This window comes from Scyliorhinus torazame, chromosome 4 (genome assembly GCF_047496885.1).
Source record: "Scyliorhinus torazame isolate Kashiwa2021f chromosome 4, sScyTor2.1, whole genome shotgun sequence".
In the NCBI taxonomy this organism is placed as follows: Eukaryota; Metazoa; Chordata; class Chondrichthyes; order Carcharhiniformes; family Scyliorhinidae; genus Scyliorhinus; species Scyliorhinus torazame.
In genome coordinates this window covers 296018275-296090363 of record NC_092710.1, presented here as the reverse complement: position 1 = coordinate 296090363, position 72089 = coordinate 296018275, and the positions used below count along the sequence as shown (strand labels likewise).

General features: G+C 46.5%; 1 protein-coding gene across 3 annotated transcripts; it reads left to right on the top strand.

The window, feature by feature from the left end:
* Positions 1–15108: 15108 nt before the first annotated feature.
* Positions 15109–56976, top strand: ostm1 (osteoclastogenesis associated transmembrane protein 1). Of its 3 annotated transcripts, XM_072499959.1 has the most exons (7): positions 15569–15839; positions 17493–17540; positions 26043–26157; positions 31262–31356; positions 44694–44822; positions 45697–45862; positions 55575–56976. In XM_072499959.1, the coding sequence occupies exons 3-7, from the start codon at positions 26112–26114 to the stop codon at positions 55628–55630; spliced, it is 492 nt and encodes a 163-aa protein (XP_072356060.1). In that variant the 5' UTR covers positions 15569–15839; positions 17493–17540; positions 26043–26111; the 3' UTR covers positions 55631–56976. The 3 variants fall into 3 exon arrangements, with proteins under 3 accessions (XP_072356058.1, XP_072356059.1, XP_072356060.1); XM_072499957.1 differs by lacking the exons at positions 15569–15839; positions 17493–17540 and adding an exon at positions 15109–15552; XM_072499958.1 differs by lacking the exon at positions 17493–17540 and having other exon boundaries at positions 15566–15839.
* Positions 56977–72089: the final 15113 nt, after the last annotated feature.

Below are 72089 nucleotides of genomic sequence, written 5' to 3'. Positions count from 1 at the left end.
GTACCCCATCTTTCCCAATATCAGCACCACTGCCCATCCGAGGCCCTCCGCCAGTCCTAATCCGTCATACCCCATTTCTCCCAGCCCCAGCCCTTGCTGCGTGTTCACCATACCCTACGACCTTCCCCTCTCTGAGGCTGAGCGTACTGTTCTCAGCAAAGGACTCAGCTTTGTACCCTTACGTCCCCACCTCAATGAATTCTGGGCTCGACATGATGTTGAACTCTTCTTCGCTGCCTTCGTCTCCGTGCCCACTTCTTTGGGCAAGAATCCTCCCCCCGTTCCACTGATCCTTTCATGTGCCTCCAACATTCTGCCTCCAAGTGGACACCCCCCCCCCCCCCCCCCCCAAGCCGGGACAATTGCCTGCCCTTGATCTTTTCATTGAGAACTGTCGACGGGACATTGGCCATCTTAATTTTTCTGCCCCCCCTCATCCATTCCAACCTTTCTCCTTCCGAACTTTCTGCTCTTCACTCTGTCAGGTCTAACCCCGACTTTGTCATCAAACCTGCCGACAACGGGGGTGCTGTTGTCGTCTGGCGCACTGACCTCTACCTTGCAGAGGCTGAGCGCCAACTCTCAGATATTTCCTCTTACCTCCCCCTGGACCATAACCGGACCACTGAATATCAAGCCATTATCTCCAACACCGTTAGCAACCTCATTTCCTCCGGATGTCTTCCCCCTACGGCTTCCAACCTCATAGTCTCCCAACCCCGGACAGCCCGCTTTTAACTACTTCCCAAAATCCACAAAAAGGACTGTGCCGGCAGGCCCATTGTGTCAGCATGCTCCTGCCCCACCGAACTTATTTCCTCTTATCTTGACTCCATCCTCACTCCTCTGGTCCATTCCCTCCCCACCTACATCCGGGATTCCCCTGATGCCCAGCATCATATTGATAGATTCCAGTTCGCGGGCCCTAACCGCATCCTGTTCACCATGGATGTGCAATCCCTCTACACCTCCATCCCACACCAGGATGGCCTGAGAGCTCTTCGCTTCTTTCTCGAAAAGAGGCCCGGACAACACCCATCCACCACCACTCTCCTCCGCCTGGCTGCACTCGTTCTATCTCTCAACAACTTCTCCTTTAACTCATCTCACTTTCTCCAAATCAAAGGTGTAGCAATGGGTGCCCTCATGGGTCCTAGCTACGCTTACCTTTTTATGGGGTATGTGGAACATTCCTTGTTCCAGGCCTAGCCGGCCCCCCTCTCACAACTCTTTTTTTTTTAATAAACAATTTTAATGAGGTATTTTTGGCATTACAAACAGCAACAATATAAAAACAATATACAAAGAACAATAAATATAGTACAATCACCGGCTCCCATCCCCGCCAGACCCACCTAATTGACCCCCTATTCTACGCTACCCTAACTCCCGCCCCCCTCCTTGCTGACGATTAATTCTCCTCAAAGGAGTCGATGAATGGTTGCCACCTCCAGGCGAACCTTAACAGTGACCCTCTCAAGGCGAACTTAATCTTCTCCAGGCCGAGAAAGCTCGCCATGCCAGTTAGCCAGGTCTCCGACTTCGGGGGCTTTGAGTCCCTCCAAGCTAGCTGTATCAGTCTCTGGGCTACCAGGGAAGCAAAGGCCGGAACATCTGCCTCTTTCTCCTCCTGGATTCCCGGGTCTTCCGACACCCCGAAAATCGCCACCTCTGGACTCAGCGCCACCCTTGTTTTCAATACTCTGGATATAACATCTGCAAACCCCTGCCAATATCCCCAAAGTTTTGGACATGCCCAGAACATGTGGACATGGTTCGCTGGTCCCCCCCGCACAGTTTTGGGGTGGAGGACACCTGTCCTCCACCCCAAAGAATCTACTCATCCAGCCACTGTCATGTAGTCCCGGTGGACCAGCTTGAATTGGATCAGGCTGAGCCTGACGCATGTTGAGGTCGAGTTGACTCTGCTCAATGCGTCCGCCCATAAGCCATCCTCCATCTCACCACCAAGCTCCTCCTCCCACTTACGCTTCAGCTCCTCGGTCTGCGTCTCCTCCACCCCCATAAGTTCTTTGTAGATGTCCGAGACGCTCCCCTCTCCCACCCATCCCCTAGACACTACCCTATCCTGGATCCCCCTAAGTGGCAGGAGTAGGAAGGATGATACCTGCCTGCACAGAAAGTCCCGCACCTGTAAATATCTAAATTTGTTCCCCCTTGCCAACCCAAACTTCTCCTCCAGCGTCCTCAAGCTAGGGAAGCTCCCCTCTAAGAACAGGTCCCCCATCCTCTCAATTCCCGCCCTTCACTATGCTCGAAACCCCCCATCCAAGCTCCCCAGGGCAAACAGGTGGTTGTCACATATTGGGGACCAGACCGATGCTCCCACTGCTCCAACGTACCTCCTCCACTGACCCCAGATCCACAAGGCGGCCACCACCACGGGGCTGGTGGAGTACCTCGCCGGCGGGAACGGCAGAGGTGCCGTTATCAATGCCCCCAGACAAAGCATTTGATAGAGTGGAGTGGGATTATTTGTGGGAGGTGTTGAGGAGATTTGGTTTTGGAGAGGGGTATGTTAGATGGGTGCAGCTGTTGTATAGGGCCCCGATGGCGAGCGTGGTCACGAATGGACGGGGATCTGCATATTTTCGGCTCCATAGAGGTACAAGGCAGGGATGCCCTCTGTCCCCATTATTGTTTGCACTGGTGATTGAGCCCCTGGCGATAGCGTTGAGGGGTTCCAAGAAGTGGAGGGGAGTACTTAGAGGAGGAGAAGAACACCAGGTATCTTTGTATGCGGACGATTTGCTACTATACGTGGCAGACCCGGCGGAGGGGATGCCAGAAATAATGCGGATACTTGGGGAGTTTGGGGATTTTTCAGGGTATAAATTGAACATGGGGAAAAGTGAGTTGTTTGTGGTGCATCCAGGGGAGCAGAGTAGAGAAATAGAGGACCTACCGTTGAGGAAGGTAACAGGGGACTTTCGTTACCTGGGGATCCAGATAGCCAAGAATTGGGGCACATTGCATAGGTTAAATTTAACGCGGTTGGTGGAACAAATGGAGGAGGATTTTAAGAGATGGGATATGGTATCTCTGTCACTGGCAGGGAGGGTGCAGGCGGTTAAGATGGTGGTCCTCCCGAGATTCCTCTTTGTGTTTCAGTGCCTCCCGGTGGTGATCACGAGGGCTTTTTTTAAAAGGATTGAAAAGAGCATCATGGGTTTTGTGTGGGCCGGGAAGACCCCAAGAGTGAGGAAGGGATTCTTACAGCGTAGCAGGGATGGGGGGGGGCTGGCACTACCGAGCCTATGTGAGTATTATTGGGCCGCTAATATTTCAATGGTGAGTAAGTGGATGGGAGAGGAGGAGGGAGCGGCGTGGAAGAGATTAGAGAGGGCGTCCTGTAGGGGGACTAGCCTGCAGGCTATGGTGACAGCCCCATTGCTGTTCTCACCGAGGAACTACACCACAAGCCCGGTGGTGGTGGCTACACTGAAGATTTGGGGACAGTGGAGACGGCATAGGGGAAAGACTGGAGCCTTGGGGGGGTCCCCGGTAAGAAACAACCATAGGTTTGCCCCGGGGGGAATGGATGGGGGATATGGAATGTGGCAAAGAGCAGGAATAACGCAACTGAAAGATCTGTTTGTGGATGGGAAGTTCGCGAGTCTGGGAGCGCTGACCGAGAAATATGGGTTGCCCCAAGGGAATGCATTCAGGTACATGCAACTGAGGGCTTTTGCGAGGCAACAGGTGAGGGAATTCCCGCAGCTCCCGACACAAGAGGTGCAGGACAGAGTGATCTCAAAGACATGGGTGGGGGATGGTAAGGTGTCAGATATATATAGGGAAATGAGGGACGAAGGGGAGACTATGGTAGATGAACTAAAAGGGAAATGGGAAGAAGAGCTGGGGGAGGAGATCGAGGAGGGGCTGTGGGCAGATGCCCTAAGCAGGGTAAACTCGTCGTCCTCGTGTGCTAGGCTAAGCCTGATTCAGTTTAAGGTATTACACAGGGCGCATATGACTGGAGCACGGCTCAGTAAATTTTTTGGGGTGGAGGATAGGTGTGCGAGGTGCTCGAGAAGCCCAGCGAATCATACCCATATGTTTTGGTCATGCCCGGCACTACAGGGGTTTTGGATGGGGGTGACAAAGGTGCTTTCAAAAGTAGTGGGGGTCCGGGTCGAACCAAGCTGGGGGTTGGCTATATTTGGGGTTGCACAAGAGCCGGGAGTGCAGGAGGCAAGAGAGGCCGATGTTTTGGCCTTTGCGTCCCTAGTAGCCCGGCGCAGGATATTGTTAATGTGGAAAGAAGCCAAGCCCCCGGGGGTGGAGACCTGGATAAATGACATGGCAGGGTTTATAAAGCTAGAGCGGATTAAGTTCGTACTAAGGGGGTCGGCTCAAGGGTTCACCAGGCGGTGGCAACCGTTCGTCGAATACCTCGCATAAAGATAGATGGAATGGAAAAAAGAAGGCAGCAGCAGCAGCCCAGGAGCGGGGGGGGGGGGGGGGGGGACCAGAAGGACTCTCAGGGTTGTTAATATATACTGTATAATATGTAATATTATAGGTCGTTGCGACAGATAATTATATATTGGACTGTTAAATTATATTTTTGGAGAGTGTTACTTGTGATAAGGCAGTTGCCAATTAGGGTTAGTTTTCATTTTTGTTATTTATTATTTATTCATTTTTTGTTTATAAAATAGGTCATTGTTATTTGTGTTGTTATAATATTGTGTAAAGGATGTACTGTGTTGGTTGACCAAAAATTTTCAATAAAATATTTATTAAAAAAAAAATCAATGCCCCCAGACTGGTGCCCCTACATGAAGCTGCCTCCATCCGCTGACCCCGCCCCCACCACCCACTTCCTTATCATGGCGACATTAGCCGCCTAGTAGGGCAAGCCTCCCCTCCCCCCGATTCAGTTCGAGCACCACTTTCTTCACTCGCGGGGACTTACCCGCCCACACAAAGCCCAGGATGATTTTGTTAACCCCGCGGGATGAAAATTGGGAGACATTTAAATACAAATAAAAATTTCGGTAGGACCGTCATTTTGACCGTCTGCACTCTCCCAGCCAGCGGCAGCATCCCATCTCCGAAACCCGCCCCTCATCTGCTCAACCAACCGGGACAAGTTCAACTTATGTAACCGGCCCCAGTCGCGCGCCACTTGTATCCCTAAGTCCCTGAAACTGTCCCTACTAACCTAAACGGCAGCTCCCTCAGCCGACCCTCCTAACCCGTCGCCTGGACTACAAACATTGCGCTCTTTGTCATATTCAATTTATACCCCAAAAAAAAGGCCGAATTCCCCCCAAATCGCCATAATTTCACCCATCCCTGCCCCTGGATCTGATACGTATAACAGTAGGCCATCCGCGTACAGTGAAACTCTGTGTTCCACCCCCCCCCCCCCCCCGTTGCTAACTTTTGCCTTAGTTTAAATTGCTCTGTTTTATCACCTTTGCTCTTGAGTTGCCAAGTATCTTTCTGATACCGCCACGTAGTTCAAGTCCGAGTAATGATCAATAATCCAATACACCGCTTAGTAAGATTTAAGTCAAAGCACATTTATTATACACAGTAATCACTACTCATGTATAAATTCTACGTCTAAGCTACTTCTATGACTAACAGGCCTATACTTAACTTGGAACTGGCCCACCACGTCAGGGAAACGAATGGCCTTTCGTTCGGGTTCTGAGCCTGCGGGATTCGAAGTTGGTACAGATTGGTAGCTAGGAGTGCCTATCTCGTAGCGAGCGTTGAAGTAAGACTTACTAAATATCAGCGATGTCTCGACCGGTCACTGTCAAGAGTTGGTTCGCGTTGCTGAGTGACCCAGTCCAGAAGAGAAGCAGAGGAGCGATTTTGAACTTGGGCTTGATTCTTATAGTCCCCAGGGGCTTCCCGCCTTTCGGGGCGGACCCTGTACCTGGTCCCAAGTGACTGGACTTTGTCCCAATCACTTGGTTCGATTTTCTCCAATGCTGGAGCGGTTCCCTGATCGATGGGCGGTATTGAGGTGGTCGTTCACCTCCCATTGTGTCGGCTTCTGCTGGCGCCACGGTGTCTGGTTTGGCTTTGTGTGTCTAAATGTTGCTCCTTGTTCCCGGGGATTGCTCATTAATATGCAGGTGGCTGGTGTTTTGTTATGCTGATGGTTGCCGGTATCGATCTTGTCTGGCCTTTCCAGAGGTACATACACGCTCAACCTGCAGCTGCTCGTTTGTGTCCTGTTGGCTGACTTTCACATCAGCCTTTGCCGTTCGCCATTTTAAATCGGGAGTTAGCCATTCTAAATCGGGAGTTAGCCATTTTAACTGGCTACACCCCCCCCCCCTCCCCCACCCCGAACCAGCCCCTTGAAGCTCTCAGAGCAATTGCCAGTGGCTCTATAGCTAACGCAAACAGCAGTGGGAAGAGGGGGCATCCCTGTCTTGTCCCCCCGATACAGTCTAAAATAGTCCAGGGCGTCCTATTCGTTCTTACACTAGCCTCCGGGGCCTGGTACAACAGCCTAACCCAGTCGATAAAGCCCCTACCGAACCCAAATCGTCCCAGTACCTCCCATAAATAGTCCCACTCCACCCGGTCGAACGCCTTCTCCGCATCCATTGCCACAACTACCTCAACCTCCCTACTCTCCGGGGGGCATTATAATCACATTGAGTAGCCTTCTTATATTGGCCACCAACTGCCTGCCCTTTACAAACCCAGTTTGATCCTCCATAATCACATCCGGCACACAATCTTCAATCCTGGAGGCCAAATGTTTGGCTAGCAACTTGGCGTCCACATTAAGCAGGGAGATCGGCCTATATTACCCGCATAGCTCCGGGTTCTTGTCTCGCTTCAATATTAACGAAATAGTGGCCTGTGACATCGTCGGGGGCAGCACCCCTCTATCCCTTGCCTCATTGAAAACCTTGACCAGCAACGGCCCTATAATCTCCGAGAATTTCTTATAGCATTCCACCGGATACCCGTCCGGCCCCGGGGCTTTACCCGACTGCATTGCCTTCAAGCCCTCAACTATTTCTTTGGCCCTAATCGGGGCCCCCAGCCCATTTACCAGCTCCCCACTCCCACAACTCTTTTACCGATACATTGATGACTATTTTGGTGCCGTGCCATGCTCGTGCCCGGACCTGGAAAAATTCATCAACTTCGCTTCCAGTTTCCACCCCTCCATCACTTTCACCTGGTCCATCTCAGACACTTCCCTTCCCTTCCTTGATCTTTCTGGCAATAGACTATCCACTAATATCCACTACAAGCCCACTGACTCCCACAGATATCTGGACTACAGCTCTTCGCACCCTACACCCTGTAAGGACTCCATCTCTTTCTTTCAACTCCTTCGCCTCCGTCGCATTTGTTCCGATGATGACACTTTCCAAAATGGCGCTTCGAAAATGTGTTCCTTCTTCCTGAACCGTGATTTCCCACCTACAGTTGTGGACAGGGCCCTCAACAGTGTGCGGTCCATCTCCTGCGCCACTACCCTTGCCCCCTCCACTCCCTCCCAGAACAAGGATAGAGTGCCCCTCGTTCTCACATTTCATCCCTCCAGCCTCCATATGCAAAGCATAATCCTCCGCCATTTTCGGCAACTCCAGCGTGATGCCACCACCAAACACATCTTCCCTTCACTCCCTCTGTCAGCATTCCGCAGAGACCGTTCCTTCCAAGACAATCTAGTCCACTCCTCCACCATACCCAGTACCTCTCCCATCACCCATGGCACTTCCCATGCAATCGCAGAAGGTGTAACACCTGCCCCTTTACCTCTTCCATGCTTAACATCCCAGGCCCAAAACACTCATTCCAGGTTAAGCATCTCTTGCATCTCTTCCAATTTGGTCTACTGTATTCGCTGCTCCCAATCTGGTCTCCTCTATATCGGAGAGACCAAACGCAGACTGGGTGATCGCTTTGCTGAGCATCTTCGGTCTGTGCACATTCCTGACCTTCCCGGTGCTTGCCATTTTAACACAAGGCCCTGATCCCATGCCCACATGTCTGTCCTTGGGCTGCTGCAATGTTCCAGTGAAGCTCAACGCAAACTGGAGGAACAACATCTCATCTTCCGGTTAGGCACGCTACAGCCTTCCATCTCAACATCAAATTCAACAACTTCAGATGATCAGCTCTACCCCACCTTGGCCCATTTGTTTTCATCTCATTTCATTTTAACTGCCTTTTACTATTTCTTTCTTTCTTAATATATATTTAATTCCCCCCCCCCCCCGCCCCCCCCCCAATCTTATCTATCTTTCCTTCACCTTTCTCCTCTTTGCTTCCCCCTTCCCCTCCCCTTCCATCTACAGTTCATCCTTGATTTTAGTTTCCCTGCTGTTTGGCCTTTCACATCTTTTGTTCTCTCTGGGGACTGCCACTAGCACCCGGTTTCCCTGGGTTTCAGTGGCTATGACTCACCTTTCATTCTCACTCCACAGTATAAATATTTCCCACTTTCTCTGTCTGTTAGCTTTGACAAAGAGACATTGGACTCGAAAAGTTAGCTTTTTTCTCTCCCTACAGATGCTGCCAGACCTGCTGAGATTTTCCAGCATTCCAGCATCTGCAGTACTTTGCTTTTATTTAACTGATAATCATTTCCTTGGAAGAAAAACAGATCGATGCTGACCTTTGATCATGGAGTTGTGACTATTTCATGCATCGTAAGTGTTTCCTTCTGCTGATAGGACTGGTTCTTCTGACAAGGTTTGAATTTGGCAACAAGGTTATTAATATCCTCATTGATAACTGGCCAATATATGGACTGACGAGCTCTTCGTTTGCATTTTTACATCTCAGATGGCCTTCATGTACCTTGCTGACGATCATGTGTCTCAACAAAGTCGGAATTACAATCCGGTCTTGTCCAAGTAGGGATCAGTACACACTGCTCAGATCCGTTCATACGTTCATGTAGTTGGAACAAATTCCTTTGGGCCAACCGTCTCGCATGTAATGCACCACATGTTGGATTGTTTCATCTTTGGATGTTTCTTTCTTGATGAGTTTCATATATTTTTTGAGGGGGTGACCAAGAAGGTAGATGAGGGCAGTGCAGTAGACGTTGTCTACATGGACTTTAGCAAAGCCTTTGACAAGGTACCGCATGGTAGGTTGTTGCAGAAGGTTAAAGCTCACGGGATCCAGGGTGAGGTTGCCAATTGGATTCAAAATTGGCTGGACGACAGAAGGCAGAGGGTGGTTGTAGAGGGTTGTTTTTCAAACTGGAGGACTGTGACCAGTGGTGTGCCTCAGGGATCGGTGCTGGGTCCACTGTTATTTGTGATTTATATTAATGATTTGGATGAGAATTTAGGAGGCATGGTTAGTAAGTTTGCAGATGACACCAAGATTGGTGGCACAGTGGATAGTGAAGAAGGTTATCTAGGATTGCAACGGGATCTTGATCAATTAGGCCAGTGGGCCGACGAATGGCAGATGGAGTTTAATTTAGATAAATGTGAGGTGATGCATTTTGGCAGACCGAATCAGGCCAGGACCTACTCAGTTAATGGTATGGCGTTGGGGAGAGTTATAGAACAAAGAGATCTAGGAGTACAGGTTCATAGCTCCTTGAAGGTGGAGTCGCAGGTGGACAGGGTGGTGAAGAAGGCATTCGGCATGCTTGGTTTCATTGGTCAGAACATTGAATATAGGAGTTGGGACGTCTTGTTGAAGTTGTACAAGACATTGGTACGGCCACACTTGGAATACTGTGTGCAGTTCTGGTCACCCTATTATAGAAAGGATATTATTAAACTAGAAAGAGTGCAGAAAAGATTTACTAGGATGTTGCCGGGACTTGATGGTTTGAGTTATAAGGAGAGGCTGGATAGACTGGGATTTTTTTCCCTGGAGCGTAGGAGGCTTAGGGGTGATCTTATAGAGGTCTATAAAATAATGAGGGGCATAGATAGATAGTCAACATCTTTTCCCAAAGGTAGGGGAGTCTAAAACTAGAGGGCATAGGTTTAAGGTGAGAGGGGAGAGATTCAGAAGGGCCCAGAGGGGCAATTTCTTCACTCAGAGGGTAGTGAGTGTCTGGAATGGGCTGCCAGAGGTAGTAGTAGAGGCGGGTACAATTGTGTCTTTCAAAAAGCATTTAGATCGTTACATGGGTAAGATGGGTATAGAGGGTTATGGGCCAAGTGCGGGCAACTGGGACTAGCTTAATGGTAAAAACTGGGCGGCATGGACTGGTTGGGCCGAAGGGCCTGTTTCCATGCTGTAAACTTCTATGATTCTATGATTCTATCTTTTCGTCAGAGACAGGGAGACTTTCTTGAATCAGGGTTGCTTGAGCTTCGATGACCTGGACGATGTTGGTCGTCCCTGGATCATCAGTTGCACGCGACAGTGCATCCGCTACAACAATCTCTTTACCCGGTGTGTAGACTAGCTCAAAGTCATACCTCTGAAGTTTCATAACTATTTGTTGGTGCCTCGGAGACATGTCATTCAAGTTTTTCTTTATAATGGATACGGGAGGACGATGATCAGTTTCTACCATACACATAGTTATGGAATTTAAATAAAAAAATTAAGAGTACCCAATTATTTCTTTTTCCCAATTTTTTTAGGGGCAATTTAGCGTGGTCAATCCACCTAAACTGCACATCTTTGGGTTGTGGGGGTGAAACCCTCGCAGACATGGGAAGAATGTGCAAACTCCACAAGGACATGACCCAGGGCCGGGATTCGAACCTGGGTCCTCAGCACCGCAGTCCCAGTGCTAACCACTATGCCACATGCCGCCCTATAGTTATGGAATTTGTCCATACCGTGGAGGAGATCCAAACATTCTTTTTCAATTTGCGCATAGCGCTGCTCGGTTGGTGTCATCGCTCTCGAGGCATATGCAATCGGTTGCCATTGCCCGTCACATGTCTGCTGTAACAGCACAGCTCCTATGCCGTCTTTGCTAGCATCTGTGGATATCTTTGTGTTCCTCTTGGGATCAAAGGACAGAACTGGTGCTGTGGTGAGTGCTGTCTTTAGATCAGACAACTCCCTCTTGTGTTCTTCAGACCAAGTGAAAATGACATTTTTCCGTATTAGCTGTCTCAGAGCCGTGGTACGTGATGCGTGATGACAAATTCGGAATGAACTTTCCCAGAAAGTTTACCACGCCTAGCATTCTAAGAACTGCTTTTTTGTCTTTAGGAAAAGACATTTCGTTGACGGCCGCAACCTTTTCAGTGTCTGGCTGCACATCTTGAGCTCAAATCTGATCACCTAAAAACGTAAGTTTGGGCTCTATTTAGTTTTAAACAAACTTCTCAATTTGTTGGATGACTTGAAGAAGTTGTGCGTTGTTTTCTTCTTCAAACGCTGACCATAGGATGATGTCATCAACATATACTGTGACACCTGCAATACCTTCTATCATTTGTTCCATCGCTCGATTAAATGTTTTGTCAATTAGAGCTTTTGTTTGTAGTTTGGCCATGTCTGTTTGATTTATGAGATTGGCTTGTGCACCGGTATCCAACTTGATTTGAATAATGGTTCCGTTGATTTTTAATGGAATCGTACATTTTAAAATGTCTCCATCGGAAATTGCATTGATCTTTGTCTACACTTTCAACTATATCGATAAAGAGTCTTCTAAATTGAATTCATCTTGCACAGTGTCAGGTCTACTTGCTTTATTTTCATGTTTTTTAAAACTTATTTCCTGTACAGATCTTTCCTCGTTAACTACCCATTTTCTTAAATTGTTGCAATGTAGTTCCCCATCTACATTGAAAAGCAAAGTGATTCAGTCTGTGACACTTCGCACAAGTTTTACCGAACGCAGGGCATTTTTTTACTTGGTGGGCGTTGCCACAGCGTTTGCACGTCATGACGCTCTTGACATCATGCGCAAAATGGCTGCTGTCTGCAGCGCATTTCTTAAATGCGCCACAGCATCAATGGTGCCGGTCATGTTTTCGCGCCTCTTTCACGGACCAACATTTCAGAATACTGATATTTCACAGGTTCGCTTGCTCCGCATACACTAATGGTATCTACTAACGTTAACTTTGATTGTCTCAATAATCTCTCACGGAGCTGTTCGCTTTTAACTCCATCCACTATCTGATCGCGCAGAAGGGAGACTAAAAGAATGGAAAAATAACAGGTCTGCGCTTTAAGCCTGAGATCTGTAATAAAGCAGTCAAGTGTTTCACCTGCTTTCTGGAGTCTTTGCCTGAAAATATATCTTTCAAAAGTTTCATTTATCTGAAGCTCAATGCTTATCTCAATCAATGCTTGTCGAACATTTTGATTATTTTACTATATATTTTTTTATCAGCCTCATTCTCAAAGTGGAATGAGTTGAACATTTCTAGGGCTTGCGGTGCAGCCATTGACAATAAATCAATCAATCAAGGGTGTCACCTGAGCTACGTGACTGCTCTTAAGAACAGTCTCCGCATGACTGCTCCGCATTCAATGAGATTATGGTTGATCTTTTGTGGACTCAGCTCTACTTTCCCACCCAAACACCATAACCCTTTATTTCTTTATTCTTCAAAGACTATCTTTATCTTGAAAACATTTAATGAAGGAGCCCCAACTGTTTCACTGGGCAGGGAATTCCATAGATTCACAACCCTTTGTGTGAAGAAGTTCCTCCTAAACTCAGTCCTAAATCTACTTCCCCTCTGCCCCCTAGTTCTGCTTTATCCCGCCAGTGGAAACAACCTGCCCACATCTATCTTATCTATTCCCTTCATAATTTTATGTTTCTATAAGATCCCTCCGCATCCTTCTAAATTCCAACGAGTACAATCACAGTCTACTCAACCTCTCCTTGTAATCCAACCCCCTCAACTCTGGGATTAACCTCGTGAATCTCCTCTGCACACCCTCCAGTGCCAGTACGTCCTTTCTCAGGTAAGGAAACCAAAATTGAACAGTTGCAGCATAACCTCCCAAGTCTTAAACTCCATACCTCTAGCAATGAAGGACAAAACTCCATTTGCCTTCTTAATCCCCTGTTGCACCTGAAAACCAACTTTTTGCGACTCATGCACTAGCACACCCAGGTCTCTCTGCACAGCAGCATGTTTTAATATTTTATCATTTAAATAATAATCCCTTTTGCTGTTATTCCTACCAAAATGGACATTTTTCAACATTGTATTCCATCTGCCAGACCCTAGCCCATTCACTTAAACTATCCAAATCCCTCAGACTTCCAGTATCCTCTGAACTTTTTGCTTTATCAGTGTCGTCTGCAAACTTGGACACATTGCACTTGGTCCCCAACTCCAAATCATCTATGTAAATTGTGAACACTTGTGGTTGATCCCTTGATCCCTTGAAGCAAATGGACGTATTAGTGAGAGGCAGCACGGTTTTGTGAAGGGGAGGTCGTGTCTCACTAACTTGATAGAGTTTTTCGAGGAGGTCACTAAGATGATTGATGCAGGTAGGGCAGTGGATGTTGTCTATATGGACTTCAGTAAGGCCTTTGACAAGGTTCCTCATGGTAGACTAGTACAAAAGGTGAAGTCACACGGGATCAGGGGTGAGCTGGCAAGGTGGATACAGAACTGGCTAGGCCATAGAAGGCAGAGAGTAGCAATGGAAGGATGCTTTTCTCATTGGAGGGCTGTGACCAGTGGTGTTCCACAGGGATCAGTGCTGGGACCTTTGCTCTTTGTAGTATATATAAATGATTTGGAGGAAAATGTAACTGGTCTGATTAGTAAGTTTGCAGACGACACAAAGGTTGGTGGAATTGCGGATAGCGATGAGGACTGTCGGAGGATACAGCAGGATTTAGATTGTTTGGAGACTTGGGCAGAGAGATGGCAGATGGAGTTTAATCCGGACAAATGTGAGGTAATGCATTTTGGAAGGTCTAATGCAGGCAGGGAATATACAGTGAATGGTAGAACCCTCAAGAGTATTGAAAGTCAAAGAGATCTAGGAGTACAGGTACACAGGTCATTGAAAGGGGCAACACAGGTGGAGAAGGTAGTCAAGAAGGCATACGGCATGCTTGCCTTCATTGGCCGGGGCATTGAGTATAAGAATTGGCAAGTCATGTTGCAGCTGTATAGAACCTTAGTTAGGCCACACTTGGAGTATAGTGTTCAATTCTGGTCGCCACACTACCAGAAGGATGTGGAGGCTTTAGAGAGGGTGCAGAAGAGATTTACCAGAATGTTGCCTGGTATGGAGGGCATTAGCTATGAGGAGCGGTTGAATAAACTCGGTTTGTTCTCACTGGAACGAAGGAGGTTGAGGGAGACCTGATAGAGGTATACAAAATTATGAGGGGCATAGACAGAGTGGATAGTCAGAGGCTTTTCCCCAGGGTAGAGGGGTCAATTACTAGGGGGCATAGGTTTAAGGTGAGGGGCAAGGTTTAGAGTAGATGTACGAGGCAAGTTTTTTACACCGAGGGTAGTGGGTGCCTGGAACTCGCTACCGGAGGAGGTGGTGGAAGCAGGGACGATAGTGACATTTAAGGGGCATCTTGACAAATACATGAATAGGATGGGAATAGAGGAATACGGACCCAGGAAGTGTAGAAGATTGTAGTTGAGTCAGGCAGCATGGTCGGCACGGGCTTGGAGGGCCGAAGGGCCTGTTCCTGTGCTGTACATTTCTTTGTTTGTTCTTTGTTCTTTGATCACCATCTGGTGGTTAGATGCATTTACATAATATCGTTAATCGTTCATTTACCATACAATATCCATATTGTCACACTTGGGACTGTGGGAGGAAACCGGAGCACTGGGACGAAACCCACGCAGACACCAATAGAACGTGCAAACTCCACACAGTGACCAAGGTCGGAATTGAACCCGGGTGCCCTGTGCTGTGAGGCAGTAGTGCTAAGCATAGTGCCATCCTCTTTTCAATTTTCTTTTGAAAGTTACTATTGTAACCGTTTCCACCACCCTCTCAGGCAGCAGACGGTATATCTGCCCAGATACACCCACCCAGTTGCCTGAGCCATCACCTGGCTGCAGAGTGTGGACCTCCTCCTCAACCAGAAGGGGTCAGTGTCACAGACCAACGTGAGGCCAGGCCGGGCCGTCACTGCGCCGACGTCACGGTTACCCTCTCCCCGGCACAAACAACAGGCGGCGGCGAGTGCGCAGGCGCGGAGTCACCCAGCAGCGGCGGCCGGAGATGAGCGGCGCCGGGTTCCTGGGCGCCATTTTACTGTGTCTCCTCAGCGGCGGCCCGCTGGGAGGTGCGGCTTTCCGCAGCAGCGATGACCTCTCGCCGGAGAGGCCGGGCCCCCCGCCGCTCGGGCGGGACGTGTACCGGGCGGATGGGCCTCTGCCCCGCAGGGTGCGGGAGGCCGGCGGCGGGCCGCCTGACTGGGACAGCGCCGCCGCCGCCGCCTGGTGGATGACCTCGGGTGCCGATCGGCTGGATTTGAGCGAGAGCTGCCGGCAGCTGCTGCGGGGCTTCGCCCGGAGCGGAGCGGCTCTGATCGGCTGCGTGGCGAGGAACGCGCGGCCGGTGCGGGTCTGTGAGGAGTGCATCCCGCAGTTCCACAGCTTGGGGGAGGCGTTCAGTAACATCTCAGTAGGTGCCTTGGTAGCGAGTGTTTGATGGCCGCACAGTCCCACCAAGCCTCTCACTGTCCCTTCCTCCCAGTTGCTTGTCTGTTGAGCCGCATCCGCTGTTGCGTGTTAATTTGTCCTGTCTTGTTCAAAATGCACAAAGAAAGGATGTGTGTTAACCCCGCTTGGCTCCCCTCCAGCTCCCATCTATCCCACCTGCTGATGTGGCGCCTTTTCATCCAGATGCATATATTCTTTACCACCGAAGATGAGCAAGAGGTAGTAAACATTGCGAACCATGTCACCAAGGTACTGTGTTTGAGGCTTGTTTTGTGCCGACAACCCAGAAAATGTCCGTAATGACTTTGTAGGGAAATGGTGCTGACAGATCAAACAACTTGAGGGAGAATTGGCTGCTGAAATCCTCACATAACTTGACTGTTCCAAAGGCAGAGCTTAGAGGAAACGATGTTAGAGGAAACGATGTTCTCTCCTAGTCAGTTTCCCATTTTCCACTCGCCCCTCCCCCCCCCCCCCCCCCAAATGATTGAACTGATCCCAAACTCTGCTGCCTGGGTGTCCTAACTCTCATTTGAGTCTTGTTCACCTGGCACCCCTTTCTGTGTTCACTGATCTACAATGACTCACTACCCTTCTGACAATGACAACATTTAAAATTCTCATCCTCGTTTTCAAATCCCTCTGTGGCCTTACCCCTCCCTTTCACTGTACCTTTCTCCAGTCCTACCACCATCTGAAATTTCTGCTTTTCCACTGCTGGTGCCCTGTAGTTGATTTTTAATTGCTCCACTATTGGTGACCATGGGTGGCATGCCCCCAAGTTACCAAATTTTGTTTGATAATGCTGATGTGAAGGGCTGTGGAATATTTTATTCAATAAAGGTGTTACCTAATTGCATGATATTGTTGAAGTAACACCAGGTCAACAGCTAAAAGTCTCTTGATGTTGAGTACTCTGACATCGATAAGGCATTTGACAAAGTTCCACATTTAAAAAGTAATAACTCAATTTGAAACCAGTGATTCAGGACCATATCTGGGTATTGATAAGAAATTAGCTGAAGGGTAGGAGAAAAGTACTGGTTAGAGGGACAATGTGGTGCTGGGAGAAGTACAAAGTCAGGTCCTCCAAAGCTCATTTTGGCATCGCTGGTGTTTTTAATTTATGATATGGAGATGCCAGTGTTGGACTGGAGTGGGCACAGTAAGAGGTCTTCCAACACCAGGTTAAAGTCCAATAGGATTGTATGGAATCACTAGCTTTTTAATTTATTCAGTAACTTCGATTCAAATTCAATGTAAAATGTTCATATTTGCACTTGATAGAAAACTAGGATGGAAACAGGCAGACCAAATGTGACGGTGGAAGATTGGTGATATTTATTGTGGTCAAGTATAAACAACAACTTTCATTTATAATAGCTTCAACATCACAAAGTGTCCAAAAGCACTTCACAGGAGCAACATCAAACAAAATTTGACATGAGCCACATGAAATATTAAGATTCAGTAGGTGACTAAAAGCTTGGTCAGAGGTGGGTTTTAAGGAACATCTTGAAGGAGGAGAGAAAATTAGAGAAGGAAAGTGCTTCATGAAGGAAGGAAATAACAGAAGATGTACAAAAGTACACAAACCAAAATGAGTATTATAGTCAGTTATGTGTTATTGTAGTTAAATGTAACGGCCAGTATGCACACAAGGTCCCACAAGTACTGGTAAAAGAATAGAGATACGAGTTTCAGGTTGGAAAATAATTTAGAGTTATATAAAGTGCTATCAAATAGGTTAATCTGGAATACAGTTTTAAATTGGTGGATTAAATGTTGAAAGTTAAATAGCTTAATTTAATGAAAGTTGACTTCATGTTACACAAGAACGTAAACTTGTGCCTTGTTTTTGAATTACAAAATCACACGTAGTGAATTCATGTCCTATTCCAGGTGCAGGAAGAATAGAAAATAATGTTCTGAATGTAGGTGTGACCAGGGGTGAGTGTGCTCTCTCTCGTTTTCGCTCTCTCTCTCACAGACTTTGTTCTCTGTTTTCCTCTGTGTTAATATCCGAAAGGAAATTTAAAGGAGAAAAACGAATGCTTAATAAAGATTAAATGGAATGATTGTGATAAATTGCAAGGAGCATGTATTGAGATCTAACACTATATTGATGAAATACAATCTAGTGAAATGCAAGCCATTGAGGATGCCAGTATGAGTTCATGGCTGATATTGTTTATTGTGGTTGATCATGCCACATGATTATTGAGTAATTATATTAATTGGTGATCGCAGTGCTGAGAATTTGTACATATTTCCCTATCCTGTGACTTTTCAGTCCAAGACAGCTTGTTACACTCAAAAGTGACTTTCATAATTACTGCTGATATGTTCAGAGTACATTAGTGCACTGATGCTGTATTGCAGGGTGGTCTTAGTAGGTTCTATTTCTCCACAAAGTTCCCTTATTACCTGTCTTGTGGGATGGCACAACAAAGTAGAGACAAGGGAAGAATAGATTAATGGGGCCTGTTAGCAGCATGTATTGTTATGAAAACTTATGGCTTTTGTCAGTCATACTCCCCAAAATGTGCTGCAGTTTGGTAAGGCTGGAAAGCTAAGTAACCCATCCATTAATATTTCACTAAATTGCAGTGATTTCTACTCTGGCAATTATTTGTATATTTCATGGAAACTGACCGTTGGAGTATTTGTGGGACTTGTTGTTGCCAAATCGGTTAATAATTCCATTAATAATTTTTGCATTGTGTTTTACTAGGAATGTTGGTTTAAAAATCAACATTTTCTGTTAATAAATCCCTCGTTTAATTTCTCTCAACTCCTTGCATTAGTTTAGTGAGTTTAAATCCATTTCAGAAATGGACATGCTGGGAATTGACAGACTGTCGGCTGTAGCTCAGTTGGCAGCGTGCTTCTGAGGCACAAGATGTTGGGTTCATACCTACTCCATTTCTTTAAGTGTAACACTCAACACTGATGCTCCAGTGAGGGAGTGAAATTTTGATTTTGTTTTGTTGTAATATTCTTTCTTTGGATGTGTGTGTTGATGACCAGGACAGCATTTATTGCTCATCCCTAACTACTTTTGAGAAGATGGTGGTGATCTGCTTTCTTGATCCCTGCAGACCATGCATACTGTATTTCCTCCAACTCTAGCCTCTTGTACAGCTCCCCATCCTTTGTCCCAACATTGATTGCTATATCTTCACTGCCAAGGAATTCCACCCCAAATCTATCCAATATCTTCACATCCTTTAGGCCGCTCCTTAAAATCCACTTCTTTAATAATTTATTTTTGGAGATAGTGACCACAATTCTGTGACTTTCACTTTAGTAATGGGGAGGGATAGGTGCGTGCAACAGGGCAAGGTTTACAATTGGGGGAAGGGTAAATACGATGTTGTCAGACGAGTTGAAGTGCGTAAGTTGGCAACATAGGCTGTCAGGGAAGGACACAAGTGAAATGTGGAACTTGTTCAAGGAACAGGTACTACGTGTCCTTGATATGTATGTCCCTGTCAGGCAGGGAAGAGATGGTCTAGTGCTGAACCATGGTTGACAAGAGAGGTTGAATGTCTTGTTAAGAGGAAAAAGGAGACTTATGGAAGGCTGAGGAAACAAGGTTCAGACAGGGCATTGGAGGGATACAAGATAGCCAGGAGGGAACTGAAGAAAGGGATTAGGAGAGCTAAGAGAGGGCATGAACAATCTTTGGCAGGTAGGATCAAGGAAAACCCCAAGGCCTTTTACACATATGTGAGAAATATGAGAATGACTAGAGCGAGGGTAGGTCCGATCAAGGACAGTAGCGGGAGATTGAGTCTGAAGAGAAAGGAAAAATCTTGAACGAGTACTTTTCTTCTGTATTTACAAATGAGAGGGGCGATATTGTTGGAGAGGACAGTGTGAAACAGATTGGTAAGCTCGAGGAAATACTTGTTAGGAAGGAAGATGTGTTGGGCATTTTGAAAAACTTGAGGATAGACAAGTCCCCTGGGCCTGACGGGATATATCCAAGGATTCTATGGGAAGCAAGAGATGAAATTGCAGAGCCGTTGGCAATGATCTTTTCGTCATCACTGTCAACAGTGGTGGTACCAGGGGATTGGAGAGTGGCGAATGTCGTGCCCCTGTTCAAAAAAGGGACTAGGGATAACCCTGGGAATTACAGGCCAATTAGTCTTTCTTCGGTGGTAGGCAAAGTAATGGAAAGGGTACTGAAGGATAGGATTTCTGAGCATCTGGAAAGACACTGCTTGATTAGGGATAGTCAGCACGGATTTGCGAGGGGTAGGTCTTGCCTTACAAGTCTTATTGAATTCTTTGAGGAGGTGACCAAGCATGTGGATGAAGGTAAAGCAGTGGATGTAGTGTACATGGATTTTAGTAAGGCATTTGATAAGGTTCCCCATGGTAGGCTTCTGCAGAAAGTAAGGAGGCATGGGATAGTGGGAAATTTGGCCAGTTGGATAACAAACTGGCTAACCGATAGAAGTAAGAGAGTGGTGGTGGATGGCAAATATTCAGCCTGGATCCCAGTTACCAGTGGCGTACCGCAGGGATCAGTTCTGGGTCCTCTGCTGTTTGTGATTTTCATTAATGACTTGGATGAGGGAGTTGAAGGGTGGGTCAGTAAATTTGCAGACGATACGAAGATTGGTGGAGTTGTGGATAGTAAGGAGGGCTGTTGTCGGCTGCAAAGAGACATAGATAGGATGCAGAGCTGGGCTGAGAAGTGGCAGATGGAGTTTAACCCTGAAAAGTGTGAGGTTGTCCATTTTGGAAGGACAAATATGTATGCGGAATACAGGGTTAACGGTAGAGTTCTTGGCAATGTGGAGGAGCAGAGAGATCTTGAGGTCTATGTTCATACGTCTTTGAAAGTTGCCACTCAAGTGGATAGAGCTGTGAAGGAGGCCCATGGTGTGCTCGCGTTCATTAACAGAGGGATTGAATTTAAGAGCCGTGAGGTGATGATGCAGCTGTACAAAACTTTGGTAAGGCCACATTTGGAGTACTGTGTACAGTTCTGGTCGCCTCATTTTAGGAAGGATGTGGAAGCTTTGGAAAAGGTGCAAAGGAGATTTACCAGGATGTTGCCTGGAATGGAGAGTAGGTCTTACGAGGAAAGGTTGAGGGTGCTAGGCCTTTTCTTATTACAACGGAGAAGGATGAGGGGCGACTTGATAGAGGTTTATAAGACGATCAGGGGAATAGATAGAGTAGACAGTCAGAGACTTTTTCCCCGGGTGGAACAAACCATTACAAGGGGACATAAATTTAAGGTGGAAGATATAGGAGGGATATCAGAGGTAGGTTCTTTACCCAGAGAGTAGTGGGGGCATGGAATGCACTGCCTGTGGAGGTAGTTGAGTCGGAAACATTAGGGACCTTCAAGCAGCTATTGGATTGGTACATGGATTACGGTAAAATGATATAGTGTAGATTTATTTGTTCTTACGGGCAGCACGGTAGCATTGTGGATAGCACAATTGCTTCACAGCTCCAGGGTCCCAGGTTCGATTCCGGCTTGGATCACTGTCTGTGCGGAGTCTGCACATCCTCCCCATGTCTGCATGGGTTTCCTCCGGGTGCTCCGGTTTCCTCCCACAGTCCAAAGATGTGCAGGTTAGGTGGATTGGCCATGATAAATTGCCCTTCGTGTCCAAAATTGCCCTTGGTGTTGGGTGGAGGTGTTGAGTTTGGGAAGGGTGCTCTTTCCAAGAGCCGGTGCAGACTCAAAAGGGCCGAATGGCCTCCTTCTGCACTGTAAATTCAACGATAATCTATGATTAATCTAGGACAAAGGTTCGGCACAACATCGTGGGCCGAAGGGCCTGTTCCGTGCTGTATTTTCTATGTTCTAAAGATTTTGGTCGGTCCTCCTCATGTTTTTTTGACTGTTGATTTTTTAAAAATCTGATTACACAACTGTGAGGCTCCTTGGTGCGTTTTTCCATGTCAAAGGCCCTCCTGTACATAAACACGTGCCAATGATGAGATTTAAGTGTGTACATCTATGTATTTTCTTGTTGGAGATGGCTGTAATCTGGCACTTGTATGATACAATTGTCACCTTCCACTTTTCAACCCGTTCTGGAGGCTTTGTTGAAAGTTAATTAGAAGGAATTATTAAAGGAGCCAAACATAGGAATTATCAGTCTCATTCCTTTATGATGAAAGGATGGTCATTGATGAAACTGTGAAGATGCTTGGACTGAGAAACCTCTCCTGAGAATCTCCCTCACTGATGTTCACTGGCCTCTGACTAATCCAGACATCTTGCTGTGTCAGGATGATTCCGACTACTGATTTTCCTGCCCCAATCCCATTCACACAGTTTTGTTTGATTTTTTTTTTTGTGTTGTATTTGGTTGGATGCTGCCTTAGTGTCAAGAGCAGGCTATCCATTCTTTGTCACTTTTAACGTGATTGAAACGACACACAGATTTTATGTAGCTCCATTTTCTTACAATGTTGCTGCCAGCAAAAGTCCTGCTTTTGGCAGTGCCTTGGGTCAAATTGTAAGTTGTTGTAAAGTCAATTAGATGGCACTGCTGTGGTCACCTAAAGAGGGGTCTTGATGCAGAAACTTATCTTTTATGGTTGTGGATCCATTGTATAGCAGTGGTACAATTGGGTTTATTGTCATGTGCACTGAGCTACAGTGAAAAGTATTGTTCTGCGTACAGTCCAGACAGATTGTTCCACACATAAAAACATAGGGCACAAGATAAACACACAAAGGAAATACATAGATATCGGGTGAAGCATAGGAGCGTAGTGCTGATACTCAGTAGAGAAGATGCGTGGAGTGATCAGTTCAGTCCATAGGAGGGTCATTCAGGAGTCTGGTAACAGCAGGGAAGAAGTTGTTCTTGAATCTGTTTGTGCCTTTCTCAGACTTTTGTATCTTCTGCCCGATGGAAGAGGTTGGAAGAGAGAATAACCTGGGCGGGAGGGGTCTTTATAGAACATAGAACAATACAGCGCAGTACAGGCCCTTCGGCCCACGATGTTGCACCGAAACAAAAGCCATCTAACCTACACTATGCCATTATCATCCATATGTTTATCCAATAAACTTTTAAATGCCCTCAATGTTGGCGAGTTCACTACTGTAGCAGGCAGGGCATTCCACGGCCTCACTACTCTTTGCGTAAAGAACCTACCTCTGACCTCTGTCCTATATCTATTACCCCTCAGTTTAAAGTTATGTCCCCTCGTGCCAGCCATATCCATCCGCGGGAGAAGGCTCTCACTGTCCACCCTATCCAACCCCCTGATCATTTTGTATGCCTCTATTAAGTCTCCTCTTAACCTTCTTCTCTCCAACGAAAACAACCTCAAGTCCGTCAGCCTTTCCTCATAAGATTTTCCCTCCATACCAGGCAACATCCTGGTAAATCTCCTCTGCACCCGCTCCAAAGCCTCCACGTCCTTCCTATAATGCGGTGACCAGAACTGTACGCAATACTCCAAATGCGGCCGTACCAGAGTTCTGTACAGCTGCAACATGACCTCCCGACTCCGGAACTCAATCCCTCTACCAATAAAGGCCAACACTCCATAGGCCTTCTTCATAACCCTATCAACCTGGGTGGCAACTTTCAGGGATCTATGTACATGGACACCTAGATCCCTCTGCTCATCCACACTTTCAAGAACTTTACCATTAGCCAAATATTCCGCATTCCTGTTATTCCTTCCAAAGTGAATCACCTCACACTTCTCTACATTAAACTCCATTTGCCACCTCTCAGCCCAGCTCTGCAGCTTATCTATATCCCTCTGTAACCTGCTACATCCTTCCACACTATCGACAACACCACCGACTTTAGTATCGTCTGCAAATTTACTCACCCACCCTTCTGCGCCTTCCTCTAGGTCATTGATAAAAATGACAAACAGCAACGGCCCCAGAACAGATCCTTGTGGTACTCCACTTGTGACTGTACTCCATTCTGAACATTTCCCATCAACCACCACCCTCTGTCTTCTTTCAGCTAGCCAATTTCTGATCCACATCTCTAAATCACCCTCAATCCCCAGCCTCCGTATTTTTTGCAATAGCCTACCGTGGGGAACCTTATGAAACACTTTGCTGAAATCCATATACACCACATCAACTGCTCTACCCTCGTCTACCTGTTCAGTCACCTTCTCAAAGAACTCAATAAGGTTTGTGAGGCATGACCTACCCTTCACAAAGCCATGCTGACTATCCCTGATCATATTATTCCTATCTAGATGATTATAAATCTTGTCCCTTATAATCCCCTCCAAGACTTTACCCACTACAGACGTGAGGCTCACCGGTCTATAGTTGCCGGGGTTGTCTCTGCTCCCCTTTTTGAACAAAGGGACCACATTTGCTGTCCTCCAGTCCTCTGGCACTATTCCTGTAGCCAATGATGACATAAAAATCAAAGCCAAAGGTCCAGCAATCTCTTCCCTGGCCTCCCATAGAATCCTAGGATAAATCCCATCAGGTCCCGGGGACTTATCTATTTTCAGCCTGTCCAGAATTGCCAACACCTCTTCCCTACGTACCTCAATGCCATCTATTCTATTAGCCTGGGGCTCAGCATTCTCCTCCACAACATTATCTTTTTCCTGAGTGAATACTGATGAAAAATATTCATTTAGTATCTCGCCTATCTCTTCAGACTCCACACACAATTTCCCATCCCTGTCCTTGACTGGTCCTACTCTTTCCCTAGTCATTCGCTTATTCCTGACATACCTATAGAAAGCTTTTGGGTTTTCCTTGATCCTTCCTGCCAAATACTTCTCATGTCCCCTCCTTGCTCGTCTTAGCTCTCTCTTTAGATCCTTCCTCGCTACCTTGTAACTATCCATCGCCCCAACCGAAACTTCACACTTCATCTTCACATAGGCCTCCTTCTTCCTCTTAACAAGAGATTCCACTTCCCTGGTAAACCACGGTTCCCTCGCTCGACGCCTTCCTCCCTGTCTGACCGGTACATACTTATCAAGAACACGCAGTAGCTGATCCTTGAACAAGCCCCACTTATCCAGTGTGCCCAACACTTGCAGCCTACTTCTCCACCTTATCCCCCCCAAGTCACGTCTAATGGCAACATAATTGCCCTTCCCCCAGCTATAACTCTTGCCCTGCGGTGTATACTTATCCCTTTCCATCATTAACGTAAACGTCACCGAATTGTGGTCACTGTCCCCAAAGTGCTCTCCTACCTCCAAATCCAACACCTGGCCTGGTTCATTACCCAAAACCAAATCCAACGTGGCCTCGCCTCTTGTTGGCCTGTCAACATATTGTTTCAGGAAACCCTCCTGCACACACTGTACAAAAAACGACCCATCTATTGTACTCGAACTATATATTTTCCAGTCAATATTTGGAAAGTTAAAGTCTCCCATAATAACTACCCTTAAAAACCCTCCTAACATGTTAAGTGGCGAATTCTTGTCTGCCTGCAGTATATAAATAAATAATGTTTTAATATTTTAATGATTATGATTCCCGCTTTCCCAAGGCAGCGGGAGATATAAACAGAGTCAATGGATGGGAGGTGGGTTCACGTGATGGACTGGGCTGTGTTCACGACTCTGTAGTTTCTTACGGTCTTGGGGCGAGCAGTTGCCATACCAAGCTGTGATGCAGCCAGATAGAATGCTTTCTATGTGCATCTGTAAAAATTGGTAAGACTCAATGTGGACATTCTGAGGAAGTATAGGTGCTGTTCTGCTTTCTTGGTCGTAGCGTTGCAGCTGTTTAGTACTGTTGAGCTGCCTGTAATAAGTAGTGTGGATTTCAAAGCTCTGGGATGCGCAGTTCTGATGAAAGGTCATCAAACTGAAATGTTCTCCCCACTGATGCTGCCTGACCTGCTGAGTGTTTCCAGCATTTTTTGTTATTTTGCATTTCCAGCAACTGTAGGATTTTACTTTTGCTCAGACAATATGGGCAGTTCTTAATTATAAATAGTGCAAGTGTCCCATTTCACAAGCACAAGAAGTGAGACTTGAGGTCTTGCAGAGTAGTCTGAATTGGGTTATATTTCGCCATACATTTAACAACAATTGTAAACTGTGACTTGTGGGAAGTATGCAGTTTCAACCAGGAAGCTGTTTAGGAAGCCATTTTCAGGAATATATGTTTTGCAATGATAACAGTAAGTACGTTTGTGCTTTCTGCATTGTGGACAAGTCACCTATTGTTTGCTGGCAATTTTGGAGTATTTTTGTACTTCTACGCACAAAAGCAGATTCATTTTAGAGTGCTTTTAATGTTTACTGGGTCCTCCTAACATGTTAAGTGGCGAATTCTTGTCTGCCTGCAGTATATAAATAAATAATGTTTTAATATTTTAATGTATTTGTGAAGCCTGAACAAGTTTTGCCTTGTATTCACCTCATTATGTGAAAACTTTATATCTATTCCATTGCTGCTGAACCTTTTTGTTAATATTTATGTCCTGCCCGTTACAGGAAAATTCAGGGAACATCAGCTGTTCAAAGCAACTTTTGAGCTCAGACCGTTTGCAAATAGTCCTGAACATGTATAACTATCTGCACTCAATTTGGACCGACTCTGTGTGTGATGGTATGTCTGCTCACTTTTTGTTAAGCTATACAGGATTGTTGGTTTGTTTTGAAATGATTTGTATTGATGATCTATTGTAAGTTTATAGCTACGCTCAGTTGTGCTTTTTTAAAAAATCAACGACATTTCGTTTTTTCTAATGCTTTCTGGTGCATCTTGTGGTGTCTATCATCTTGTTTCCAGATTTATCTTTGTTTGATTGGGCTATCTACTCATGTATTTCCAAAATGTGATAACTCTGTCAACTCAGAATAATGGACAAAGGTCAGAGTAGGGAGCTAGCAGTGGCAGTCACAAATGATGTTTATTTAGAGTGGATCTTGCTTTCAAGTCCCACATTATCACATCACACTTGAACCAGGCAACAATTATAGTAAGAAGTTGTATAAAAAACATGCTGACCGTTTGATTTTTCACATCAAATGCTTTTCTGTTGCTTCTTTTATGCTAAACTGGTTTGACTTGTACTCGAGTCTATGATTCCAAACATACTACTTAAAAATAAACATTGATGGGATGTGGGCATCACTGGCTGGGTCAGCATTTATTGTCCATCCCGAATTCCCCTTGAACGGAGTGGCATTTCAGAGAGCATTTAAGAGTCAACCACATTGCTGTGGATCTGGAGTCACATGTAGTAGACCAGACCAGGTGAGGATGACCGATTTGAACCCAGGTCCCCAGAGCATTACCCTGGGTCTCTGGATTACTAGCCTAGTAACAATACCACAAAGCCATCACCTAACCTGTCTCTTGTCCTGGAAGATGGATTAATTTAAAATGCTAACGCCAACATCTGATACCTGGTGAATGTTGGAGTCTGCTTGTTTGGTATGCTCTTTGAATTGAGGCGGCACCAGGTTTTGCACCTCAGTCAGATTCCATTTTGCAATGAGGTCTTTGGGCATTTTGCTTGGGTTGCAGGGATGAGATTTGGGCACCCATATCTGTTAAGCAGGCATGTTTTGTTTTTGTGTATCTCCAGCATATTTGAGTTGCGTTGGTTAATGTTTTTTTAAGAAGGGGACAATAGTTTTTCACAACCTATTTAGACTTCATGGTCCATCCAGCAATAATCAATCATGTTCACTTCACTCTGTCTTGGGTATTTTCTTTTCACCCTGGACATGTCTTTCTCTCTGTTGAACATGAGCTACGTTGCACAAAATGTTAGATTTTGTAACTAAAATATTGTGTTGGCTTACAGTACCATTAAAGCTCTCAGATTTGATATGTAGCTGCTTTCTACTAGATTGGAAAAGTTTTTATTAACCTTGCTTTGATTCAAACTTCTTAATGGCATTATTTATGAATTCTTTATATAACATTGGCATATAATATCACGTTTTATTTTGGAGAGCCACAGTTGAAGATGATATGGTCTTTTTATGCAGAACTACACATACAGTTCATTTTACCAAACCCCAGTACCTGGCAGAAGCTTACAAGTTATTTCGTGTGGTTTAAGGAGGTGATCACAATGCAATGTGAACAGTTAGTTTTAGGAGGTAGAATTTTTAAAGTTTTGGAGCTTGAACCAGCTCTAAATGTGGATTTAACTCACGAATTGAAGTTCTGGACTGTTTTTCTCTTTTGATTTTGGCTGTTGCTTGGTCTTTAGCTTTTAGCTGGGAAGGTCAAATTTACTTTCTACCCTGTGTCCCAGATATGTACATAGGGTTACTTGAGATATATGGCACAGAAACAGGGCCATTCAATCCGACCGGTGTATGGCAGCATTTATGTTCTACCTGGGAGCCTCCTCCCATCTTTTCTCATCTAAATCTATAATTGCAGCCCTCTATTTTTCTGCAATTTTTTGTCTAGTTTTTAAAAGCATCTCTAGTATTCACTTCACCCACTTGCTGTATAGCGAGTTTCATGTTCTCTACGCTTTTTGCATAAAGAAGTAGCTTCTGAATTCACTATTGGATTTCCTTGTTACTATCTTCTATCAATGGCCTCTCATTATGCACTTCCCTACAAGGAAACAAATCTCTCTCTCTATCCATTCTAACAAACTACATAATTTTAAAGACTTCTATTAAGTCACCCATTAACTTTTCCTTTTCAACAGAAAATTGACCCAGCATGTAAACCCACATCATTAAAAATCTTCTTTGTACTCTCTCCATTGCCTCCAAGTAACTTTTATAATGTATCAACCAGAACTGTGTGCAGACCGTTAAGTGAAGTTCAACGCCGGTTTAACATAGCTTCCCTACTTTTCAATTCTGTCTCTCTAGAAATAAAACCTGGTGCTTGGTTTGATTTTTAAAAAATATGCTTACTGACCTTTATTGTGACTTCGTAATTGAAGTATGTGTACTCTGATATCCTTTTGTAAACCCACATAGACCTGCACCTTCCACCTAATAAGCGCCTCCCCTGTTCTTCCTACCAAAATGTACTGCCGCACCTTTATAGGGTTACTTAAGATTTAAAGGATCAACATCAAGGAACATCAAGTTCTCTAGTAGAAGTGTAATAGTTTATGGTCTTATAGTAGTCTTCTTGGATAATTGTAAGAAACATTTAATTGTATATAGTGATACTACTTCTCCTGGCCATAACATAGATAGAATCATAGAATCTCTACAATGCAGAAGGCCATTCAGCCCATTGAGTCTGCACCAAGCACCCTATCTAGGCCCATTCCCCCGCCCTATCCCCATAACCCCACCTAACCTGTACATCCCTGGTCACTTAAGGGGAAATTTTAACATGGCCAATTCACCTAGCCTGCACATCTTTGGTTGATAATTGGAAAATTCCCTGGCGACTACTGCTGTGAGTGATTGGATTTGATTTTATGCATATACTTTTTACAGGTTTCTTCACTTTGCTTATTGTCGTAAAGTGTTAAAATTTAGTAGTGGGGCACATGCAAAAGTTGAGTACTTTTACACTTATATTCCGATAGTTAATGTACTGCTGGCGTTAAGGTTGATTTATATATTTGTGAGCCTCATGTGTTATAAAGATGGGCATGTTTTTCACAATTTGTTTTTGCCCGTACATGAAAGCCAATTCTTTTGTCTGCCTTCAAGTTGAGATTACTTACAGGAACGTAGTTTGCAAAGTTGTTACTGTAGTGTGTTCATGACACGCTGCCTTCTGTTCAAATAAATACCACAAAAGTTCTGTATCAGGAATGCCCCACTATTAGCTATGGGACTGGTGACCAGGTAGTTTATCTGTCTTGATGTTGGCTGAAAGAAAAATGTCACGGGGGCTATGTGATATAAATATAATGGGTGGAATTGAGCCCGTGTTTGCCTTCAGTGAGATTGGCGACGCAGGTGAAAAATATGGTAAGAATCAGGAAATGTGATTCTCGTTGGCGAGATTGCGTTTCCTGATTTTCCAGGCCCCGAAGGGGATATGGAAGGTGAGTGCTCAGGTTGCCATCACCCTCCAGCTTAGCAGCCCTTCAAGGCTGTGAGCCTCAAGATTTCAAGGGGTCTGGCAGCTGGTGTGTGGAAGGCCTGTGTCCTTGCTGGTCGTGTGGCGATATAGCCACTGAGGGATTGCCCTTCCAGAGTGATAGCTGGAAAGTGGGTAAGAAGAGGTGAGCCCACTGTCAGCACAGGGGACATCTGAGAGGTCTATGGATGGGGTGCCATTAGATGCCAGGCTGCATGGGCTGAGTGGGGACTCTGACAAGGGATGTTTTTCAACTTCATCAGGCCTGACGACCCTCACACGGATGCAATGGTAATGAACCCCTTAATTGGAAAAAAAATAATTGGGTACTCTAAATTTAAAAACAAAGGCGTGATGTCACCATCTCCTCTGGCATATGGTTAAAAAAATGTAAATTTGCCGCAGTCCCAGAGAACCATAGGCTGCTATCCCCTTTAAGGGTGAGCTGACTGGTGGTGATTTAACCTGAGGATCACCACACCTTGGGTGAGGGACAAGGTTGAGAAGGCAGGGCATTTATGAATAACCTCATATGGTATGATATAATGTCTACTAGCTTTTATTAGGCGAGGCATAGAGTTTAAGAGCAGGGGAGGTTATGTTGGAACTGTATAAAACATTGGTCCAGTCACAGCTAGAGTATTGTGTGCAGTTCTTGAATCCAGATGAATTGTGGTGCTGTCTTTGTGGTAGCACTGGACTTGGAACAAGTGGCGGGGAGGAGTTTGAAAGGAGCGTCCCACTGATTAAAGAGATTACATTTTCCCAGGGCGAGCGTATCAGTGGTGAGCTGGCACGAGTGCAGCGTGAATCACATGGGGAAGTTTGTTTTGTTAAATTAGCTGAATATATGTGTTTTCCTGGAGTAGGCACCTGCAGGATTTTCCCCGTTTTTTTCAACGGAACCGGCACTTTGGAGAGAAAAAAAAGAGGAAAATTCCACCTAACTTGGTGCCATCTAGGAAGAAACAGCCTGCTTGATTGGCACATCATTCACCACTGTAAATACTTATTGCCTCCACCATTGGCGCACTGGTTACACTGCGCATCAACTACAGGATGCACTCCTCAAGACTTCTTCAACACCACTTTCCAAACCAACTACCTCTACCACCTAGAAGGAGGAGGGCAGCTTGTCCTTGAGAACACCAACACATGCAAGAACCCGCCACTGCAGCACACCATCCTGACCTGGACATTTATTGCTCCTTGTTCATCGCTTGGTCAAAATCCTGGAAATCCTCCCTAAAGCATGGTGGGATTAACCTCACCAAATGGACTTCAGTAGTTTAAGAAGGTGGCTTAACCATCATTTTCTCAAGGGCAAAAAATGCTAACATTGTTAGTGAAGCCCACACCTAGTGAATAAATAATGGAAAGAATCTTGCATGCCCCAATAATCTTAGTTTAACTTTTGCATGGGAGGGTGGTTAGATTGTTCATAAAGTTGAAGAAAACTTTGATTTAGGATTATTTTACAGTCTGGAATTGCTCTATTTTCATTTAACCTTTTTATGAATAAATGTCATGCAAGTATTGAATTTTTAAAAAAATATTTTTATTTGGTTTTTAAATGTAAGTATTGAATGTTTGAAATATTTTCTACAATTCTAATCTAGGTGCAGCAGTGCTGAACTGTCTTTATTTACTAACCCGATGTCTCCTTTTCCTTCAACAGCCTGTTTAAATAGTAACGGAACAGCACCATCAGTGGACACTGTAATCTTTAGGAAGATGCTGAATGATTCTCTGAATTGTTTTGACCGTTATTCGGTAACTTACATATTAATCTCACTTTGCTCTGCTTGTATCAAAAGAGGTTGTAAATGAAAATAATGGATCCGCAATCCTGTTTTGCAATAAATCCACAATCTTAAAAATTTTTTTTAGAATACCCAATTATTTTGTTCCAATTAAGGGGCAATTTAGCATGCACATCTTTGGATTGTGGGGATGAAACCCATGCAGACACGGCAGAATGTGCAAACTCCATACGGACAGTGATCTGGGGCCGGGATCGAACCCGGGCCCTCAGCTCTGTGATGCAGAAGTGCTAACCACTGCACCACAGTGCCGCCCCATAAATCCACAATCTAAACACAAATCACCAAAAATTCTGGGGCCCTACGTCACTAACTTATCTCCTTATGACGGTAAACTTAACTGCACACATTCTTGGATCAGATATTTAGTATGTAGACATTGCAGCAGCCAGGTCAAGTTTGTTTTTCTGCAGCATGCTCTTTCATTGCATTTCCATGCCTCCACCCCCACTGCTGTGTATATGCATTTATTAGAATGTTGTGGTGCTACTCTGTTGAGTGTGAGATGCTTGTTAAGAGTTCTGTTTTTGTACTGGTGAGATTGGACCAGAGAACACAAGCTTGCAGCAAACTAAACTGCAAGGAGAAAGGGCGTGAAAGTAGAGCATCCAGAGAAGGGAGTGAAAGAAAAATATTTATAAATTAGTAATAAAGCAACAATGTGTCTGTTTTTGTATTCCAGAAGATAAAATGAGACAATAAAATTCTAAGGATGCTCATTTAAAAAAATATTTGGTATTTAAATTTGCCAGATTATGTACATATTAATGGAACAGCTTTTAGAAATACTCGTGTTTGTGTCAATGCCAAATGTAATCCATGTCATTAAAAATCTATTTTATTCAGTCGAATGAAGCAGAAGTTGGCAGTAAAATATTCAATAAGTTAATTACAATGTATTTCCCAGTGTGCAGGGGAGAGTGATCTCGTTTGGGGAAAAAACATTTAGGAAAGCATTTCTTATTAGTTATAGCAAGAAAGGAAACAAAATTATCTAAAGTGGGCATCAATTCACTTGCGAGCTATTGATTTCATGGGCTTGTTGAATAAAACACAACTTTAGTGTGATGCCTGGGTCACTTAAATTGTAGAAAAAAGTGCCACCCAATCGCTGTTTAAAATTAGTAGCATTACCCGCGATTATTATAGTAGCATTACCCAAGATAATTATGGGGTGGCACAGTGGTTAGCACTGCTGTCTCACAACGCCAGGGACCCGGGTTCAATTCCAGCCTCAGGTGACTGTGTGAAGTTTGCACATTCTCCCCGTGTCTGCGTGGAATTTCTCCCGGTGCTCCGCTTTCCTCCCACAGTCCAAAGATATGCAGGTTAAGTGGATTGGCCATGATAAGATTGCCCCTTCGTCCAGGGATGTGTAGTTTAGGTGGTGCTATAGGGGAATTGGGTGGGGAGGTGGGCCTAGCTGGGGTGCGGGTCAGTGCAGACATATTGAGCCAAATAGCTTCCTTCTGCACTGTAGAGATTCTATGGGTGAGGAAGGCCATTTGGCCCACCTTAGTTCAGCCAGCGAAGAGAACCTGACATTTCCCTCCCCCATCTCCAAGTTGTTGCAACCAGTTGTCGCCTTGACGATCTTTGTTTTTTGTCGCCACTATTTTAACTGGTTGTTTAATCTATACCAAAGGTCAAAATATGTATATTTTTTTGAGGAATCTTTTTTTATAGATATTTTTATTCTAATTTTCAGTTAATAAACATATAAAATGTTCAACCAGATTCATACAATATACAAAAAATATCCCATGCCGCCCAAACCGCCCCCCCATGAAAAAACATTTAGTTAACAGTTTTCCAGATAACTCCAATACAACCATTTTTGTACAACGGTTGACAGTATTCTAACCTTTTCATCCACCCCCACGAACTCAAAAGAAACAACCAATCTTGTGGCTCTTCCTGAGGTTTACGTTTTTATTTTCAGAGGCGGCTCTTGTTCTCGTTGGCTGGGTCTAAGAAAATGCAAAATGTTTGCATGATTGTCTTTAAGACAGTCACTACACCACAAGTAGTTCACAGTATGTGAAGTGAGCAGCACGGTAGCACAATGGTTAGCACTGTTGCTTCACAGCGCCACGGTCCCAAGTTCGATTCCCAGCTTGGGTTACTGTCTGTGTGGAGTCTGCACATTCTCCCCATGTCTACTTGGGTTTCCTCCAGGTGCTCCAGTTTCCTCCCACAAGTCCTGAAAGACGTGCTGTTAGGTAATTTGGACATTCTGAATTCTCCCTCCATGTACATGAACAGGCGCTGGAGTTTGGCGACTGGGGGATTTTCACAGTAACTTTTATTGCAGTGTTAATGTAAGCCTACTTGAGTCAATAATAAAGATTAGTATTATAAATGTGTAACTAATGAATCCAAGTGCTTCTTATGAAGTAAAACTGTTCAGTATTAAATTATCCACTGTTCTTTATTAGTAGCATCCGCTATTTTAATTTTCCCCATTCATAGCACCTGAACCGACACAGCCAAGCTAGAGATTCCACATTAATTTGAAAGGAATTTGTTATCTCAGTGACTTCATGTTTTTCTGGTCCAGTTAGCTGTGAATTCCTTTGTTGATTAGTAGATAAAACTGTTCTCTACTTCACAAATATTTTTATCCCTTTTCCCTCCCCACTCCCCAGCTAAGAATTGTGGCATTTCACTCGACATTCCAGCTCCATCTTTCTTTTTTTTTTTTACGATATATTTTATTCAAGATTTTTTGGCCAAACATAACAGTACGTAGTGTTTCCTTTATACATCAATAAAACAATATAAATAACAATGGCCAGTTTTAAACAAATAAATAAATAATATATGAACAAAAACAAAACTAAATGGCAACTGCCTTGTCCACGATAAATACTCTCCAAAAATACAATCCAATATACAATTACATACACCAAATACCTATGCATATACAATAACATCCCTGAGAGTCCTTCTGATTTCCTCCCCCCCCCCCCCCCCCCGGGTTGCTGCTGCTGTCTTCTTCTTTTCCATTCCCTCTATCTTTCTGTGAGGTATTCGACGAACGGTTGCCACCGCCTGGTGAACCCTTGAGCCGACCCCCTTAGAACGAATTAATCCGTTTCAACTTTATAAACCCTGCCATGTCATTTATCCAGGTCTCCACACCCGGGGGCTTGGCTTCCTTCCACATTAACAATATCCTGCGCCGGGCTACTAGGGACGCAAAGGCCAAAACATCAGCCTCTTTCGCCTCCTGCACTCCCGGCTCTTCTGCAACCCCAAATATAGCCAGCCCCCAGCTTGGTTCGACCTGGACCCCCACCACCTTAGAAAGCACCTTTGCCACCCCCACCCAAAACCCCTGTAGTGCCGGGCATGACCAGAACATGTGGGTATGATTCGCTGGGCTTCTCGAGCATCTCGCACACCTATCCTCTACTCCAAAAAAATTTACTGAGCCGTGCTCCAGTCATATGCGTCCTGTGTAACACCTTAAATTGTATCAGTCTGAGCCTGGCACACGAGGACGATGAGTTTACCCTACTTAGGGCATCAGCCCACAGCCCCTCCTCAATCTCCTCCCCCAGCTCCTCTTCCCATTTCCCTTTCAGCTCATCTACCATGATCTCCCCCTCGTCCCTCATTTCCCTATATATGTCTGACACCTTACCGTCCCTCACCCATGTCTCTGAGATCACTCTATCCTTCACCTCCTGCGTCGGGAGCTGCGGGAATTCCCTCACCTGTTGCCTCGCAAAAGCCCTCAGTTGCATATACCGAAATGCATTCCCTTGGGGCAACCCATATTTTTCCGTCAGCGCTCCCAGACTCGCAAACGTCCCATCTACGAACAGATCTCTCAATTGTGTTACCCCTGCTCTTTGCCATGCTCCAAATCCCCCATCTATTCTCCCCGGAACAAACCTATGGTTATTTCTTATCGGGGACCGCACCGAGGTTCCCGTCTTTCCCCTATGCCATCTCCACTGCCCCCAAATTTTCAGTGTAGCCACCACCACCGGGCTTGTGGTGTATTTCTTCGGTGAGAACGGCAACGGCGCCGTCACCATAGCTTGTAGGCTAGTCCCCCTGCAGGATGCCCTCTCCAATCTCTTCCACCCCGCTCCCTCCTCTTCTCCCATCCACTTACACACCATTGAGATATTGGCGGCCCAGTAGTACTCACTTAGGCTCGGTAGTGCCAGCCCCCCCCCTATCCCTACTACGCTGCAAAAATCCCCTCCTCACTCTCGGGATCTTCCCGGCCCACACAAAACTCATAATACTCTTCTCAATTCTTTTTAAAAATGCCTTCGTGACCACCACTGGGAGGCACTGAAACACAAAAAGGAATCTCGGGAGGACCACCATTTTAACCGCCTGCACCCTCCCTGCCAGTGACAGGGACACCATGTCCCATCTCTTAAAGTCCTCCTCCATCTGCTCCACCAACCGCGTTAAATTTAGCCTATGCAATATACCCCAATTCTTGGCTATCTGGATCCCCAAGTACCGAAAGTCCCTTGTTACCTTCCTCAACGGTAAGTCCTCTATTTCTCTGCTCTGCTCCCCTGGATGCACCACAAACAACTCACTTTTCCCCATGTTCAATTTATACCCTGAAAAAACTCCAAACTCCCCAAGTATCCGCATTATCTCTGGCATCCCCTCCGCCGGGTCCGCCACAAATAACAACAAATCGTCCGCATACAGAGATACCCGGTGTTCTTCTCCCCTGAGTACTCCCCTCCACTTCCTGGAACCCCTCAATGCTATTGCCAGGGGCTCAATTGCCAGTGCAAACAATAATGGGGACAGAGGACATCCCTGCCTCGTCCCTCTATGGAGCCGAAAATATTCAGACCCCCGTCCATTCGTGACTACGCTCGCCATCGGGGCCCTATACAGCAGCTGTACCCATCTAATATACCCATCTCCAAAGCCGAATCTCCTCAGCACCTCCCACAAATAATCCCACTCCACTCTATCAAATGCTTTCTCGGCATCCATCGCCACCACTATCTCCGCTTCCCCCTCTGGTGGGGGCATCATCATTACCCCTAGCAGCCTCCGTATATTCGTATTCAGCTGTCTCCCCTTCACAAACCCAGTTTGGTCCTCATGGACCACCCCCGAGACACACTCCTCTATCCTCATTGCCATTACTTTGGCCAGAATCTTAGCGTCCAGTTTCAGGAGGGAAATAGGCCTATAGGACCCGCATTGCAGCGGGTCTTTTTCCTTCTTTAGGAGGAGCGATATCGTTGCCTCTGACATAGTCGGGGGCAGCTGCCCCCTTTCCCTCGCCTCATTAAAGGTTCTCATCAGTAGCGGGGCCAGCAAGTCCACATATTTCCTATAAAATTCAACTGGGAATCCGTCTGGTCCCGGGGCCTTCCCCGCCTGCATGCTCCTAATTCCTTTCACTACTTCCTCCGTTTCAATCTGTGCTCCCAGTCCCACCCTCTCAAACAAAGAACAAAGAAATGTACAGCACAGGAACAGGCCCTTCGGCCCTCCAAGCCCGTGCCGACCATACTGCCCGACTAAACTACAATCTTCTACACTTCCTGGGTCCGTATCCTTTTATTCCCATCCTCTTCATATATTTGTCAAGATGCCCCTTAAATGTCCCTATCGTCCCTGCTTCCACTACCTCCTCCGGTAGTGAGTTCCCGGCACCCACTACCCTCTGCGTAAAAAACTTGCCTCGTACATCTACTCTAAACCTTGCCCCTCTCACCTTAAACCTATGCCCCCTAGTAATTGACCCCTCTACCCTGGGGAAAAGCCTCTGACTATCCACTCTGTCTATGCCCCTCATAATTTTGTATACCTCTATCAGGTCGCCCCTCAACCTCCTTCGTTCCAGTGAGACTAAACCGAGTTTATTCAATCGCTCCTCATAGCTTATGCCCTCCAGACCAGGCAACATTCTGGTAAATCTCTTCTGCACCCTCTCTAAAGCTTCCACATCCTTCTGGTAGTGTGGCGACCAGAATTGAACACTATACTCCAAGTGTGGCCTAACTAAGGTTCTATACAGCTGCAACATGACTTGCCAATTCTTATACTCAATGCCCCGGCCAATGAAGGCAAGCATGCCGTATGCCTTCTTGACTACCTTCTCCACCTGTGTTGCCCCTTTCAATGACCTGTGGACCTGTACTCCTAGATCTCATTGACTTTCAATACTCTTGAGGGTTCTACCATTCACTGTATATTCCCTACCTGCACCCTCTCCTGCTCCTCCACCTTAGGAAATTCCAGCTGGTCCAGAAAACACATCATTCTCTCCTTCCCATCCGGGGGCTGAGCTTCATATAATCTTTCATAGAATGCCTTGAACACTCCATTCACTCTCTCCGCTCCCCACTCCATCTCTCCCTCCTCATCTCTCACTCCCCCTATCTCCCTCGCTGCTCCCCTTTTCCTCAGTTGGTGGGCCAGCAACCTGCTCGCCTTCTCCCCATATTCGTACTGTACACCCTGTGCCTTCCTCCATTGTGCCTCCGCATTACCCGTAGTCAGCAAATCAAATTCTACATGTAGCCTTTGCCTTTCCCTGTACAGTCCCTCCTCCGGTGCCTCCGCATATTGCCTGTCCACCCTCAGAAGTTCTTTCAGCAACCGCTCCCGTTCCCTACCCTCCTGCTTTCCTTTATGTGCCCTGATTGATATCAGCTCCCCTCTAACCACTGCCTTCAGCGCCTCCCAGACCACTCCCATCTGGACCTCTCCATTATCATTGAGTTCCAAGTACCTTTCAATACACCCCCTCACCCTTAAGCACACCTCCTCGTCCGCCAATAGTCCCATGTCCATTCTCCAGGGTGGACGCTGTTCTTTTTCCTCCCCTACCTCCAAGTCCACCCAATGTGGAGCGTGATCCGAAATAGCTATAGCCGTATACTCCGTCCCCGTCACCTTCGGGATCAGCGCCCTTCCCAAAACAAAAAAGTCTATCCGTGAATAAACTTTGTGGACATAGGCGAAAAACGAAAACTCCTTACTCCTAGGTCTACTAAATCTCCAGGGGTCTACTCCTCCCATCTGCTCCATAAAGTCCTTAAGCACCCTAGCTGCTGCCGGCCTCCTTCCGGTCCTGGACCTCAATCTGTCCAGCCCTGGTTCCAGCACCGTGTTAAAATCTCCACCCATTACCAGCTTCCCCGCCTCTAGGTCCGGGATACGTCCTAGCATGCGCCTCATAAAGTTGGCATCATCCCAGTTCGGGGCATATACGTTCACTAAGATCACCGCCTCCCCCTGTAATTTGCCACTCACCATCACGTATCTGCCCCCACTATCCGCCACTATGGTCTTTGCCTCAAACATTACCCGCTTCCCCACTAGTATAGCCACCCCCCTGTTTTTTGCATCTAGCCCCGAATGAAACACCTGCCCCACCCATCCTTTGCGTAGTCTGACCTGGTCTATCAGTTTCAAATGCGTCTCCTGTAGCATAACCACATCTGCCTTAAGTTTCTTTAGGTGTGCGAGTACCCGTGCCCTCTTTATCGGCCCGTTCAGCCCTCTCACATTCCACGTGATCAGCCGGGTTGGGGGGCTCTTTACCCCCCCACCCCCCTTGTCGACTAGCCATCCCCCCCTTTTTTTTTTTCCAGCTCCTCACCCGGTTCCCACGTAGCTGTGTCCCCCCCAGGTGGTGCCCGCCCGCCCCGCCCACCCCACCCCATACGAGCTCCCCCTTCTCCCCAGCAGCAGCAACCCAGTTAACCCCCCCACCCTCCCCGCTAGATCCCCCACTAGCGTAATTGCACCCCCCATGTTGCTCCCAGAAGTCAGCAAACTCTGGCCGACCTTGGCTTCCCTCCGTGACCTCGGCTCGCACTGTGCGACGCTTCCTGCTTCCCTGTTCCCGCCATAATTATCACAGCGCGGGACCAAAGCCCGCGCTTCCCTTTTGGCCCCGCCCCCAATGGCCGACGCCCCCAGCTCCTCCACCTCCTTCCCTCCCTCCCCCACAACAAGGGGAAGAGAGAAAAGTTACCGGGTCGCAGGATTAACAACTTAAAAATCATCTCTCCCCCCCCCTTTTTCCCCCCTCTTCGCCCCACCACTTTGTCTCAAACGTTCTTTTTTTATAACCCACTTATTCCAATTTCTCTTCACAATAAATGTCCATGCCTCATCCGCCGTTTCAAAGTAGTGGTGTTTCCCTTGATGTGTGACCCACAGTCTTGCCGGCTGCAGCATTCCAAATTTGACCTTCCTTTTATGAAGCACCGCCTTGGCCCGATTAAAGCTCGCCCTCCTTCTCGCCACCTCCGCACTCCAATCCTGATATACGTGGATCACCGCGTTCTCCCACCTACTGCTCCGAGTTTTCTTTGCCCATCTGAGGACCATCTCTCTGTCCTTATATCGGAGAAATATCACCACTATGGCTCGGGGAATTTCTCCAGCCCTCGGTCTTCGCGCCATAACTCGATAGGCTCCCTCCACCTCCAACGGACCCGTCGGGGCCTCCGATCCCATTAACGAGTGCAGCATCGTGCGCACATATGCCCCGACGTCCGCCCCCTCTGCACCCTCGGGAAGACCAAGAATCCTTAAATTCTTCCTCCTCACATTATTCTCCAGCACCTCCAGCCTTTCCACACACCTTTTATGGTGTGCCTCGTGCATCTCCGTCTTCACCACCAGGCCCTGTATATCGTCCTCGTTCTCGGCAGCCTTTGCCTTCACGACCCGAAGCTCCTGCTCCTGGGTCTTTTGCTCATCCTTTCGCCCTTCAATCGCCTGTAATATCGGGGCCAACAGCTCCTTCTTCATCTCCTTTTTAAGTTCTTCCACGCAGCGCTTCAAGAACTCGTGTTGTTCAGGGCCCCATGTTAAATTGCCACCGTCCGACGTCACCTTGGTTTTTGCTTGCCTTCCTTGCCGCTGCTCTAAAGGATCCACCGCAATCCGGCCACTTTCCTCTCCTTTTTCCATCCGTGTCCAGGGGGGATTCCCTTCTGGTTTACCGCACAGTGCTTTTAGCCGTTAAAATTGCCGTTGGGGCTCTTATTAAGAGCCCAAAAGTCCGTTCCACCGGGAGCTGCCAAAACGTGCGACTTAGCTGGTCATCGCCGCACCCGGAAGTTCCAGCTCCATCTTTCTGATTGTTAGGTAATCCCCATACAAATATTCATGGTTTTCTGCCCTTCAATCCGTTGCTTTATTTAATGTTTGCTCTGAATTCCCGTAACTAACTTTAATTAATGATCTTTCATGTGGAACTTTGTCAAAAAGTTTTTGGATGTTCAAACTCCTGTTCACCAAGTCATGAGGGGAGATCCTTTGGCTTCAGTATAGCATTCCCACCTCTAGTGTCAGGTACAAGGTTCGAACCCTGCTCCGCACATCTTGCGTTTCCTGAATGTGTGTGGCTGTTCCCTCACCAAATTGGTTGTAGGAGAACATAAAATGCTCCAGCTGTATGGACTAGCCTTACTGTTGGCAGCTATAAAGATAGGTTACAGCCATGGAAGAAGTGGATTGTCATGGATTGTTGAACTGTTAAGTAGCCGACACATTTTTTCACTGCTTCAACCTATTCTCCAATGAAAGAGCATGAAATACTAGAATAACAACAGGGTCACATGGCTAGCACAGTCCCACTTGGTTGTCACTCCTTAAAGAAGCCATGGAGATTAATGAGATCCCCTTCAGAATTCATGCTGACTCCTATTGATGAGGTTACTGATATATAGATTATCGTCAGGTTCACTCGTGATAATCACTCATTGCTTTACATAGAATGGAAGTAAAATTAATGGATCTGTAACTTTCCTGTATTTCTTTTCACCATTCTTCAATATGTGCAAGTTCCACTTACAATTGCTACTTCCTACTCTCCTTAGTTGTTGATATGGCCCCTTGTGCTTAAATTCTGTACACATCACGGCGCCGAAGTCCCAGGTTCGATCCTGGCTCTGGGTCACTGTCCGTGTGGAGTTTGCACATTCTCCCCATGTTTGCGTGGATTTCGTCCCCACAACACAGATGTGCAGGATAGGTGGATTGGCCATACTAAATTTCCCCTTAATTGGAAAAAATGAATTGGATACTCTAAATTATTTTTTAAAATAAAAACAAATTCTGTTCACAGCAGGACAGCTTGGCTGGACTTAATTTTTGCAAATTGTAGACACTTTTAGCATATTCCCCAGTCAGTCTTCACTTTACAAATGAGAAAGATCCAGGGTAGTCGATCTTTCTGACAAATGTTGAATTCTTTACCCGTCGGTCTGGCCTCAATAAAACTCGAGATGGATTTGTAGGCATAGTATTATTTATTTTTACCCAACTTGCAAGTCTAACTCGCTTCTCAGGGACACAGAACCAGTCTCCTGGACCCCTTGGAAACGAATAAGTCTGAGACAAAGGGATCTCTGCAAATATATTCAAATGGCATAAAGTTTCACATACAGATTCCCATAGGTCATCCTATACCCCTCCTGACCTGGCCATACATCCTAATTGGCTCACTTCTCATTCCTTAACCCTGGGCCTCTTGTTACCCAGCATCCTTTTCTCCTCCTCCACCAGACACCCCTCCCCCCTTCCTTGCCATGCTTTCTGAAATCCTTTGTCTGTGAACTCAATAGAATTAGACTGGCCTACATCTACATTACTGGAACTAATATATTTAAACTAACTATTTTATATCACATTCGTCATTTCTTCCCAAGATCTGGGATCTTGGAATTCTGCTGTACTCCAGTAACTGATTGGAAGTTCTAAAATGGGGAGGCCAGAACTACACTCTGTACGCTCGACGTACTGGGCCAAGAGGCACCTATGTATGATACCTACTAACTCTGCCTCCAAACAGCTTACATTTTTGCTGTAATATCAAAGTAATATAATAACCGTTTATTGTCACAAGTATGAAGTTACTGTGAAAAGCCCCTAGTTGCCACATTCTGGCACCTGTTCGGGTAAGCTGGTACGGGAATTGAATCCGCACTGCTGGCCTTATTCTGCATCATAAACCAGCTGTCTAGCCCACTGAGCTAAATCAGCCCTTAACCCACGCAAACACGATGAGAATGTGCAAACTCCACATGGACAGTGACCCAGAGCCGGGATCGAACCAGGGACCTCGGCGCCGTGAGGCAGCAATGCTAACCACGGCGCCACCGTGCTGCCCTTATATACTATGCCCTTGTATGCTGTAGATGCTGGAAATGTAAAATAAAAACAAAATGCTCAGGTTAGGCAGCATCTGTGGCTTGTGAAGGCGTTAATGTTTCGAGTCAGGATGATTTTTTTCAGAACTGAATATGGAAATAAATGTAATACATCTATTAACAGTTCTGTACTACTTCAGTTCTGATTGAATGTCACATCGACATGAAACATTAATGCTGTTTTTCTCCTCGGATGCTGCCTGGACCGAAGCAGTTCCCACGTTTTTTTTACTTACATTTTTGCAGTTTAGGTTGATCGAAATATCCTATTAAAAGAACTTTCCTGTTCTCCCATATGCTTTTTATTTCTTCGTAGAGCTAATTGTCCACCTTTTTACAATTGAGGTGAAAGATATTAACTTGGTGTTTTGGTATTTGACATGTCTAACTGGACTACTTTCAACAGGACTGATTCTTCTTCCCCTGTTGTTCCTGACTAGCTTTTAAAAAAATTTAGAGTACCCAATTCATTTTTTCCAATTAAGGAGCAATTAAGGTGGCCAATCCACCTAGCCTGCACATCTTTGGATTGTGGGGGTGAAACCCACGCAAACACGGGGCAAATGTGCAAACTACACACACAGCGACCCAGAGCCGGGATCGAACCTGGAACCTTGGCACCATGAGGCTGCAGGACTAACCCACTGTGCCACCGTGCTGCCCCTCTTTACCTAGCTTGACATATCTAAACATACTCTGTATTGAACCATGATTCAAATGTTCCCACTACAAAGAACAAAGAAAATTACAGCACAGGAATAGGCCCTTTGGCCCTCCAAGCCTGCACCGACCATGCTGCCCATCTGAACTAAAACCCCCTCCCATTCCGTGGACTATATCCCTCTATTCCCATCCTATGTACCTATTTGTCAAGCCGCCCCTTAAAAGTAACTATCATATCTGCTTCCTCTACCTCCCCTGGCAGCGAGTTCCAGGCTCTGTGTACCACCATCCTCTGTGTACAAAAAATTTTCCTTTTACATCTCTTTTAAACATTGCCCCTCGCACCTTAAACCTATGCCCCCTAGTAATTGACTCTTTCACCTTGGGAAAAAGTTTCTGACTATCCACTCTGTCCATGCCCCTCATAATTTTATAAACTTCTATCAGATCGCCCCCTCAACCCCCATCGTTCCATTGAGAACAAACCAAGTTTCTCCACCTTGTAGCTAATTACAACATTGCAATTTTCTACTAATGTTTTTTAATGAATTTATTTTAAAATTCATTTATGGGATGTGGGCGTCGCTGATTAGACCAGCATTATTGCCCATCCCTAATTGCCCTTCAGAAGGTGATGGTGAGTTGCTTTCTTGAACCGCTTAGTCCTTGAGGTGCAGGTACACCCACTGTGCTGTTGGGGAGGGAGTTCCAGGATGTTGTCCAGTGACAGTGAAGGAATGGCGATATATTTTCAAGTCAGGGTGGTGAGTGACTTGGAGGAGAACCTCCAGGTGGTGGGTTTCCCAGGTATCTGCTGCTCTTGGCCTTCTAGATGGTAGTAGATGCTCTTGTCCTTCAGATGGCAACAGGACATAATCTCGCCCTGGCGTGGGCGGTATGGTAGCACAGTGGTTAGCATTGTTGCTTCACAGCGCCAGGGTACCAGGTTCAATTCCCGGCTTGAGTCACTGTCTGTGCGGAGTCTGCAAGTTCTCCCCCCACCCCAAAACCCCGTTTCCTCCGGGTGCTCTGGCTTCCTCCCACAAGTCCCGAAAGACGTGCTGTTAGGTAATTTGGACATTCTGAATTCTCCCTCTGTGTAACTGAACAGGCGCCGGAGTGTGACGGCGAGAGGATTTTCACAGTAACTTCATTGCAGTGTTAATGTAAGCCTACTTGTGACAATAATTAAGATTATTATGTTATTGTTAATGTTTCTGCCATTTTTTTGTGGAAATATTTTATTTGTTTCTTCTGCTGTTTCCCAATGTCTACATATTCTTTGTGTCTCGTTCATCTGAGCCCATACATTGTGTTGTATTACTTTCTGATCTATGATCGGTCTCATGCAATTCTGTTATCTTGAGTGTATATGTGTGATGACTTGGTGGGCTAACATTTTGGTGCCACAAAGTGAAATGTAATGATTTTTGTTTTGCAGAAATACCCAGACCATGGCAACCGTTCTGATCTTTGTATTAAGTGTAAAACGTCTTACAATAATTTAACTAAATGGTACAACAAAATGGCAGATACGCAGCCCATCATGTGTATAGACATTGTTGATGCAGTAAGTAAACTGAGAACTATGCAATATCTATCCCCTCTACAGTGCTGTCATACCTCAGTAGCAATCTAATTCTAAACCTATTTTGATGCAAAGGCCATTGAATATATTTGATTGTTGGATTTTTCAGCAAGTTGGAACTAGCTGAACATGTGCCGATTAAAACAGACACAGAACCAGGGCTGTATATCGGGCTTTTAAAAGGCAAAATGAAGTTTAAAGTGAGGGGAAATTTATAATATGAAAAAAATAAGTCAAGGCTACAGATCAATGTAGCAATTGGGTAAGGATGAGCAGAGTGTGACACTAAATTTAACAATAGTTTTGCATCAATGAATAAAACCAAATTATGAAAAAATGGTAAGTTAAAATTAAGGCACTTATCTGAAGGCACAAAGCATTCATATAACAAGATTGCATAAATAGAGATGAATGTTTGATCGAGTAGCCTTTACAAAAGCATACTTCCATGGTGAACAATGTTGGGAACTAACTTTTCCAAAATACTTAATGTTTTGAAATGAAAGAGGATGGGTAAGTAGGTGGGATGGCCTTGATAATCAAGGATGACGTATGGTCAGTAATGAAGAAGAATCTTGGCTCAGAAGAGATAATAGAGATAAGAAATAAAGGTCAGAAAACACTGATGGGAGTAGCTTGAACTATCTTCTAATCCGTCACTTTACATAAGGAATCATTGCACTTCAAAAATTATTATTTGTATCTGTGGAATCTAAGTCATTTTGACTTGGTAATTAAGTACATAAAATGTCTCATTACTAAGTACTTTGCAAAACTATCCATATAATAATTTACAAAATGTAATTTAGTCACAATAATTTGACCTCCTGTTTTGCTTATGTTTTGATGCTATCAGATGAACTTGACACGGCAGCTGTGGAGCAAAACCTATAACTGCACTGTTCCCTGTAGTGATACCGTTCCAGTCATTGCAGTGTCAACGTTTCTCCTTTTCCTACCTGTCATCTTCTACCTCAGCACCTACCTTCACTCTGAGCAGAAGAAAATGAAGCTTATGGAGCGTGAGTACCTGGTTTACTAGTTGCACTTTTAGAATTAGATCAATAAATGAAATGCTTGTGTAGCCATCTCAGATGGCCACCTGCAAAGGACCATGGGAATTATGGCCAACCCAGGACTCAGACACACTCCGAGCTTGTGTGTGTATTTGCAACCCAGATAGCTAGATGCGATCGAAACCCCCGCTCATTTGCATTCTAATGGCCCATTTCCCCAGAACAAAAGGACTGTACTCAGGTAACTGATACAGATGCAGACTAACCGGTGCCACTCCCTTTGCTAAGAAAGCCCAAACAGCCAAGGTCAATGACCGCTCAGGACACGCCCAGCCATCAAGGCACCCGCCCTTTTATTGGCCAAAATCAAAGGCAGTGATCGAAGCCTGTCGAATTATTGGGTCCAAAGCTAAGGACCGCCCCAAAGCGCACGAAATCCCAGAGGGATAAAAAAGAGACACAGCCATGTGTTCAATCTCTCTTGGCCCCGGCCTACGCCTAAAACCAAGTGTCGCATTACGACCAGAAGACAAGTTCAAGACCAACGATCGCTATCAGACGGCTGAGCTCAGCAGAAACGAAGCCACTTCTTCTACCCAGCCACGCAAGATCCGAACAAAGGCCTTGTTCATCTGCATAGAGCCGGTTGCCCTGAAGTTAAGTATAGGTTATTGTAGTTGTTAGGTGTAGTTTAACTTGTAGTGTTTTATGTTGCATGTTGAAGTAATCCTTGTGTGTAAATAAACTATCTTTGAACTTGAACTGACCAACTGGTTGTTTGGTCTTTGATCGATATCCAGTAAAGCCTTGTGGTGGTATCATTTGATACCTGGCGACTCTGAAAAGCAATATTATCATTAATAACTGCCATATCTAGTTAATTTGGCAACATTATTGGTGACATTGGTGGGGTAGTATTCCACTCATTAAAAAGAGCAACATTATTGGCGTCTCCAGTGGCGACATCTGACTGGAAACCTAGAAGTGATCTTGTCACTCCGAAAGAACCCACAAAACTTTGCATTAGAAATCCAATTGAAGAAAAGTGAAAGAAACCACAAGTGTAAGGCCCGTATCGATCAAATCACCAAGATTCGGAAGTGTGTATTAACCTGCATGCGTACTAACAGGGATATAAGGTTAACTCGTTAGATTTTGCGTTAAACTATCGGGAGTATTGTGAACCGGAAAATAGCCTGGGCCATACCTGCTGTTCAAATCACCGTCTTATTCCCCCTGTCCCAAATTGACGGTAGGAAAAGAGAAGTTAGAAGCAGAGCAAAAGAGAACTTAGAGGTAGGAAAACAGAGAAATTAACGGTAGGAAAACAGATAATAGTAGCAATGGCCACAAGTGATGGAAAGCCTAATGAACCCACAGGAACCCGAGGTCTCAGCGACCAACAGAGCAGAGCAGTGCCCCATATGGGAAGAAGAGTTGAGGAAGTATTTGAAGGGGAAAGGATGGCCCCTTTGGTCCGAGTTTTGTTCAAATGATGAGTCAGGCCCAGGAAGCATAAGACAAACCTGGTGGGGCAACCTAACCGAGGTACATAAGAATGCAGCGAACGTTTGTAAGCCAATGGCAATAGTGTCCTGTTTGGCACAGTTGCGAGGCACAGAGGAGGTCGTGAGGACGCTCCGCAGATAGCTAGTTGAGAAAGAGGAGAAGAATGAGGGAAACTATAGTGAATGTGAAAAGATTAATGAGCAACTCCGGGAACAGTTGGCAGCTAAAGATAAAGAGGTGGCTGATGTCAAACGAGCGCACCAATCTTGTTCAGTTCATCTTAGCAGCTTTCAGACTCAGTACGATAAAGTCTACCAAGATACACTGCGTGCAATTTTGGTACGAGAAGAGACAGAACAGCGGGTAGCACAGTTAACAAGACAATGTGCAGATTTAAAGGCAGCTTTACGAGTGCTCCATAGCTCTACTACGGAATAAAGACAGAGCACAGTAGATCACACGAAATGTAGACGACAAATCGAGAAGTTGCAGTCACTGCTGTCAGGGCAAAACGGATTCAGAGATACCTTTGGACAAGATTTGGATGAGGAAAATGGTCCCAATTGGCAAGAACTAAATGAAACCGCCCACAGATACGTGGAGGATACCGAAAATCACAATAGAGCCCCCTAGGCCACGAAAAGGAAAGCACCCGCACCACCGACTGCACAGGCAGCGCACACCCCCATGAATCCGGTCACCACACAGTGCAAGTCATCGGATCGGGATGAGCCTGATTTTGTTTACACCACCCCACTAACCATCACCCAATTGAGAGATGCCTGCGCCCAAGGGGCTGTTTAGCACAGGGCTAAGTCGCTGGCTTTGAAAGCAAACCAAGGCAGGCCAGCAGCGTGGTTCAATTCCCGTACCAGCCTCCCCGAACAGGTGCCGGAATGTGGCGACTAGGGGCTTTTCACAGTAACTTCATTTGAAGCCTACTTGTGACAATAAGTGATTTTCATTTTCATTTCAAAATTGAACCCACCGCAGACCCACATAATTTCTTTGAGAGAGTACGACAGCAAACGGTTATGTACGGTCGAGACAAAAGGGAGGAAGTTAAGCTTCTAGTCATGAGCCTTGACTCGTCCGTTAGCTCAGCTTTACCAGAACCCCAGAATGTAGGGGGAAGCCTACAGGAGATGAAAACGGCCATTTTAGATGTGATTGGGTACAACAAGGGAGATCCCGTAGAAGGTTTGAACCGTTGAAAGCAAAAAAAGGGAGAGCATCCGACTGCAATTTGCAGGTCGTCTTTGGATCCGTTTTAAAGCAGTATTTGGGGATTTGAACCGCGCACACTTAGATAATGATGACACAACTAAATGGGCCCACATTTAGTCTCCCACACCACAGAAGCAGGTCAAAAGGCTTGTGTCAATTACGACCCCGCAGACGCCACACATAATGAAGTTTGGGTTTTAAAGCGACTCTCCAGCGCTTGGGAACAATCCCTACATAGGAAGGCAGAGGCGAATATGCACCCAGTCAGGACTAATCAGGACCCAGCATGGGTAAATGAGGGCTGACATGAAGGACAGCACCCCAGAGCACAGGCACCCCGAGGTTGCGATAATTGTGCATACATGGGATATTACACCCGCGAATGCAGACAAAACCCCCCAAACCAGCAACGGCACCAGCATTCGAACGCCCCACCTAGGAACAATGTTAGGCCCATACATAGCATTAGCGTCCGAACAGATAATGCAGTAATCAACACCACAGATTGACGGTGTTCGGACTCCCGCAACTTGGGTTTGCGACACACTCTGGGACAAATCAGGCAGACCAGTAGTCACAGGCACAGTCCGGGAACATCCAGTAGAGTTCCTTTGGGACAGAGGGTCCCGCACCACTTTAAACTCCTCCACAATGCTTCAGCGTGACAAATGGCCCACCACAGACACCATCACCCTTAGTGGATTGACAGGACGTGTACAGCAGGGATACATCACAGCCACCGTAGATATTCAGATAGGAACCATAAGCACCAGACACCCTGTTGTTTTAGTCGACTTGCCCCAAACAGCCGAGCACATTCTAGGAATCTACTTTGAGCTCCCACAACCTTTCGTTTGACCCCGTGATAGGTTTGAATGGAAAATGGCCAAAACAGAGGGAGCCCCCGGCACGCTCACTGTAGGGGACTACGAACATAGGATTGGCTCAGTCGAAGACTATTGGTTTGAGCCGCAAACAATTAGTACAGACCAGACCATTCGAGAGGTCCTCAGAAAACATAAAGCAGCCTTCGCCCAACACAAACACGATTGTGGGAAGATCCCAGGCATGGTCACAATTTCAGGTCCCGATCCCAAGCCCCAGAAGCAATACGGTTTCCCACAGCAAGCCGAGGGCGAGATCTCAAAAGTCATCAATAGCTTACTAGATCAAAAAGTAATTCGGCCCATAGCCTCAATAAGCAATGCCCCAATTTGGCCCGTAAAGAAACCCAACGGTTCATGGAGATTAACCATTGACTACCGAGAGCTCAACAAGGTCACCCCATTAGCAGTCCCCACCGTTGCCACGAGTCCCGAAACCATGCTCAAGCAGGGAGTACAAGCAAAGTACTTTACAGTGCTGGACATTAGCAATGGCTTCTGGTCCATCACCTTAGATAAGGCCTGTCAATACAAGTTCATGTTCACATTTCAAGGGCAGCAGTATGCGTGGACATGCCTCCCGCAAGGTTTCCACAACTCCCCCCTCCATTTTCCACCGACAATTGGCCAACGGACTTTCCAAATTTTCCCACCCTGATGCCTTATGCAGCATGTGGATGACTTACTCCTACAGATGGACACAAAGGAAGAGCATGTTAAGCTTCTTTCAGATTTGCTAGGTCTCTTACAATCAATTGGATGCAAGGTTAACCCGAAAAAAGCCCAGATCCTAAAAGAAAAGGTCCTTTATTTAGGCACCAGACGAACGCAGCGAAAGCCACAGCTAAGATTTTGACCCAACAGATATTTACATACTGGGGTCTTCCCTGCAGCATTGAGTCAGACAAAGGTTCCCATTTCACTGGCAGAGTCATGCAAAATGTCCTGATGATTTTTGGAATTAAGCAAAAATTTCACATAGCGTATCACCCCCAATCCAGTGGCATGGTTGAACGAATGAATCGCACTTTGAAAGCGACCATTAGAAAAATGGTGCAACAGCATAACACCACATGGGACACAGTCAACCCATTCGCCCTTATGTTTATTAGGAACACAGTATCCAGTTCCACAGGTTTCACCCCCCACACTCATAACCGGACAGCCCATGAAAGGAACTGAATATTCATTAGGTCTCGATTTGGCAAGCCCCACAGTCACCGCTCTCACCCATGAAAAAGCAGTCCAACAAGTCACGGAAAATATTAAAACAGCACAGCTCGCTGCAGCTGTCCGACGAGGCGCTAGGAGCAGAGTAAGTCCACCCCGTAGAGTACACAGTCGGTCAGCAAGTAATGGTTTCCCTTTACAATCCCAGTTCGTTCCTCTCCCCTAAATTTGCAGGACCCTACTCCATTTCGGACAAAGTGAGCCCCTCTGTGTACAAGATAAAGTACCCCAATGGTAAAACTGGTTGGTTCCACATCGACCAGCTCAAAGTCTATGGAACCCAATGTAGCCACTCCACCACATCTCCCTGGTAATAGACGATTCCGCCCCGCCCATCGACAACCTAGTCTAACCCTCCCCCAGCCATGACAGCACATCCACGCCCACAGACCTGACCTTGTCTCCATCCACAAGTATGACTTTCCACCTTGAGCTTGATTCAGACGATAGCGCCAGCCTTCCCGAATTTATCACGATCACTGACCACTGGTACAACCTCCCCGGCTCCAGTCACTCCAGCCCCTGGAACCAGGACATGTTTGGCCTTCTATACGCCCTTCCACAGCCACAGCCACCGCCACCGCCCGACAACAGTAACCTACCTTTCACTGCCACCGCCCCTACGCCTCATGACAAACTAACCCCTTTTTGGCACCGCGACAACTCTTGTAGATTGTTAAGACATGACGATTCAGATTCCACGACGGCCCATGCGACCAAGGCACAAAAACGGCTGACACGAGTCTGGCAACCGGGAGATGGTGACGATTCCGAGTCTGACTCCCGTTACGGTAACCCTTTTACAACACTTTTCGATACAGAACCCTGAGGTGTCCAGATGATGAGAAAAAGGAACTCATTAGATTTACGGTGTCCTATTTACTGATGGAGCCTGCCCGCCTTTTTCTTTCTTTCTTATTGCTACATGGTTTTAATTAATGTCGGCCTGACACCCAATTTCTTGATACAGTCATGGTTACTCTTCCGACACCATTTACTGACCAATGGCCGTTAAAGGAACAATTGTTGGATCTCACATGTGTTACAAATTCTTTCTGCTCATTTAGGTCACTCAGGTAGGGAATAACGGCACTAATCCCCGCCCTGCCTGAGGACCTCAAATGCATCTGGTCAGCTAAGCACGGGTAGTAGAGCAACGGCACTGATCACTGCCCTACCCGGGAATCCCACCCATTCTTGCCCTGCCACTGCCTACACGCACCTCATGTTCCCGTCACTTCGAGTACTCCGGAATGGTTCTTTATACTTTTCACTGTCTTTGGCAGGTCTTAGTTTTTCCTTCTCTTCTCTTATTGTGGTTTAAAGAATGCCCTTTGTCACAGTCTGTACACTCATCCCTTTATCTTCCGTGACCCTCTGGTCGCTTCCCCACCTGCTATTTACATATTTGACACCCTTGGTTGCCACATATATGCTGCTATACGTGAACTACCTCTGGACCGTGGGACGAAGAAACTTTATAAAACTGGCCGTCCTAAAATTCGGCTGGTTAAGATAAGCCTCAATCTCCCATGGTTGTGATTTAAGAAAGACTGGTCGAAGAAATTGTCCGACCACTCCAAGCATCGACCACAAGCTGCGAGAGAGTCTGGACTTAAAAGGAAATTTTTTTTCTGTTGTCTTGTCTCTAAAAAACGTTATTTCAAAAATAAAAATGAGGGAGTCACACATGATGACGATTCTAATGGGTAATTGAAGTTAAGGAGAGAAAGGCAAAGAAAACGAGATGTTAACCAACGATAATAGCATATTGTGGATAGCACAAATGCTTCACAGCTCCAGGGTCTCAGGTTCGATTCCGGCTTGGGTCACTGTCTGTGCAGAGTCTACACATCCTCCCCGTGTGTGTGTGGGTTTCCTCCGGGTGCTCCGGTTTCCTCCCACAGTCCAAAGATGTGCAGGTTAGGTGGATTGGCCATGATAAATTACCCTTAGTGTCCAAAATTGCCCTTAGTGTTGGGTGTGGTTACTGGGGTATGGGGATAGGGTGGAGGTGTTGACCTTGGGTAGGGTGCTCTTTCCAAGAGCTGGTGCAGACTCGATGGGCCGAATGGCCTCCTTCTACACTGTAAATTCTATGATAATTATGCTTGCACCCCCAGGAATATACGAAGAACAGAAGACAAGGTGAAGACAGGACTGATGACCTCCATTGCGATCATCGCTGGACTCCTACAACTGCGCGCGTTACAAACCTCTGTACTCTACACCACATCAGCCCTGAACATGACCACACAACATGATACCCCTAGCCCGGACACCACACCACACATAGAGATAAACACTGATACCCCCACTTGGTGCGAAAACATTGTTAAATGGTATTCCCTTTCATGTACAGTAGAGGCCCTTCTGGTGATAGCGATAATCTACAGTATCGTCCAGACACTTGGACTCTGCAAATGGCGAAAAAGAGCCTCCCGCTCCCCGATGTAAATACTCCGAGCCCTCCTCTTCAGAATTCACCCAACTCGACAACAATGTAACCACTGATAAAAATAAAGATTATACACCTCTGTAACGTTGGTAAGTTAAGTAGAAATGTGATGCTGCAGTTAGTTAAAAAATTTAGTATTGTAGATAAGTTCATTTTTACATTTGCCAGCAGCATGAGAGTAGCTTGGATAGTGATAGTTGATATTCCCTTGTGCGAATAAGTTAAATGTGTAATAGTTGAATGCTTTATAGCGACCCCTTAGATATTATGAATGTATGATGTGTTGATAAAACTTAGGTAAATGCTCCAAAACCTAGGACAGAGTAATGTAGAACCTGTCCTTGACCAAGGGTAACCGGCACATCAAGGACGGACGAGGGACCAATAGTGTGATTCACCACGCTTCGCATTCAGGATCAAGAGAACGGGATGTAGCCATCTCAGATGGCCACCTGCAAAGGACCATGGGAATTATGGCCAACCCAGGACTCAGACACACTCTGAGCTTGTGTGTGTATTTGCAACCCAGATAGCTACACGCGATCGAAACTCCTGCTCGTTTGCATTCCATTTCCACAGATCAAAAGGACTGTACTCAGGTAACTGATACCGATGCATATTAACCGGCGCCACTCCCTTTGCTAAGAAAGCCCAAACAGCCAAGGTCAGTGACCGCTCAGGACACGCCCAGCCATCAAGTTACCCGCCCTTTTATTGGCCAAAATCAAAAGCAGTGATCAAAGCTTGTTGAATTATTGGGTCCAAAGCCAAGGACTGCCCCAAAGAGCGCAAAATCCCAGAGGGATAAAAAAGAGACACAGCCATGTGTTCGGTCTCTCTTGGCCCCGGCCTACGCCTAAAACCAAGTGTCGCATTACGACCAGAAGACAAGTTCAAGACCAACGGTCGCTATCAGATGGATGAGCCCAGCAGAAACGAAGCCACTTCTTCTACCCAGCCACGCAAGATCCGAACAAAGGCCTTGTTCATCTGCATAGAGCCGGTTGCCCTGATGTTAAGTATAGGTTATTGTTGTTAGGTGTAGTTTAACTTGTAGTGTTTTATGTTGCATGTTGAAGTAATCCTTGTGTGTAAATAAACTATCTTTGAACTTGAACTGACCAACTGGTTGTTTGGTCTTTGATCGATATCCAGTAAAGCCTTGTGGTGGTATACCTGGCGACTCTGAAAAGCAATATTCTCATTAATAACTGCCATACCTAGTTAATTTGGCAACATTATTGGTGACGCTGGTGGGATAGTATTCCACTCATTAAAAAGAGCAACATTATTTGCATCTCCAGTACCGATTGGCAACACTTGATAGTTATTGGCAGATGCTAACTGCTACCAAATGTTTACTTCAACTAGCATATTTGACTCAGTCCACACAAACATTGGGCTACATTTTAGGTGCCCCCAAGAAGGGCACTTTCCCAGCAGAGCGGCGAGGAGGCATGTAAAATTGGGGCAGGTCCTAAGATCGGCAGCACGATAGATATAATCAAGGGTCAATTACCCTAATAATATGCTGCCCATGGCCTGGTCAGTTGAGTGGAAGTGAGCAGCTTGATTATTTTTTTAAAATAATCTCTTCAAAGGTGGGGGGGGGGTGGAGGGAAGGAAGGAGGGGAGTGGTGTTCTATCTTCTGTTGAAAGGACATCCACCTGAAATGTTTCTCTCCACGGAAGCTGCCTGACGTGCTGTATTTCTCGCAGTTTCTGTTTCTAATACAAGGATAAATGTAAATGGCAGCTGCCATCAGCAGATGGCATGCTTCGTTGGAGCTGGCAGCACATTGCTGGCAGACCTTCCTCAGCGGACAAACTCAGGCAGCTAGATGTTGCTGCCAGTAACATGAAACCTCTAATATGAACAGTAGATTACTCAACAATTTCCCAACATTTGACCTGCAGATTGATTTGGCCCATTGATGAGAATTGTTCCCTTCTCCACTACCACCATCTCCAGCAGAGTGCAAAGTCACCAGAATACGGCCGGACCTTTTTGTTGCTTGTGCTGTTGTCAGCATTCTGAATATGGAGACCGTAGATGCTGCTTCCCCTGGCTAGAAATTTAGAGTTTGGGCCATAGCTTCAGGATAGGAAGTTGGCCGCTTAAAGCAAATAAATTTCCCTTTGTCTCAGTCCTAAGGGCTGTGACCCTTTGGAACTCTCTACCCCGGAGGACTGCGCATACTCAGTAATTGAGTACGCTGAGATTGATTTTTGGGCTGTAAAGGAATCAAGATAATAGGATAGGACGGGAAAGTGGAGTTGAGCTGGACGATCAATCATGATCTCATTGAATGACAGAACAGGCTGAAGTGACCATATATGCCTGGTCTTGCTCCTTTAATGTGTATTAAAATAATATTATACTAATTTTTCTTTTGATATCCACTTGTAGCAAAACGCTTGAAGCCTTGCAGCAGTGCAGCACATATTGAAGACAGATCTTCTTGAACCTCCTAATATATTGAGAAAACAATTGACCAGGATCATCATGTGGTGCAGGAATAAGAAAATGAGGAAATGTTATAACATTAAGAATGTGGTTTTTTCACAATGCATCTTGATGCCTTGTAATTTAAATGCCTACCAGTGTTTTAAGAAATTGTCTACTGAAAATTTGCACATTGGAAATATGTTCCGATCATTTTTTATGCTCGTACTGTGATCTTGTCAATATTTAGGCACGTGCGCACCTTTCAGGTTGAATTGAAGCTAGATCAAGACTGCTAAAACTATTCACTTTAGCTCATCATTGTCATTTTTTCTTTTGCCTCTGCCATAAATTTAGTTATGTTATTAAGGAAAAATTCATGCTTGAACCTGGTTTTGTTGAACTGCCCCAAGTTTGAGTAGACCCCAACTTCAGATTAATGTTTACATGTTAAAAGTTAAAAAAACATTGAGTGAATTGCAAGCTTTTAAAACTAAACTATTTGGATTTATTTTCTGTTGATTAATTAATAATGGAGCTTTCTGAAACACAGCTGAATTAAAGCATACTGGATGTTGTCCCAGGAAAGGCATCTCTTTTCCTGGTTTGATGCTGCCTTTATATTTTAACCCTGCTGATATTAAATGATGCACTAATCTTTCAAAATGTGGTAGTTATGTAGTAGCCTGTGTGACACTTTTTAATTCAGCATTTAGTTTGCTAATTTATTTTTTATTTTATACTTTGTAATTTGACAAGTGTACAGCAATGTGGCATTTAAGTATGTAAATAACATGGTAACGGTAGATTCAGAAAATTCCTTTAAATTGAAACCAAAAATAGAACAGAAGTTCAAACAGGTTAAGAGCACATTTTGCATTTGTGATGAGATATCCTTCACACAAACACCGTTCAATCAATGCCATGGATGTCCACGTCGCGATCTCTATGAAATCCCGGAGATATTTTTTAAGAAACAGTTGAATGCTGTAATCGTGGAGGTTGGAGAATTTCTATGGAAGCTTAGTGTGGATCTTGCAAATGGTTTACCTCACCTATTTATCTTGTGTTCTGCATTAAGTGCTTGTCTGAAAATTATATTTTAAAAATTGCATATTTGATCAATTGTCCCCCATTCAGTTTTTGTTTCTGTTTACCATATTTGTGATTTTGGGATCACTTTTTTAAAGCAAGAATGATGCATTCCATTTACTTTTTATGTTCACCTGCTGACTCGTGAAGTTTGTGTGCGTTATTTTCTTCCCTGTTATTTAAGTAATCCCCGACTTGTAACCTTTTGTTCCTCTGGTTAAAGCTTATGGATTGAAGCAACCAAATTTTCAATTAAAGTGTTTGGGTAATGTCATCAGAGTTTGTTTTATTCTGAATCTTTTTTCTTCTATAATTGTAAAATGCGCAGAAGTTTGTCTGATGTTTCAAAATAAGGCAATGCTCACAAAAACAACCGTGCGTTTTCAAAAAAAACAAGAACTGGGAATGATGGTGAAGTTGTCATTTCCTGTCAGATTCTTATCTGCCGAAGTGTTCATTTCTCGCATTTTCAAGCTTATTTCAGATTTTGTAGTAAGGAAGCTGTTTAGCCTACCAGCTTGTGACGGTGATGTCAGTTCAACCATTGCTGCCAAACCCCAAAAGACAACATGGCTCAATATAATTATTCATTTTGTGTGTTTGTTTATATATCCTATTAGTGAAGCTCTGAAGTGGATAATATGATTCATTTTTGAAGATGTTAGCAGATGTTTAAACATATATTCTTGCTTTATAAACCAAACATGCAGATATATTATGGGATATCATAAACACTTGACTAAACAAGTTTTATATAGTCTTTGTTCATCTATTAAGACCTTGAACAAATACCAAAATTAAGTGTCAGTGGTTATGTAGCACATTAGATCAGGTTGCAATATTATAAGATGATTTCCTTTAAAATCCCTGAGAATTTATACAGGCTGCTGGAATTTTTCTCTTGCCCAATCCAACTTTTCCACCACCAAGGTTTATCAAATGCATTTCTGTATTTAAAAAAAAAAAATAAACATTTTATTGAGGTATTTTTGGTATAGAAACAAGAACAAAATAGACAAGATACATGAAACCATAAACATGGTGCAAAAGCCATTTACCTTTCATACAGGTCTCACCCTTATTGACCACTACTCTAACCTAACCTACTTCCCCCCCGCCCCCCCCCACCCCGGTCTGCTGACGATTAATTTTCCGCAAGGAAGTCGACGAACGGTTGCCACCTCCAGGTGAACCCTAACAGTGAACCTCTCAAGGCGAACTTAATTTTCTCCATATAGAGAAAGCTAGCCATGGCCGATAGCCAGGTCTCCAACTTTGGGGGCTTTGGCACCAAAAGTATCCGTCTCCGGGCTACCAGGGAAGCAAAGGCCAGAACATCTGCCTCTTTCTCCTCCTGGATTCCTGGATCTTCCGACACCCTGAACATCGCCACCTCTGGACCCAGCGCCACCCTTGTTTTTAAAACCTTGGACATGACGTCCACAAACCTCTGCCAAAATCCCCGAAGCTTTGGACACTCCCAAAACGTGGACATGGTTCGCTGGCCCTCCTGCGCATTTTGTCCACCTGTCCACCACCCGAAAGAATCTGCACATCCGGGCCACTGTCATGTGAGCCCGGTGCACAACCTTAAGCCTGGCACATGTTGCAGACGTGTTGACTCTACTCAACGTGTCTGCCCATAAACCATCCTCTATCTCCCCTCCCACCTCCTCCCACTTACGCTTCAGCTCCTCTGTCTGCGTCTCCTCCGACCCCATAAGCTCCTTATAAATGTCCGAGACGCTCCCCTCCCCTACCCACCCTCTGGGAATTACCCTGTCCTGAATCCCCCCCCCCCCCCAGTGGTAGGAGCGGGAAGGTTGCCACCTGTTTACGAAGGAAGTCCCGCACCTGCAAGTATCTGAATTTGTTTCCCCTCGCCAGCCAAACTTCTCCAGCACCCTCTGGAAACTCCCCTCTATGAACCCATCCCCCATCCTCTCAATCCCCGCTCTCCACCATACCCGGAACCCCCCATCCATGCTCCCCAGGGCAAACCGGTGGTTATCACAAATTGGGGCCCAGACCGATGCTCCCACATGCCGCCTCCACTGGCCCCAAACTCTCAGGGCTGCCACCACCGCGGAGCTGGTGGAGTAGCGTGCCGGCGGGAGTGGCAGAGACGCAGTTACCAACCCCCCCAAACTGGTGCCTCCATACGCATCCACGCCGACTTCTCCCCCCACCGCACAATTCCTGATCGTGGCTATGTTAGCCGCCCAGTAATAATTGCTAAAATTTGGCAGTGCCAGCCCGCCCTCTCCCCCGCTCCGCTCGAGCATTACCTGCCTTACCCGTGGGGTCTTGCCCGCCCAGACGAAGCCCGTGATCACCCTGTTGACCTGCTTAAAAAAGGACCGCGGAATAAAAATGGGGAGACATTGAAATACAAATACGAACCTCGGGAGGACCGTCATTTTCACCGTTTGTACCCGCCTGACCAGTGACAACGGGAGCGCGTCTCATCTCCGGAAATCGTCCTTCATTTGGTCAACTAGCCGGGCAGGATTCCATTTATGCAGCCGGTCCCATTCCTGCGCCACTTTAATGCCCAGGTACCTAAAACTACCCCCTACTGATCTGAACGGTAGCTCCCCCAGTCGCCCCTCCTGTCCCCTCGCCTGAATCACAAACATCTCACTTTATCCATGTTTAGCTTATACCCCGAAAAACGTCAGAATTCCCTTAAAATCTTCATAATTTCCTCCATCCCCTCTACTGGGTCCGAAACGTACAGAAGCAGATCATCCGCATAGAGAAAAACCCTGTGCTCCAGCCCCTTGAAGTTCTCAGAGCAATTGCCAACGGCTCTATAGCCAGTGCAAACAACAGTGGGGAGAGAGGGCATCCCTGTCTCGTCCCCTGGTACATTCTAAAATAGTCAGAAGGAGTACTGTTCGTCCGCACACCTGCCACAGGAGCCTGATACAGTAATCTGACCCAGTCAATAAAGCCCTGCCCAAATCCGAACCGTCCCAGTACCTCCCACAGATAGTCCCATTCTACCCGATCAAAAAGCCTTTTCTGCATCCATTGCGATCACAACCTCAACCTCTCTACCTTCCGGGGGCATCATGATCACATTTAACAGCCTTCTTACATTGGCCACCAACTGTCTACCCTTAACAAATCCCGTCTGGTCCTCCCCAATAACGTCCGGAACACATCGTCGGGGGCAGCGCCCCTCTTTCCCTTGCCTCATTGAACATCCTCAACAACACTGGCCCCAATATCCCCGAGAGCTTTTTATAGAACTCTACTGGGTACCCGTCCGGACCCGGGGCCTTACCCGCCTGCATGGCCTTCAAGCCCTCCACTATCTCTTCCAGCCCAATTGGGGCCACCAGCCCTTCTACTTGCTCCCTGTCCACCTTTGGGAAATTCAGCCCCACCAAGAAGCGCCTCATCCCCTCCGACCCCGCAGGGGGTTCCGACCTGTACAGCCTACTGTAAAAATCTCTGAATGCCTTATTCACCCCTGCCGAATCACCAACCAGGTTTCCCTCACCGTCCTTTACTTTCCCTATCTCCCTGGATGCCTCCCTCTTCCTAAACTGCTGTGCGAGCATTCTACTGGCCTTCTCCCCATGTTCATAAATCGCTTCTCTCAGCTGCTCCACCACCCTCCCAGTGGTCAGCAAACTAAACTCCGCCTGCAACCTGTAGCCATTTGGGATGGCCACTTCCAACTAAGCACAGAGCAACTCGCAAAGATTGATGGGTAAAATGGACAAGCCAAGAGCCAGGCAGGTTCTGAGCCTGAAATGCATATTTGTCAGCAAAGTCCAGACGGTATCGAAACCCCGTCCCATTAGCATGTTAATCAGGCCGATTAACAGGCGATGGCCCATTGTTATGGGCGAGGCTTTTTAGAACCCCAAAATGTATCATGGAGTTCAACCAACCTCACCCTTTAATGGATTTGTTGCTTTTCCGAGCACATGGCTTTTTCCCTAGGTGTGGGATTACAATTATGGACACGTGGGTTTGTAAACACAAAACACTGTTTATTCCATGAACTCAACTTAACATCTTAAATAAACATTGGATCTCTTAAAACCCCTTACTTCAAAGATAACTCAGAAAATATTGCAACAGTAAATAATTCTTTAAAATGTTCCTTCAAACTTCCAAGAGACTTAACACCTTTAAACAAAATCACATCAGGTTAAAGGATATATATATTTATTTTTTTTCCTGTAGAATGGCAGAGACTGTCGCAAACTGGCTTTCTACTTTTTAGCTGCTCTCAGCAAAACCAAACTGCAAAACTTGCTGCTCTCTGCAAACACACAGACACTGCTTTTAAACTGAAACTAAAAACCTGCAAAATGGCTGACCTAAAGCCCAGCCCCACCTAATCTCTGATATCACTGTTTCCTTAAAGGTACATTGCTTACACATCAATTTCTTGAAGGCACTCTTGCATGGCACCATCTCCCCCAACACAAAGGACTGGTACTCCAGCTACCGGGACAGTCCCAGACATTTTGGCGCCACTCTCTGTCCAAGGGAATCACAAACAACGGAGTCACTGACCGCTTGAGACACGCCCAGTCATCCAGATCCCCGCCCACTTATTGGCTAAGGAATCAAACAGAGTGATCAGGGATCACCCAATTAGTAAGGCCCAAATCGAAGGACCGCCCAAATGAGTGCGAAAGCCACCAAGTATAAAGGAAGAGTTCGCCATATGCTCGCTCTCTTTTGGCCTTGGTACCCAGGTCATTGCCAACTGCAGCAACACCAGAAGCAAGTTCAAGTTCAACGCCCACCACCAGACAGATGAGCCCAGCTGAGCAGCAACTACCCCTTCGAACTCAAGAGATCCAGAATTGAACAGCAGCCACTGTTTCCTGACCTAAACCGGGTGTCCGAAGTTAAGTACAGGTTGTCTTAGTAATAGGAGTGTGACTTCCGGGTGCGGCGATGACCAGCTGAGTCGCACGTTTCGGCAGCTCCCTGTGAAACGGACTTTTGGGCTCTTGATAGGAGCCCCAACGGCAATTTTAACGGCTGAAAACACCGTGCGGTAAACCAGAAGGGTGTTCCCCCTGGACACGGATGGAAAAAGGAGAGGAAAGTGGCCGGATTGCAGCGGATCCTTTGGAGCAGCGGCAAGGAAGGCAAGCAGAAACCAAGATGGCGTCGGAAGGTGGCCGTTTCATATGGGGCCCTGAACAACAAGAGTTTTTGAAACGCTGCGTGGAGGAGATAAAAAAGGAAATGAAGAAAGAGTTGTTGGCCCCGATATTACAGGCGATTGAAGGGCTGAAAGAGGAACAAAAGACCCAGGAGCAGGAGCTTCGGGTCGTGAAGGCGAAAGCAGCAGAGAATGAAAACGATATACAGGGCCTGGTGGTGAAGTCGGAGATACAGGAGGCACACCAGAAACGATCTGTGGAGAGGTTGGAGGCACTGGAGAATAACGCAAGGAGGAACAACTTGAGGATTCTTGGCCTTCCTGAAGGTGTGGAGGGGCGGACGTCGGGGCATATGTGAGCACGATGCTGCACTCGTTAATGGGAGTGGAGGCCCCGACGGGTCCGTTGGAGGTGGAGGGAGCATACCGAGTTATGGTGCGAGGATCGAGAGCAGGAGAAGCTCCCAGAGCCATAGTGGTGAGATTTCTCCGTTTTAAGGATAGAGAAATGGTCCTTAGATGGGCGAAGAAAACTCGGTGTAGTAAATGGGAGAACGCGGTGATCCGCGTCTATCAAGATTGGAGTGCGGAGGTGGCGAGAAGGAGGGCGAGCTTTAATCGGGCCAAAGCGGTACTTCACAAAAAAAAGATAAAGTTTGGAATGCTGCAACCGGCAAGACTGTGGGTCACATATCAAGGGAGGCACCACTACTTTGAGACGGCGGATGAAGCGTGGACTTTTATTGTAGAAGAAAAATTGGAATGATTGGACTACGAAAATGAACGTTTGGACAAAGTGGTGGGACGAGTGGGGGGGGGGGGGGGCGAAGAGGGATTGTATGATTAATCCTGCGGTATGGTAACTTTTCTTTCTCCCACAGGTGGTGATGGGGGGAGGTGGGGAGGGAGAGGAGATGGGGCGTTGGCCATGGGAGGCGGGGCCGAGGGAGAGGCGCGGGCTTGGTTCCCGCGCTATGATAATTATGGCGGGAATAGAGAAGCAGGAAGGAGGGGGCGCCGCACGGGGCGAGCCGTGATCACGGGGGGAAGCCGAGGTCAGCCAGAGTTTGCTGACTTCTGGGAGCAACATGGGGGGAGTAATTACGCTAGCGGGGGGTCTAGCGGGGGGGGGGGGGGGGGAGGGGGGATTTACTGGGTTGCTGCTGCTGGGGAAAGGGAGTAGTGGGTACGGGAAATGATGGGCGGGGGGGCACCGTCTGTGAGAAATACAGCTGCGTGGGAACTGGGCGAGAAGCTGGAAAAAGATGATGGCTAACCGGCAAGGGGGGGGGGGGGGGGGTGGGAAGCCCCCCAACTCGGCTGATCACGTGGAACGTGAGGGGGCTTAACGGGCCGATAAAGAGGGCACGAGTACTCGCACACCTTAAGAAACTTAAAGCAGATGTGGTCATGTTACAGGAAACGCACCTGAAACTGATAGATCAGGTTAGGTTGCGCAAAGGATGGGTAGGGCAGGTGTTCCATTCGGGGCTGGATGCGAAAAACAGGGGGGTGGCTATATTAGTGGGGAAGCGGGTAATGTTCGAGGCAAAGACTATAGTGGCGGATAACGGGGGCAGATACGTGATGGTGAGTGGCAAATTACAGGGAGAGATGGTGGTGTTGGTAAACGTGTATGCCCCGAATTGGGACGATGCCAATTTTATGAGGCGAATGCTAGGACGCATCCCAGACCTAGAGACCGGAAAGCTGATAATGGGGGGAGACTTTAACACGGTGTTGGAACCAAGGCTGGATAGGTCGAAGTCCAGGACTGGTAGGAGGCCGGCAGCAGCCAAGGTGCTTAAGGATTTTATGGAGCAGATGGGAGGGGTGGACCCGTGGAGATTCAGTAGACCTAGGAGTAAGGAGTTCTCGTTTTTCTCCTATGTCCATAAAGTCTATTCACGCATAGACTTTTTTGTGTTGGGTAGGGCATTGATCCCGAGGGTGAGGGGAACGGAATATACGGCTATAGCCATTTCGGATCATGCCCCACACTGGGTAGACTTGGAGATAGGGGAGGAAACAAGAGGGCGTCCACCCTGGAGAATGGACATGGGACTAATGGCGGATGAGGGGGTGTGCTTAAGGGTGAGGGGATGCATTGAAAAGTACTTGGAACTCAATGACAATGGGGAGGTTCAGGTGGGAGTGGTCTGGGAGGCGTTGAAGGCGGTGGTTAGGGGGGAGCTGATATCAATAAGGACACATTAAGGGAAGCAGGAGAGTAAGGAACGGGAGCGGTTGTTGCAAGAACTTTTGAGGGTGGACAGACAGTATGCGGAAGCACCGGAGGAGGGACTGTACAGGGAAAGGCAAAGGCTGCATGTGGAATTTGACTTGCTGACCACAGGCACTGCAGAGGCACAATGGAGGAAGGCGCAGGGTGTACAGTATGAATATGGAGAGAAGGCGAGCAGATTGCTGGCACACCAATTGAGGAAAAGGGGAGCAGCGAGGGAAATAGGGGGGGTGAGAGACGAAGATGGAGAGACGGAGCGGGGAGCGGAGAGAGTGAATGAAGTGTTTAAGACATTTTATAAAAAATTGTATGAAGCTCAACCCCCGGATGGGAGGGAGAGAATGATGGAGTTTTTGGATCGGCTGGAAATTCCCAAGGTGGAAGAGCAGGAAAGGATGGGATTGGGAGCACAGATCACGGTAGAAGAAGTGGTGAAAGGAATTAGGAACATGCAGACGGGAAAGGCCCCGGGACCGGACGGATTCCCAGTTGAATTTTACAGAAAATATTTGGACTTGCTCACCCCGCTACTGACGAGGACCTTTAACGAGGCAAAGGAAAGGGGACAACTGCCCCCGACTATGTCAGAAGCAACGATATCGCTTCTTTTAAAGAAGGAAAAGGATCCGCTACAATGCGGGTCCTGCAGACCAATCTCCCTCCTCAATGTAGATGCCAAGGTCTTGGCCAAGGTAATGGCAATGAGAATAGAGGAATGTGTCCCGGGGGTGGTTCATGAGGACCAAACTGGGTTTGTGAAGGGGAGACAGCTGAACACGAACATACGGAGGTTGTTAGGGGTAATGATGATGGCCCCACCAGAGGGTGAAACGGAGATAGTAGTGGCGATTGATGTCGAGAAAGCATTTGATAGAGTGGAGTGGGATTATCTGTGGGAGGTGTTGAGGAGATTTGGGTTCGGAGAGGGGTATGTTAGATGGGTGCAGCTGTTGTATAGGGCCCCAGTGGCGAGTGTGGTCACGAATGGACGGGGATCGGCATATTTTCGGCTCCATAGAGGGACAAGGCAGGGATGTCCTCTGTCCCCATTACTGTTTGCACTGGCGATTGAGCCCCTGGCGATAGCGCTGAGAGGTTCCAAGGGATGGAGGGGAATACTTAGGGGAGGAGAAGAACACCGGGTATCTTTATATGCGGATGATCTGCTACTATACGTGGCGGATCCAGCGGAGGGGATGCCAGAAATAATGCGGATACTTGGGGAGTTTGGGGATTTTTCAGGGTATAAATTGAACATGGGGAAGAGTGAGCTGTTTGTGGTGCATCCAGGGGAGCAGAGTAGAGAAATAGAAGACCTACCGTTGAGGAAGGTAACAAGAGACTTTCGTTACCTGGGGATCCAGATAGCTAAGATGTGGGCACATTGCACAGGCTAAATTTGACGCGGTTGGTGGAACAGATGGAGGAAGATTTCAAGAGATGGGATATGGTAGCATTGTCAATGGCAGGGAGGGTGCAGGCGGTTAAGATGGTGGTCCTCCCGAGATTCCTCTTTGTGTTTCAGTGTCTCCCGGTGGTGATCACGAAGGCTTTTTTCAAAAGGATAGAAAAGAGTATCATGGGTTTTGTTTGGGCCGGGAAGACTCCGAGAGTGAGGAAGGGATTCTTACAGCGTAGTAGGGATAGGGGGGGGCTGGCACTACCGAGCCTAAGTGAGTATTATTGGGCCGCTAATATTTCAAAGGTGAGTAAGTGGATGGGAGAGGAGGAAGGAGCGGCGTGGAAGAGATTAGAGAGGGCGTCCTGTAGGGGGACCAGCCTGCAGGCTATGGTGACAGCCCCATTGCCGTTCTCACCAAGGAACTATACCACGAGTCCGGTGGTGGTAGCTACACTGAAGATTTGGGGACAGTGGAGACGACATAGGGGAAAGACCGGAGCACTGGGGGGGTCCCCGATAAGAAACAACCATAGGTTTGCCCCGGGGGGAATGGATGGGGGATATGGAATGTGGCAAAGAGCAGGTATAACGCAATTGAAAGATCTATTTGTGGATGGGAAGTTTGCGAGTCTGGGAGCGCTGACCGAGAAATATGGGTTGCCCCAAGGGAATGCATTCAGGTACATGCAATTGAGGGCTTTTGCGAGGCAACAGGTGAGGGAATTCCCGCAGCTCCCGACACAAGAGGTGCAGGACAGAGTCATCTCAAAGAAATGGGTGGGGGACGGTAAGGTGTCGGATATATATAGGGAAATGAGAGACGAAGGGGAGACTATGATGGACGAACTAAAAGGGAAATGGGAAGAAGAGCTAGGGGAGGAGATTGAGGAGGGGATGTGGGCAGATGCCCTAAACAGGGTAAACTCATCGTCCTCGTGCGCCAGGCTAAGCCTGATTCAGTTTAAGGTATTACACAGGGCACATATGACTGGAACACGGCTCAGTAAATTTTTGGGGGTGGAGGATAGGTGTGCGAGGTGCTCGAGAAGCCCAGCGAATCATACCCATATGTTTTGGTCATGCCCGGCACTACAGGGGTTTTGGATGGGGGTGACAAAGGTGCTTTCGAAAGTAGTAGGAGTCCGGGTCGAACCAAGCTGGGGGTTGGCTATATTTGGGGTTGCACAAGAGCCGGGAGTGCAGGAGGCGAAAGAGGCCGATGTTTTGGCCTTTGCGTCCCTAGTAGCCCGGCGCAGAATATTGCTAATGTGGAAAGAAGCCAAGCCCCCGGGGGTGGAGACCTGGATAAATGATATGGCGGGGTTCATAAAGTTAGAGCGGATTAAGTTCGTCCTAAGGGGGTCTGCTCAAGGGTTTACTAGGCGGTGGCAACCGTTCGTCGAATATCTTGCGGAAAGATAGATAGGGGAGAACAAAGAAGGCAGCAGCAGCGGCCCAGGACTTGGGGGGGGGGGGGAGGGATGGGGGGGATGGGGGGGGGTGTGGCCTGAGACAAGGCAGTTGCCAATTAGGGCTAGTTTTTATTTTTTGTTATTTAATATTTATTTATTTGTTGTTTTTGTTTAAATTTAAAAAGGTCATTATTATCTGTATTGTTACAATGTTGTGTAAAGGATGCACAATGTACTGTGTTGGTTGACCAAAAATTTTCAATAAAATATTATTTTAAAAAAAGTAATAGGAGTGTTACCTAGTAGTGGTTATGTTGCATGATTGATTGTATGTCAATAAAGTACCCTTGACCTTGAACTAACTAACTGGTGTTTGGCTCTTTGATCGATAGCCGGTTGAAACTTGTGGTGGTATCATTCGATACCTGGCGACTCTAAGCATTCGGACAGACAATATAGAAAGAAGGTAAACTCACGAACAGAGCCAGAATAAAGAGCAGAGTAAAGAGAAATCGGCAACAAACCTCCGCCGTTCCCTTAATCGCCCTGCCTCTGGGGTCTCCAGATTCGCCCGAGATCCACCCCACATCGGACCCACATCACTTTTTCGAGTTAGTAAACAACAAACTCTTATGTATGGTTTAGACGAGTCGGAGCAGGTTAAGCGCGTAGTTATGTGCTTGGACCCCTCAGTTAGTTCAGCCCTTCCCGACCCACAAAATGTAGGAGGAGGTAGCCTCCAAGAAATGAAAATGGCCATTTTAGACGCCATAGGTTATAATCAGAGGAGATCCGGTAGACGGACTCAACCGGGGCAGGCAGAAAAAGGGAGAGCACCCAACAGCGTTTGCTGGACTCCTTTGGATCCATTTTACTGCGGTATTCGGTGAGTTAGCCCGCGCCCATTTATCAGCAGATAATATGGCCAAATGGACTCGTACGTTAGTGTCCCACACTACAGAGGCGGGACAGAAGGTTTGCGCCAATTATGACCCCTCAGACCCAGCGCACAATGACGTGTGGGTTCTGAAACAATTGTCCAGAGCTTGGGAACTGTTGGTACAGAAAAAGACAGAACCTGACAGAGTAGACACCACCATGAATCCAGTAACGGCACACCAAGACCCCGCATGGGTAAATGAAGGCAGAGGTACAGCACCATGCCCCACGACACAGGAATGCTATCATTGCAGTCAGAAAGGACATTATGCCCGAGAATGTCAAGCCTCCCCGAAGCAGCAAAGGAATCACCACCCAAATATCCCCCCCCCCCCCCCCCAGAAACAATACCCGACCCATTAACAGCGTTCGCGCCCGACCAGATAATTCGGCCATGAATGGCACCGATTGACGGTTTTCGGGCTCCCCAACCTGGTTCTGCGATACCCTTTGGGATAAGTCCGGAAGATCAGTCGTTGCAGGCACAGTCCGGGGACACCCCGTAGAGTTCCTTTGGGGCACAGGAGGGTCCCGGACCACGTTAAACTCCTCCATCATGTTCCAGAAAGAGATTTGGCCCACTACGGACACCATTACCCTTAGTGGCTTTACAGGTCACCTCCAGCAGGGACACATCACAGCCCCTGTGGACGTACAGTTCGGTAATATCAAGACAAAACACTCGGTTGTTTTAGTACATTTGCTCCAGGCAGCAGAACACATCCTGGGCATCGATTTCATGAGTTCACACAACCTTTCATTCGACCCAGTCAACCGATGCATATGGAAAATGGCTAGAGCAGCACGAGCCCGCGCCACGCTCCGAGTAGGAGATTATGCCCATAGATTCAGCTCAGTAGGAGAGTACTGGTTTGATCCACAAACCATTACTACAGAAAAGCGGTTAGAGAAGTCTTGAAAAGGCATAAAACAGCGTTTGCCCAGCACAAGCACGACTGCGGCAAAATCCCAGGAGTAGTTAACATTACAGGTCCCAATCCAAAGCCCCAGAAACAGTACGGCTTCCCCCAGCAAGCCGAGGGAGAGATAGCCATGGTAATTCAAAGCTTATTGAATCAAGCAGTGATTCGACACGTCGCATCGACGAATAATGCCCCGATTTGGCCAGTAAGAAAACCCGATGGATCATCGCGACTGACCATCGACTACAGGGAATTGAACAAAGTGACTCCCCTGGCAGCCCCCACCGTTGCCACGAGTCCCGAGACCATGTTGAGACAGGGACTCCAGTCGAAATTATTTTCCGTATTAGATATCAGTAATGGCTTTTGGTCCATACCACTGGACAAAGCATGCCAGTATAAATTTGCGTTCACTTTCCAGGGACAGCAATACACGTGCCAACCACAAGGCTTCCACAACTCCCCCTCCATTTTTCACAGACAATTGGCAAACGGATTATCTAAATTTCCCCGCCCTGAATGCCTTGTTCAGTATGTGGACGACTTGCTCCTACAGACTGACACCAAGGAAGAGCACATCTCGCTTCTTTCTGAATTATTAGAACTCCTTACAACGATTGGATGCAAAATTAACCCCAAGAAAGCTCAAATCCTTCAAGAAAAGGTCACTTATTTAGGTACAGTCATCACGCATGGGAAGCGTGAAATAGTACTCAAAACGGATTGATTCCATCGTAAATTTGCTCTTGCCCCAGAACATTACAGCCCTCCGGTGATTTTTAGGACTGGTTGGCTATTGTCGCAACCACATAGACAGATTCGCCACAAAAGCAGCCCCACTCTGAGTTATTAAAGAAACAGGCCCCATGGAAATGGCTTCCACAGCACACGGACGCCGTGGATGCATTAAAACGTGCCCTGAGCACAGCCCCCGCTTTGCAAGCTCCAGATCCACACTCCCCATACGCGATAGAGGTAGCGACCACAGACCGAACCCTTTCGGCCGTACTCCTGCAGGAAAGGCACGATCGTCTAGGACCCGTAGCCTATGCCTCATGAGTCTTAGATCCAGTCGAGCAAGGGTTTCAGCCTGCGAGAGGCACCTGTTGCCAGTTTTCTGGGAGATACAGTATTTCTCGTACATAACCGGACTCAACCCAGTAACCATTTTGACCGAGCACACCCTGACACAGCTTTTATTGGACGGCAGACTAAAGGATGGCACAGTAAGCCAAATTCGAGCAGCGTGATGGACCCTACTCCTACAGGGAGGCGACATTACCGTGAAACGGACAAAAACGCACACGTTTCTGGCCGATAATTTGCACTATGCAGGAACCCCACATGAGTGCGAGATCATAGCCCCCAAGCACAGCACAGGCCCCTTTGTTCCCAAGTCGGTACCAAGAAAGACAGGTATCGGACCCCAGCCCCCAGACAAAGCACTAAGAATTTATGTAGAAGGATCCTCCACAGTCCTTGAGGGAAAAAGGATAACAGGCTGTGGTATTTATGTAGAGGACGTGCAGGGACGCGCTTTAGAAGAGATAGCTTTAAAGTTGCCTGGACACTTGGGTTCGCAGGCAGCCGAGTTAGCAGCCATTGCTTACATTGTCCAGCACCCCGATTCGTTCCCGACCCCTGCAGACATATATTCGGACAGTTTGTACGTCTGCAACAGCCTAACGGAATTCCTACCCCTGTGGGAATCGAGAGGATTTATTTCCGCGGACGGAAAACCTCTACCCTCAGCCCCACTACAAAAACATATCCTTCAGCAGCTAAAGGCAGAGAATATGGCATCGTCAAAGTAAGAAGCCACCATTGTTCCTCCCCACCCGGTAACGTGAAAGCTGACCCCCTAGCGAAGGCAAGCTCACGACATGGCCACTTTTGGCAACCCCCCGAGAGTGCCCCAGTACACGCAGTTCAGGTCTCACAGACCAACATCCAAGACTTAGCCCAGGCACAGAAGGAAGACGAGACATTGAGGGAAATTTTAAAAGGAAACTTCCCAACTCCCTATGAAAAAGTTAGGAATTCTTTGACGGTCCATGAGGGAATTGTTTCAAAGGATGGAATTTATGTAGTCCCCACCCAGGACAGGAATGAGATCATTTGCAAGTTCCATGACAGACATGGACACCAAGGGATTGAATCCACCCTTGCCCACCTCAGACCCCTCTGCTGGTGGCCTGATTTGAAAACCGACGTGTCCCATTACGTCGAAAATTGTTTAATTTGTGCTCAAAACAACCCCGATAGGTATGCGAAAAAAGCCCAGCTACGACACACCCGCCCTGTAAATGGCCCGTGGACAAACCTCCAATTAGATTATATTGACCCCCCTCCCCCACTGCAGAAATGGATACAAGTATGTGTTAGTGGTGATAGACACATTTACGAAATGGGTCGAAGCGTTCCCATTGAGAACAAACACAGCCAAAGCCACCGCAAAGGTCTTAACAGAACAGATTTTTACAAGATGGGGACTCCCACGTAGTATTGAGCGGACCAAGGTTCCCACTTTACGGGCAGGGTCATGAAAAATGTTATGACAATATTTGGAATTAAACAAAAGTTCCACATTGCCTATCACCCGCAGTCCAGCGGCATTGTGGAGCGAATGAATTGTACGCTAAAAGCTACCCTTAGGAAAATGGTGCAGCAGCACAACACGACATGGGACACAGTGCTCCCATTCACACTGATGGTCATTACGAACACAGTGTCGAGCTCAACAGGATATACCCCCCATACCCTCATGACCGGACGATCCATGAAGGGTACCAAATACTTATTTGGACTTGATTTGGCCAGCCCCGCAGTCACCGCCCTGACCCATGAGAAAGCAGTCCAGCACATGATAGAGAATATTAAAGCAGCACAGCTCGCTGCAGCTGTTCGACTAGGCGCTAAACGAAAGCAGAGGAAGGCCTGCTTTGAAAAACAGTACACCCAACAGAGTACACAGTCGGACAGCAGGTAATGATCACCTTGTATAACCTTAGTACGTTCCTCTCCCCTAAATTTGCAGGACCCTATTCAATTTCAGACAAGGCAAGCCCCTCGGTTTACAAAATAACGTTTCCAAACGGAAAACCAGGATGGTTCCATGTAAATCAGCTTAACGTGTATGGGACGCAGTGCAGCCACTTGCACCACCTCTCATTGGTGATGGCAGACAATGAGGACCCGCCCACTGACAACCCGAGTTACCCCTCCCCCAGCAGCAGCAGCACGTCCACAGACATGACCTTGACCACGCCCCCAGCATCAAATTTCACCCTGACGCTTGATTCGGCTGCTTCCGACAGTGA

Coding starts and splice junctions, on each gene's coding strand:
- ostm1 (XM_072499957.1), top strand. CDS start 15,148: ATGAGCGGCGCCGGGTTCCTGGGCGCCATTTTACTGTGTCTCCTCAGC. Junction 26,158..31,261: donor GACCGACTCTGTGTGTGATG/GTATGTCTGCTC, acceptor TTCCTTCAACAG/CCTGTTTAAATAGTAACGGA. Junction 45,863..55,574: donor GAAAATGAAGCTTATGGAGC/GTGAGTACCTGG, acceptor ATCCACTTGTAG/CAAAACGCTTGAAGCCTTGC.